Below are 72089 nucleotides of genomic sequence, written 5' to 3'. Positions count from 1 at the left end.
GAGGTTTCCTTAGTGAACCCCTCCTTTACAGCAGTTTACTTGCAATCTCCGTAGAGTATTATAAAGAAGAGTTATTTGCATAATGACAGGCCACTAACACACGACAACCTGCTTGCAAAGCAGATGATCAGGTTGAGTGTACATCATTTAGATTTCCCAGGTGGATTCGGAGGTGCCAGAGTGGGAACAGATAACAGCGATGGGGAATAGTTCTACCTTGAATTAAAGGTAGCCTGTAGAGAAACAGTAGAGAGACAGACAGAGAGAGAGGTGTGTGTGTGTGTGTGTGTGTGTGTGTGTGTGTGTGTGTGTGTGTGTGTGTGTGTGTGTGTGTGTGTGTGTGTGTGTGTGTGTGAGAGAGAGAGAGGGAGACTATGTTTCCACATCAAACTTAATGCATAATGCATCAAGTGGGAATTCACATAGCAGAGTCCATTAGGAAGGATGAGTACATGTATGTATCAAAGATATGAAACACAAGCAGCAGTAGCTCAAACGTTGGCCATCTAATACACAAGTGTCTGTAGATGGGTGCGCACGTGCGCACGTGTGCGTGTGTGTGTGTGTGTGTGTGTGTGTGTGCGTGTGTGAGAGTGATTGTTGTCAGGTTACAGACTGTAATCAGGTTAGAAGGAAGGTGACTGTCAATCATTTTCACGACCTCATCTGCTCCCAGACGTTTCTCCCCGCAATATTAGCATTTCTCCCACAACACAGACTTTCACCAATGTTGCAGATTTTCTGAATCTCAATCATTCCTTTTGCATATTTAAATAAAGGCATATTCATATTAATCCAAACTGGTGAGGATAAATGGCAGCATGGCAGGAAAGCAACCGTTGTTACATTCTCAGCAGAAATGAAATAAGACTCCCTGCTTGTCTGTATCACAATCTGATAGTAAAATGTCCCTTGAAGGATCAGTTGGATAAAGTCAACTCCTTAATTTCTAATTGCCACCTACAATACAGTATACAGTTTGACGAACCGAATGGAACAGGGTGCCACTTCTCCATGACCTCAAAGGACACGGCCGCCATGTTCTATTCGGTTTTGAATGGTGTTCTTCCATAAAGCCCCTTCTGTTGTTTAACACAAATATGTACTGTAGTGTTGTGAAAGTCCATACACCCTGAAGCAGATGTTGGCATTCTGAGGCCTTGTATTCCATCGCCAGTGTCAAGCAGCCTCTGGGATTTGATCAGCAAGTATTTCGTGTCATCTTTGTCTTCAAATGTTCCCTTTTGCTCTATGAAGTCAAACCTGCATGAGGGATTCTGTGCTCTGTGTGTCCGTCTTTCTTCACCCCTAAGGCAAGTCATTATGTCATTTTTTCCCACTGCCTTATTCAGTGTGCTGCCTGGCTGGGTCTTTGCCATACACTAATAAACATCACCGGGCGGGCGGAGAGGAGTGTCTGTGGCCTCAAGCAGTCTAGTCCAAAAATCAGTTTAACTAACTCTGGGGCGTGTTTTTATCATCACCACCACTTAGATTGGAAATTGTGTTGTTCAAAAGCAGCTTAGAGTAAAGGAACTTGCTAGAAGCATCAGATTGATGATGATATAAATAAGGCTGTAAAGCCTTGGGCCGTGTCCGAAATCACTCTCTACTCACTACATAGTGCTCTATATAGTGATTACCGCATTTTGTAGTGTAGTGTCCCAAAGTATAGTGATAATTATTATACCCTATATATAGTGAACTCATCTTAACCCTCAAAGCATGAAAAATAGGGTACAATTGATGGTCACTATCGCAAACCCTACATACCATCATGTATTGAATTTTTTCTTTTTTTGCTGATGTGGTCGCTATATAGTTCCCGAAAAACAAGATGGGGGCTCACAACTCACTTTAAAATGCACCAATTTTATTCACAGCACAGCAGCAATATACAACGTTTCGACCTTGTATTCTTTTTCAAGTTTTTCACAAAGTACACGGCGTGGATAAATTGGCTACCAGTCCCACCTGGTGATCAGGGGCGGTACCAAGAATTATATAGTTATACATGATTTCATAACGAACAACAATTTATCTATAGGTTTTGCTCTTTTTTTTAGAAAAGATTAAAAACAGTAATAGATAGACAGAACCCACTCGACCTAAAAACTGGCAACAGTATGTAAAGCCAATTAGTACTGGAAGCCACAAGCTCTTCCCTCATTTAAGGGGATATATATAGTTCCCTACATAGAACTACTTAGGGAGTAGGGAGTAGTGAATAAGTCACTCGCCTCTGCCTTGATGTTGTGCTCATGTATGCCTGTGTGAAGGGCCATGGGGTCCTCCTTCAATCAGATTGTGAGATATTGTGTGTGCAAAGAAGAATTTTATCTTGAGGGTGGCGCTGGAGGAAACTTCATGGGGTGACTCAAATGGTTCTGGTTCATCCTCCGGGGAGCATGAATGCAGTGCACTCAGCAAGTTTAATGTTAATCCGCCAATTCGATTTTGAGACATCTTGTGTGAAAGTGCCAATTGACTTGGGGATGATGCTAGACGAAATGGTCATCAACATCTGTAGCTTTCATCCTCCAGGGAGCATAGATAGATCTTTAGATAAGATACATGTATTGATCCCACGGGGGAAATGCAGGCACCAGAGACAGCACAGTAGTGCAGAAGAATATCACAATAAAGACACCCTCAAACAATTATTAATAAAAGTATACGTATACACCTGATACAATCATCCCGCCTGGTGCAGAGCAAGAAGACACTGTTAATAAATAGTAAAGTATACAGACGTATACTATACACTCGATACAATCATCCTGTCTGATGTAGAACAAGAAGGGTAGTAGCAAGGTAAGCCTATAGTTATGACAGCACAAACCAGGTAACATAACAGGTGAAACAGCAAATTCCATGTCAATTCAGCCTGCAGTTTTCAAGTCAAGATATATTGTTTAGGATCAAAGAACTGGCTGGACGAACACAAGGATCAACCAACAGAGAGACATTGCCATTCTTAGAACCGAGACAGCTAAAAACAGATACATTTGATATAAGTAGGGCTAGCACTGATCAAATGCCAAAGACTATTAATAATGGTGATTATCCTCCTTTTCAAAACAGCTATCATTAAATCTGCATAATAGGCTACCATTTTACATAAAATGTTGTCTACAAGAGTTCTGACCAAGCCATAATATAAGCTCACAAGTATGTGCACAGACACCTTAACCGATTTACCCCATCGGAAGTCTCATATTGAGATGCCGAAAAATCGGCCTCCTATTTACATAATTAGCGCAAGTAATCACAGCCTCGATTGGAACTTGCGCATCAGTAAGCCGTTACAAATGTCTGTTTAACATATTGGAGTCTGTCATTCAAACTTGCCTGGTGCTTTAAGAATAATGTGTTATTTTTCTTCGATAGTGGCATAGCAAAGATCCAGTTGATGATGAGGTCATATAACCCAACACCCAAGACTGGATTACCTGAAAGAACAATGATACTTCTAAATGCTTACAATGCACCACTCCCATCCACATAGCAAGCCACATAGCCTGCATGCATTATTGCCATAAAAAGTCAATGTCTGCAGTTATATGCAATTTGACAGGACGCTGCTTAGGGCACCGATGTTAAACTCGGTCAACTGCTTTATGGATCTCGGCCATGTGGATAATGTGACGGAGACATTGAAACAATCACCTTCCCCGTAAACTGTGAAATGGATGATGTTCTGCCATAACTGGCTTTCATGCGGTGTATTCGAATGGGAGTCGGATGGTTGATCGGACGAGGAGACAAGCTTTTCCATGGGGGATAAGATCCGGGGCCCCACTTGGCCTGTGTGTGTGTGTGTGTGTGTGTGTGTGTGTGTGTGTGTGTGTGTGTGTGTGTGTGTGTGTGTGTGTGTGTGTGTGTGTGTGTGTGTGTGTGTGTGTGTGTATGCATCAGTCACACTCGGCTCTCTTCATTATTGCTCCTCTAGGGGTATTCCCATGGGGTATTTTTCATCAGCAGATCCAAATACCCGGCTCGGTACACATAGATACCCAATAGAGTACTGGGCGGGGGAATCAAAGGCAATCACTGCCTCTGTCTTTCCCACTGTAAATCTATCTAGCAAAAATAGCCCAAATGATCTGATGTTGTTCTATACATTGCTCCAGATGCTTCTGTCATCTAGTAATCTTAAATCACCAATTGTACCCTCAGAAGGTTTATTTATATGCATCTGGCTCACTGTCAAAGCCTGTCGGGGGAGGTGTGAATCTCTTCTACTTCTATTTTGGACCTTTTTCGTCATTGTCCCATCTCATCCCTGTCTATCTCTCTCGCTCTCGTCTTCAGCAGCCAACGGAGGAGCAAGTGTACCATCACCAGATGATTACTTATCCAAGGAAACGCAGTGAGCTTCCGCTCGCTCAGCCCACAGGCCTGTTTGACCTACCTGTAATTAAATTCATCAACAACCCTCTAGTCTCCTCTGAGGTTCTCCATCAAAAGAATGCCCCCCCCTTGTTAATAATAGCTCTGCACACACTAAATAGTTTGGTGCAAATCTACTCTGACCTTTCAGCAAGCATGCTATACTCACCACATTCCTGCTGTATAGTACTGTTTGCAGATGCGAGTTTATACCTCAAAGCCTTGCATTACGGCCTATGAGCCCCCCCCCCCCTACTTATGCAAACTTGCAGACACTTTCCCCTACTAGGACATTACAAACCAAATTGATATTATGCAAATAGGAATGGAAAATGAGTGCAAGGGCTGAGAGTGGTGCTATTGAGACAGCAGAGGCAGGCAGTGGTATGAATTAATTGTGTCCTGGCATGTGGGGACAGAAGAAGCTGCAGTAGGAGGGGAGTGTTATCCCTCTCAGTGGGGCCCGTAGCTCTGCTTGAGTTTTAGATCTGGTGATTAGGTTGAGAGGTCGAGTTGCTCAGCGGAAATCTCTCCTGAATTCTGAGGAAGTGCTGAGAGCATGTTCTTAATTGAATCAGAAGTGTGCTATTGAAAGAAAAAAAAAGAAACAACACCTGGCCAGCACAATGCAGAATAGATTGTGTGTGAATTAGGGTTGTTTTTTTTGTCCATGTGCTTCAACCTTGCTCATGTTCCTTGTGTGGCAACATGTCGCCTGCTACCCAAGCAATGCCTTATTATAACAGATCTGTGCTTAAGGAAAAACTGTAAACCCCTTCATAGTACACCTAGCCCATAGCACTTGTTTATTCCACTCTGCGCCACTGCCCACAATTCCACTCAAAATAACTGGCTGAAATGCAAATTCCCAGGATACTCATGCTAGAAGCAAGAAATGCCCAAGGCTGTATTTCAACCAAAGGCACTGCATTATTCACAAGGTAGTTTACCGTGGGGTTTTGGTGAATAACATGAAAAAAAATACCTCATCGCTTATACAAAAGGTATAAATCTGACCTATTGTAAGATACCCACACCTATTCCTCATCTCTCCCTGCCCTGTCAACAAGGAAACATACATTATTGTATTAATTTCCCTCTCCAGTGCTGTAGAGGTAAGTGTGTGTGGCCTAAACCCAAGTGGGCATTGATTAAATATTCATCATAATATACTGTATTTGTAACCTAGCAGCACTTCCACTGACCGTTAATGCCACAAATGAACGTATTGTTATTTCTAAAAAATAACAAACATTAAACATTTGGATAGCAGCATTGCATTGACCTAGCAAGTGCATCATCCCACAGTGTAGCCATTCTATGGGCACGTCTCAAATATTTATGACGTTAGTTTTGGAAAATTTGAGGAAGAAAAGTTTTGAGAGACAGCTTGCCTCCATCCACCTCTTCGCTCAGTCCTGCCGGAGTCATTACTATGAGCAGAGTTTTAATAGTCAAAAACAAGAATAAAATAAAACATATTCGGGAGCAGAAATACATTTCATAACATTTGTAAATACAGATGTTGTCGAATCTAATTATGGTTGTCCAATCTACCGAATGGATATTTTGTACATTTGAGAATGACTATATCCAATGACATTCAGTCGTTGACTTGAAATATTCTGCGCTTCTGGCTCCACGCTGACATGACAGACAGTGACTGACAATGTAGGCAGCAGCACGTATCAGACCCTTTGTTGTAGTAGCATAACTTGCTTGCAGAAAAGAGTTCTAGTGGGCCAACATGGATATTGAAATGACTGCGAGCCGGCAGGTACGGCACCTGAATGAAAACGCAGCCTATAGCGCAGAAAACTACAGTGATGGACTTTCTGTCTTTATTTGAGTACATCCTGAGGAAAAATACTCTGAGCTGGCAAAACACATTTAGCCCAGTTCGCTGAAATGCTACCTATAGATCATCACATGATACAAATTGAAATGATTTAACTAATGGGTAAGATACTATATTAATTGAAGAAATTATGATTGTAGTGAAGAGATAGAAAGATTTTTGTGATTCAAGTTGAAAGTTGACTGCACAAAGGATACTAGAGGATACAAAAATATTTCAGTTGTCATTTGCTACTTGGATTAAAGCAACACAATCCCCGAAAGGTGGCTGTCAATGGCCACCAATAAAGCATTAGACACAGTAGGACTTACAAATACAGTCATTACAGAGCTTACAATGCAGGGCTTATTTAGCACAGCAAAGATTCTAAGTCACTCAATGTGGGAACAATGTGTTACAATGTGGGAAGCATCAGGAAAGATGGTGGTGTACAAAAGCTTTTGCAGGAACTGTAGAAATGCCCTACAGGTATATTCACTGCCTTAGCCACACTTGGGGACTTGTGTGTGCAATTGCATGTACAGATTTGTGAGAAAGCCCACTGTAGCTGCACAATATAGGTGACGCACTGAAATGATTACTGGACCAGAGATGGACTGGCCACCTCTCCACGGTATAAAATCTTTGACTGTATTTTTCAGTTGCTAAATCTAATTGAAAATAATCATATGGCTCAGACATCAGGATTTAATCAAAGCAATAACAGAGCCAAGCTTCAAGTTCAGCCAGTATGGCTTACAGAGCTTTAGGGCTTCTAGATCCTCCAGACAAAGTTCCTTCAAGCCTCAGAAACATGCAGACCTGCACACTGGTGTGAAAGTAATTTGGAGTGCCTACAAGTGCATTTTAAAATGACACTGTATTTATTTGAACTATGGAGGCAAAGCAGAGACACACTGGCTCCTAAGCTAAGAAGAGTTTTGAGCAAAACATTGTACACAGTTACAGAACGTAATTGAGGGCACTGTTAAGACCTGGAACTGTGTCATTTTTAGATTTGAGCTAAAAAGCATTATTTTACACTTTGGGCTATTCAAAAATAGCAGATCTACAAGCTCGTAGCGCGGCACTCGGTGCCGCGCTATGAGCTTGTATATCTTGTAAAATCGTGAAAATGTGTGCAAATCTTTGAATATATATATTTTTAAAGCGAACATTTGTAACTCAAATCTTTGCTTCTGGGGGGTCCCTGGAACAAAATATTTGGATGGATTTTGGGGGTCCTTGACATGAAAAAGATTGAGCACCAGAAACATACGTTTTTCAGAAAACTGTTGAGATTTAGGAGACATGTAGAATCGGCTTCAGGTCTCAATGGGGAACTGCCTTATAGTATCGATGATTTTATCCATACATAATAAATATTTTTGAAAAGTTGGTTTGTGGACTTTATTGTTAGGTGACCTTTGCTGTTTCACTCATTTCAACTGAAACAGGCGTGTCTTTCTTATTTCCCTTCTCTCTCAACTCAGATGCTCCTTTGCTGTCCGCGGTGCTGAAGAGGGCTGTCTGTGGTGCTGAAGAGGGAAATGGACGGTTCACTAAGCTCCGCCCCCCACCACACTGCCTCCAGGACTCTGAGAACACAGGCCTGGTTTGACAACTCGCTCATTGATTTAAATTGGAATATCATGGATTTTCCAGCTAAAATATCCGATCAGTTTTGAGTTTTTGGGAACAGTAATGAAAATGCCCCCTCCAACCGCTCTGGATACCTCGAATCACTGTTGCAGGTCCCCTACAGCAGTGGTTCTCAACCTGTGGGTCCCCACATGATTTTGAGGGGGTCCCCAGATGACAGTAAAGTGACAATGTAAGGACTTTTAAGACCTTTTTAGAAAAAAGACCATGACTGCATCAAAATAAATCAACAAACTATACTATAAAAACGGGTCAAACATTGGCCAAACTCAAATAATATAACAGGCAAATTTTGCCTGAGCTCACAATGCCTCACAATATTTATCTGTGGAACCGAGTCAAACTAAATGTAACGCCAGTTCAATGATTATTTTGAGGGGTCGCAGCCTGAAAAGGTTGAGAACTACTGCCCTAGAGCAGAATTTGACCGTAGTGTCATTATCATATTCCTATTCTTTTTATCAATGTAGCTAATTATCGTCTATACTGTATGTGTGCTACTTCATTGACTTCTATGGTATGAATGGGAGCGTCGTCCAAGTCTATGGCGAATTGCAACAGTTGCTAATCTCGCATTGAATAATCGCTATTGGGGGGTGACAGAAGTTCGTTGGAAAAAATAACAGGAATGGCAACTGCTGGGAACTAGGACTGTTCCTGTGTCTGACATACAGAATGTCACCGTCGATACATGTGGCCAAGACACAGCTGAAAAAGCAACTCGCCTGTCTAGGGTTGGACTGTTGTTGGGCTGATTCACACTAATATTGCTTTGGGGAAAATATTCAACAGCATGTGTGAGCTAGCGGCATTAATTAATACCCTGTAGTTGAAGTTTCCCTCATTTATAAACAAAGCCAATGGTTGCCCTAAACAGCAGTCAGTCATACAGCCTTTGGGTCTTGGGCTGATCACACAGGTGCTCTGACAACTCCCAATGTTCACACAAGCAATATCACTCACAGCACTCCCCATGCTAAATCCTCCTCATTACATGCAAATGACTGATCAATCCACAGTGCATGCAAGAGAGAGTTAATAGCCACACAAGATTCCCTCCTGCGCTGAGCAGGGACTGACCAATTCCCTTCAACACATTTTCCTTCCAGCGCTTACTCCCCCTCCTCAGCTCAGTTTGATCTTCAATTCAAATCAGCTGTTGTTGTGTTGTACGAGGGGAGGTAAAACAGAATGCACGCCTCATGTTGGTGAGGTGCTGACTACAGCTGTGTAGGCAAGGCATACAACCAAAAATAATCACACAGTCTCACAATCGGTCATCATCAGGGCCACATTGTCATAAACGAATGGCTGTAAATATTTGTATTTGTCAGGATATAATAGCCAGGATCTTGTTTGTGGATTTCAGCACTGCTTTCATTCAACACTACTCAACACAAACACACAACACAAAGCTGCCACACAACAAGCTAACCCAGCTAGCTGTAACCCACTACTGAAAAGAGGTGGACCGTCAGTATCATGTTGCGCTCGTAAAAGGTCAACTTTCACAAACTGCCTGCACCCCCTTCAAATCAAGGAGTCATTCAACTTCCTTCATCTCCATAACCAACACCCTGAAGTGGGTGTTGGCGCTTCGGATGACTCACAGCCTGGGGCTTAATGCCTAGAAAGAGTTTTTTTTCCGGTGGCTGTCAGAGCCCTGAACAGGGACACGGAATAAACAAAATACATAAATAAATAAATTAAACAAAAACTGAATACTGCAAACTGAAAATAACCATGCTTGTTGTGCTTACACGATTACTTGCACTAATGTAAGTGTTCTCATTGCATATATTTGTTGACCTTAACAACAAGTATACCATAACAAATGGAAATATAAAGACTATTTCTGAGATCTCAACAGAAATAGAATTATATTAAACATTCCTCAAAACGGTTTATGGTTATGTAATTAATTATATGTAATAAAAATGACTAATCTCTTCTCTAACATCTTCTTTTGTTTCCATTTGAGCCTTTTTTCTGGAGTTTTCTGACGTTTTGTGGTGCAGAAAGCAATCCTTGATGGCTTTCATTAAACACTGAGGTCGGAGCATGTCCCCTGCATGAAAAAGATTTGGTCCTCATAGCTGGTCAACCACTTTGTTAGGACCTTTAGTTCCCTGAGCAGTTAACTGTATTCTGCACATCAGGTGGCCCGTTCACTGGGAGCTTTTTAATTATGTCACTCAGTGGTCACAGCATGTTCTGATCCCTTTGATGAGATGAGTGTTGGTCTTTTTTTTTTTTCTTTTTTTAATTTCACCGTGCTTTACCCCTGCTGCTTGCCAGTCATCCGCAAACAAAAAGTTGTCCAATAAAAAAAAAATAACACGCAATGCTAAACCAGTGTAAGCTTTCTCATTAACTGGTAAACATCTTACCTTGGATATGGTGACAGGCAATCAGTGGCAGGGCGCACATACACTTATTATGGCAATCTCTCCCAGGCACAGGATGCTGGTGATGACATTTGCATTGCTTGGTGCTCAGGGCTGCAGCTTTTGAAGTTGGAACACTTTTCTGCAGACAGAAAACCAAAAATCAATGTGACAAAGGTCTCGCTATGTGAGCAGATAATTTTCATCTCCCCTTGCATGACCCAGAAACCCACGGCTGAACCGCTCGCAGTAAACTTTCTGCTGTGTAACCAAAACCTACGGGGAGTCCTAATTAGGCCAGGAAACAGCACAACACCAGGAGTAGGGGGTGGGCTGAGAGGAGGGTTACTGAGGGAAGTGGAGAGAAGTACACGGACTGGGGTTTTGGATGGAAGAGGAAGCAGAAGAAGAGGCAGAAGAAGAGGGGGTGGGAGTCGGAAGGAGGGAAGAGAAGAAGTGGATCAGGGACTTATTAATTACGCATAAGGAGACGTGATCATCAGGGGGAAAGCAGAGAAGGAATGAGGGAGGAGGACAGAGAGGAGAACATTTTGGGAGCATTGAGGGAGATGGAGATGGATACACAGGAAGAGAAGTTCACACATGCATAAACGTGGTCAAACTAAATGGAAAAGAAATGCTGACAGCCAAAGAGACCCTCTCAAGGACCTCTTCAGTGCAGTTTGGCAGCCTTCCAGACACCTTGTGCTTACATACCTGCCTGACAGCCTGCCAGCTCTGAGTGTTCCATGGATGCTGGTCTCAAGGGGCCAGGCGCCTTGCCCACACACACTCCGCCACAGAGGCCCTCTGAGTAGGCATGAGATGACGGCAGAGTGCCCGCGGAGTGGCCTGGGTCAGCCAACACCGCAGAGCTAATACGTGCTTAGACTTTTACCGCGAAACCCCTCAGGCCCTGCAGCCAATGAGCCCAGAGATTGCCGTGCCCCTTTCATTTTGGCAGCCCGAGATCTGAGGGAGAAAGAGGGAGGTGGAGGTGGTGGGGGGAATGGGAAGCAAAACAAACAGACATTTTAGGAGAGGGATATGGCTGGCTGCTTCTCCAAGCTTTGCTATCCCCTGATGTGCATTCAAAACCAGTAGCAACACAAAGCAGTTATCTGAACAACCTACTCTCTCAGCCGTCACCAGCAGCTAAAATGTATTTGGAATATGCCAATGACATGAGAGCATTTCAATTGGATTTCTCTGTACAAATCTTTTATTTACAATTCACACAGGCAATGCGTAGGCCTCCAGTGTTTACATCAGACTTGCAAATGATGCATTTGTGACTGGCTTGACAGAGATGTACGAGGCAGTATAGAAACCAGTGCGCGAATAAAGCGGATGTTTCCAGTTTTCACTCTAAAATGTAATGCAAACCTCCATTATGTTTATTCAGACCCATACTTATCTTATAGCATCTGTCTTTACACAAGGAACACACACAAAGGGTAAACTTTTTTTGTGAGCTCCAAATACAAAAAGCAAACAGTAAAATCCCAGTGTCCCAATTTAACTCACACAAGTGTACAAATGGAAGCAAATTGCCCCATAAAGTTTCATTTGTATACTCCGAGTTATATTAACACTAAGGACTTTACTGTGCACATATATCCCATTGGAAAAATCACCACAAGCTGAGCTAAAGGCCAAAGTGTCAATATGACCACACAATTACAATCCTCCTGTATGGTTGAAAACACATGGCACCTTATAAGTGATTGATAATGATTTGTATCACTTTGACAGTGTCCACCTCCGGTTGAGAGGTTGCCTGAGTTGATCGGACACTAGTACTGGCAGAACATTTATAATCTAGAAATGTTTGTGGTCTTGAATGCTTACCAAAGAATGAGGCCAGCATATTTATTCCAGTAAAAACTGAAAAAGCCCACACACTGACAAAAAATGTTGAGCCCTTTGGATGCAAAAATAGATTATTTATTTATACAATGAAAAATTGTGACACAGTGGGGGAAAGAAAGTGTGAACATTTCAGTCTCCAGACCATCATCATCACTACTTTCCATGGTTTCCAATTCCATGTTGTCTGTAAATACTAAATAGGCAACCAGCCTATTACTGGTAGCCAATGGGAATGAGGCAGATGCTAGGCACAGAGTGCCATCAATCAGCTCATTAACCACGTTATGGCCACGAGACCTACAAGGAAATCTAGGCCCAGTTCCAGTGTCCTCCCTAAACCCTCGTCACCAAGTGCTTGAGGGTGAGAGGCTGCAGGGGCTCCAAATGGTATACAACTAATGGGCCAGCACTTTGAAGATGAGTCCTTCATTCACACTTTAACTTTTAAAACTCTTACTATCCTTATTTACAGTCATAAGTTTTGATTGTAAGATCTACAGTTCAAGAGTTATAGGCCAAAACATGAAGCAGCCTGTTATAGGGCCATCATGAGACAGATTTGAAAAATTAGGTGTAGAGGTTCTTTGGCCTACTGGGAGTGAGTGTGCATGCAAAGTTTCATGCAGATTGGACCGGCGGTGCCCTGGATTAGCTGCTCACAGACAGACAGACACACACACGGACGGACGGACGGACGGACGGACGGGGCAAAAACATAATTACCCACAAATCTGGAATACAGTAGCTCCAACATTGTCATATCATCTACTAAGAAGAAATAGACCAGAATGTTGACCATTTGTTTCAGCCTGCCCATGACTGGTGTGTTCTGCCAAGACCATTTATAAATGTAGTGTAATTCCCTTTAGAATAATTAAATTAAATGCACTACAAATGGAATGAAAGGTTGCCAGACTGAACAAAGAACTCTTTTGCAAAGTATATTCACAAATAATTTGACCAGTTGCATGTGTTGTAATTCAGCACTTCATATGACTATGAACATTATTGAACAATGTCAATATTCATTGCTCTCAATAATGAGTATGTGATTGGTGATTCTGGTGCGCAAGTAAGAGGACAATAGTGAGACTCTAAAATCCCTGAATCAAAGGGTCCCGAGCATCAAGGTCCGTCAAATGTTGGAGTTGGAATGTTTGATTGGACTCTATCATAGCATGGCCTGCAAACCTGATTCTCTATCAAATACAACGGAGAGTGCCTTCTTCTCCGCAATCAAATCCCAGTTTACCAGAGGCTGAAAATTACAATCACTGCCTCTGAACTATCAACATGAAAAAGCTTTTTTTCTCTTTCTTCTTTTTTTCTTTCATGCCCGTTGGATTTTTTTATTATTTTTAGCCACATTGCATTTCAAAGAGCATGCATGGTTGAAGACCAGGTTGACAAGGTTTTTTTTCTTTCTTTCTTCTGGCTTCAGGTAAGGACTAGATACCACCAGCAGTGTTGTGATAGGCATACTGAGAAAGCTCCAGCAGAGCACAGGAATACAAAGAGACAGCGAGGAAGAAATCATACAAATTGAGAATTAGTGAGTGGGGAGTGATGATATGAATGTGTGAGAATAAAAAGTTTGCCACCCGTAACAGTGTCCACTTCTCCATAGTAATCAAGTTTCTTTTGTTTGTTTTTTCTGATTCCATGGCAACAAGGAAAATTCATAGTTAAACTGCATAGTGGATCAATAATAGACTCTGAAAATGACCTTAACTTGCTCCAGGTGCTATAAACAGAGACTAGAATGCACAACAAGATGTGGCAGCCCTGTGTTGATATCTCATTCTACCATCACAGCACGCACAACATTCAAAGTTCGCCCCTCCTCACTGGCTCAAGGTCTCCAAAAGCACACACCTACAAAGGTTGACGCCTAGATACGCCTCAAACAAAGTTAAATATAAAAATACAGGCAGATACTAGACTACAAGTCAGAGTCACTGCCCATCTTTCGCCGCAGGCTGAAAACCGACCTCTTCAGGAAACACTACCCTTCCTCTTTGCCTGGCCTACTTGTTGTTAACTAGTTGTACGAACTCTTGTTTTATTGTTGTATGGTTTTATTGGATCTTGTTTAGTCGATACACTTATTAGTTTTAGCTCTTGCTCATTTGATTTTGCTATTTTGTCTCATCTGTTTAAGAAAGTAGGTAGCTGAGCTGATATATTGCACTTTTACCTTAGCGCTAGGTATACTCTTGGTTGCTTGCAGAAAATGCACTTAAGACTTCTGGTGATTAGTAGTTTCGTTCCCTACCTATGTTGAAAGCACTTATTGTAAGTCGCTTTGGATAAAAGCGTCTGCTAAATGACTGTAATGTAATGTAATGTAATGTAATGTAATAATGTCAGTGTCTTTCAGACACCACCACCCACTTCTAGTGGGTCACAACAAGTCTATAGATTGTTTAGGTTTTTAGTAAAATCCTACTTGTTACCACTGGCTTTGTGGCTGCTCCACTTTCAAAGATAGACCCTCCAGAAAAATGCGATTATGAGATCGCATAATTTACCGCATAATCAGCAAAATGGCACCTAATTATGCGGGGGGTTTAAAAAATGTTTTTTTTAAAAATCAAAAAGGGCATAATATGCACATTGCACTGCATAATTTGCGCATCGCATCCCATAGCATTGCATAATATGCGCATCGCATAATATGTGCATCACACCGCATAATATGCGCATCGCAAAATATGCGCATCGCAAAATATACGGCGCATATTTCCGCACATTCCGCAACTTTTCGCAACTTTCCGCATATTTTGCAACTTCACGCAATTTCACCACATAAAACCACGCACATTTCAGCGCAAAATCTAGGATTTTATCCCGCATAATCAAGGATTTTATCCCGCATAAAGGATTTTATCCCGTATAATCAAGGATTTTTGTTCGCTTTTTTCTGGAGGGTCTACAAAGATAATGGGCCATGGAGGGAAAACTATCTTTACAACAATCTGTGTTCACTTGCTTGTATTGCTTCAAATCCCTTTAAGTCACAGCAAGAGGTGAATTCATTTTACACCAGCAGTTCTCACTGGCTCACTGGGAGAGACGGCTCATAAGTTCCGCTGCATTACATGTGCAGGGTTCCTAGTGATTAACATTCGCCTCCATGTCAGTGGTTTTGTGGATTGAAACATGTCAGGCACCTTGAGATCTCTACATAAAGGGAAGTCTTTACTTTACAGTAAACTCCATTAAATTTCACTCCCAGGAAACAACAGTGATCCGATTAAATTTTCCATTTAGATCAGGAAGTTATTAAGGCAAACTTTGGGGAAATTAGCCGCTTGATTAGTGATCTCATGAAATGGGCTATAGTGCATTTTCTGTTTCTGTCTCGTTAAAAGGGACTAATGAATCGACTGCTGTGCCAAATGAAAGGGCTTCATGAATAATAGTTCCCCTGGTATTGACTCATATTTAAAACCCAATTCGCTTTTTTTTTCATTTTAATTTTTTCCATGATGCAGCAAAACCACAGGGACCTGATTTTCTGGGGTCAGAGCACCATCCATTGGCCAGGTGCATTATTGCTTTTCCTCACCTCCACACACGCACACCGGGCTACAACGCACTGTCACTGTTGCCTCTCCCGACAGCCTAAAATTAGAAGCGGCATCCTCCCAGGGTGCACTGCTGGTCAAGGCCGGCTAGAAGCCCCTGAGGTACGTGATCCCTAAGCTGATTGCTGTGCTGATAGGCCGTCACTGCTCTGATGGATAGGATAATTAAAATAGAAGAGCGTGTTCTATTAATAGTGTATGAGAAGGCGTTGCATGGAGGAAGCCTAGGGGATGGAGGAGAAAAGTTGATCTGGAATCTACTAGAACACCCCCTGACTCGCACTGTTCGCCCCAGTTGCTAACAAGTAACAACCGACACACACATGCAGATTTGAAAAAAGAACACTTTGAAGTCCTTGAATGACTCCAGCCTCCTTTGAGTGACTCAAGTTTTGATTATTTTTATTATGGTCAAATGTGGTATAATACAAGTATACAATTGTATAGAAGTTCTGCTTATGAATGGCGCAGCTGTATTTTTTCTCTGTTTACACTGGTTTATTTTGTTTGGCTGTTTCAATTTGCTGTAGAAATGTTATATATAGCATATACAGTATACTATAGCGTAGCCGTACACAGACCAAGTCTCAATTTGTGCCATTAGTTGAGCCATGAAGTGAATACAAAGCTTCTGTGAGGCTGATGAGGCTGCCCGTGTGCTGCCTGTGTGGCTATAGTATAGCTGGATGGTATTGGGTAGTGAGACCATCTAGGAATCATAAGACCGCAGTTCACCCCTCCACCAGCCAGTTTATATATCGAAGTGTCCCTGAGCAAGACATTTAATCCCTAACAGGTCCCCACCATGCGCTCATCAGGGAGCAAACCATCTGCGGGGTGAAGGCAGAAATAAAAATGTCCTCCTCTGGATGATACAATACTCCTTTATGTAACTCTGTCTGCGACACAATGTACCGTACCGTATCATCATCAAATCACAATGCAATAAACTTCATACTAGCTCTGTAACTTACTTAATAACGTGTGGTAGTTATATTGTAATAATACTTAACTTATGTATGGTATACTAACTATACTTTAGTGGTAAAAGGTCAAGAGAACTCTGACAATGAGCCATGCAGCTCAACTACAGTATGTAAACCTTTAGGTTAACCTTGTGTTTTTTATAATCAATGAATGAATGGTGAGATGCCACCTTCAAGCCCTTTGCTTCTTGCTGTGCAAGAATGAGCACACATAGTATACATTATGTATACCACCAGCCTTATACTACATAATATAATACTGTGTATTTCATTTCTCACTGAATCACTTCTCTTGAATCTTCCTTAACAAGAAGCTTCTATTTCAGCAGTCTACGTCTGGTTATGCTCGTCTCTGTGAGCTGTATGTCCAGATGAGGCAGACATAGAGGAATAGAATCTGAGAAGTGTAAACACCAAGAACGAGGACAGAAGGTCAGAGACAGTGTCAGTAAGCGAATGACTGAGAATACAGACAGAGGCAGAAAGACAGGAAGAAAGGCAAGAGTTATGAGGAAAATAAAGTACATTCTTCTCCCCAATGGCTAATTCCTTTGTGCAAGAGACACTTTTGTGTTTCAGGTCTAGCTATGCCTGAAGGAAGGACGTAAATTGGACCCGACAGAAATGCAGAAAACTCTAAGTGAACTTTCCATATTTTACCAAGCACATTTAATACAACCAGGAGCTTAGCAAGCACTAGGGAGGCACATTGTTGTTTAGGATTCACCATGCAAATATTTTTAGTCATGATGCATAGAAAAGCCATTTTAAGACTCGCAACCTCTGTTTAAAAAAATCTTTCTATGCCCAGATGCCTCACCTCTTATTTCAATAGGTACAACAATCGAGTGTCAGCCTCTATTATATTCGCTTACCTTGATCGGGTGGGGATATGCTACACTACTTTTAAAATGTATTCTCAGCTCCGCTGTTCATCCCAAAGGTGACTCCAACTTACTCTACCTTCAAAGATCTTTGTGGTTTCATCAGTTCATGTTTCATCTTTTCCCTCAATGGGCCCCATCATCTATTCTACTGTAGGTTTATTCAAACCCCAAATACTTTACTTTAGCCAGCAGTATCTGCTTTTATAATCATCAGATAACGCCAGTTTGGTTTTACAGTTGCCAAACTACTTAGTCTGACTGTTTTTAGATTCCACTCACTCAACTTACAGTAAGTGCAAGGCTACTCATCCTATGATGTGTCAAACAAGTGTTGTACGTTTCATTTCACATGCCTAGCCATGAAATGTAGTGTGATGCGAGTTATTGATTTAAGATTCCCTCCACACTAAAAGAACGTGAATAACCGCTCAAAGCTACATGGTTCAGGGTTCAATCAGTTACATGTCTGACAGCTTGTACATGGAACCTCGCCATCCATAGAGCTGTTATCGACTTTATGGCAGGCTATTCTGTAGAAGGTTAAACTTTGCTATGAGAATTATTTTTTTAACGAAACGGAGTCCAAAATCCCTGCAAGCAGCCCTTAGAATCCTTGCTGCTCCTTACACCCGGAACACACTGGAAATTGGCAAAGGGTGGCACTAGAGGGAAAGCCATGCGGTCACCAAAATCAGTAGGGTTCATCCTAGAATCTGCCTATGATTATGATACTGTACAATTTGTGTGAAAATGACGCTAGAGTAATGGGGTCACTCAAATATTTAAGGTTCATCCTCCAGGAAGCATGAATGCACTCAGCAAGTTTCATGGCAACGTGCCCATTCGTGTTTGAGATACCTTGAGTGCAAGTGGCAAGTTTGGCCTAAGGGTGGCGCTAAGGAAAGGCCAGGAGTCACCAAAATCAGTATGCGTCATCGTCCAGGGAGCAGGCATGCACTAGCAAGTTACATGGCAATCTGTCCATTTGTTTTTTTTAGATAACTGTTGTGTGCAAGTGGAAATCTTGGCCAATGCACTAGAGCAGAGATGTCAAACTGATGGCCTGTGAGCGAAATCTGGCCCCCGAAGTTGTCCAATCCGGTCCCTAGAAAAGGGTCTAGTGACTAGAGGACATCTAGTGACTTCAGTAGCTAGAGTAGGTGGAGCTCTCTGAAAATATTTGAGAACGAGTATCTATCTATCTGTATACTTTGAGTCAAGGACTGGGCTTGAATTCTTTGTCCACCTCTGGACCTTAAGGTAACCTCCATGCATGTGTGTGTGCATAATGTTGTACTGTTCAGTTTGTTGTGTCCTGTTCTCTGACAATTATTTTATCCCATGTTTGTATTTATTTCTGTACAGCACTTTGGTCAATACCTGTTGTATTAAAATGCTTTATAAATAAAATGTGGTTATTTTGCCGTGTTTACTTGACCAATGACCTGGCAGAGATAAGCACTAGCTAACAGCAGGTATTCTACAAGGTAACGAGAAGAACATAATTGGAAAGTGGTAACATGGCCTCGGATTAAAACATATTTTTCTGTGTTTGTGAAGAACCTTGCATGGGGAATGTAAAGGTTAATTGGGGAATAAAATGTGTCATTAACCTAATATAAAGCAGTATTTATGTAATTGTGAATTAAAGTATAATTTGCAAGCCATTCATACAGTGCATACATGCGCTCCAAACACATAAACCTAAAGCTAATGCAACGCTTCCAATAGAAGATATGTACTACAAAAATACACTTCAAACATGCTTAAATATATTATCAAAACAAAGAGAACACTTAAGAGAACAAATGCTACAAATACAATCACAACACAATATACCTTTTCTGCTCGACACCTTGGATGGAATCCCTTGGACTGAATGTTTTTTTATTAATGGAACAGAATTTCTAAGTAAGCAAAAATACACAAGAGCGAAGCTATGGTACTCATTGTTTTGTTGACTTTTTCAAAGCCTGGCTGTCAGACATACAGCACTGCCTCTCATGTATTTCCCCAGCCTAGTGAAAGTTATTGGCGACTGTCTAGATAATAATCTATACATGTAGTGAAAATAATAACTATGCGTTATACGATAATGTGAATATATAATATACAGAATATAAATTGGAGAATAAATTAGCACCCAGGAGGATATACAATGCAAATAGCAGTAAAGGTTATGGGATGAACTATAGTTATTCTGAGCTAGAGAAAATCCAAAGAACACAATTTGTGCAAGAGATGTCTAAAGAGCTTGTCTGGAAGCAATCTATATTTAACATGGTACAAAACGTTTTTGCTAACATTTTAGGTGAGAAACGTAATATTGATTTAGGTATGTATATTTTGTTGCAAATAACCTATAAACAAAATAAACATTTTGAGCTAACTAAACATTCTGTGGATTAAGTGACCTTTACAATAGTTTCCATCACTCTTATTTTGACATACAGTACTGTAACCTACAGGTTACACTGTATGTGTAAATGTGTATTTATTCATATTTACATCCTCTTTACTATATTCATCATGGACCTGAATGTTTACATTTTCTTAAAGGCAGACCTATTAATACTGTATATCAGCATGAATAGGTGAGTTAGACATTGCACTACACACTTAAAAAATGTTGTATTCTAATGTCAATCTCTGCATTAATCTAAAATGAACACCGTCACAGTGGTTTACAATAATGGGTGATAGGTGTTAACCACTTAAACCCTATATACTTTGTTGACCGGTGTCCCCCTGGGGTCTATACTTAGCCTCTCCTTTTTTCCCTCTCTACCAGATCTACAAGCTGTCACACAGACACTGTGATGCATTGTGAGCTTGCAGATCGGCTCATTTCGCCGAATGTTCGCATATTGATATGGACATTGATATGTCCAGAACAGGGACGTTAGGGTACAAGTGGTTAAGATAGAATGCAACTGCTCAAATGTAATGTTCTAGTACCTGATATAGAGCATAGCAGTTGCCGCCATCCTTTCCACCATCATTTTAATAAGAGTTTTTTAAGCCATAGCTCCACCAATGGGAGACGTCGACGTCACCAGATGTTACAGCATTGTGGAGTCCAGTACGTCTCTGTGATATCGCAAATAAAGCATGTTTTTCTTAAAACTAGATTGATTGCATACAGATGTGTGGCTTCTATGGGAGCATACAGGATAGCATTGTTTTACAACCAGGAACCTAATGGTGAGTCTACATTGGATTGTTACGACATTATAGCTCATAATGAGCTATAATGAGGTCTATAAGTGTTTGTGAGCAATGTGCATATGGTTACTGATTTCCTTGTAAATGTAGGCAACCTATTGGCAACTAACTACTCAAATAGAACATAAAAGATTAACTTCAGACAATAGAATACAGGAAAATGTGTACAAATCAATTTCCTTCAGGCAAATGTGTATCTCCTTGCATGTGTTAACTTGTGCGCTTAGCACAGCGAGCATAACATTTACAATTCAGATTACATTATCTTAAGCTTACAATACCCTTTACTTTAACACAAAAGGTAAACTCGCATTTCCACAGGACAAAAATCCTATTATAATTTATAAAACACAAAGCAGTGCTGTCTAATCAGCCACTATTCCCATCTGTTCACCTGTCTGTAGGTTTAATTGGGGCTTTGAGGCAAAAGAAGTTACAAGTAAAGTTTTCAGAGTTGTTCAGGAATTTGAATGAAGCAAAGATCTGGGCCCACAGCCACACAGAGGGGAATACTGTCAGTGCTAAATGTAAAAGACAGTTGTGGTCGGTAAACCTAGGGCGTAATATAATACAAGGAGATATCGGTCTTAAAACTTGCCTGATACCTTCAACAGTTGAAGCTCTCAAAGGGAATTTACTGGTAGTATGCAAGTGTAATCAGCCGACACCAAAAGAGACCAGAATAATGCAACATCCCAGGATTAAAACAACAGCCTCAAATTAGTTTGTAAGAGTACCGGTGTAAGAACTTGGCTAAACATTATGGATCTTGGCAGACCGGCTCAGTTTAGCGTTCTGAAATTCAGTGTGCAGAAATGCTCAGAATCTATTCAAGCAAAACAAAACAAATAAAGCAGCTGAAGTCCCAAATCAATGTATTCCTTTGTGTCTGGGGCAAATGCATTGAAAAAAACATTTCCTTTACCCCAGCAGGCTAAACTAGTTTGTTTTCTACTTCAAAATGCTTCCTGATTCCAAATGAACTAACCCTGTGTTTTGATGTGGACTCCTTTCATATTGCAGAATGAATGCACGTCTGGTGTGTGACACACACACACGCACGCACGCACGCACATAAGCTATACACAACAGTCCACAAAGATAGCCAGTTCAAATGCCAATAAATATCAGTGTCATCATGACAGATTTCAAATTGCCGAGTTGACTTTCAAGTCTTTTCACTTCTCGTCGCCTCCGCACGTGCTTGCACTCACCCACCCACCCCTCCCCCACACACACACACACACACACACACACACACACACACAGTATAGGCTACTGCGGAGCGAGTAAAGCCTGATTAGTGCTTCATTGCACGACGATGTCGCTCACTGAAAATAGACCTTTAAGCTCACAACGACACACACACACACACACACGTGCGCCACGGGGGTGCCTGAGGGGGCCTGGCACCCTCAGTTTCAAATTCTGCCCCCACAGTTTATGCTTGACCAACCTTGGGGGGGCACCAAACAGCGTCGAGAAAGTGAAAGAAGACAGAACTATCGCCGGAAAACGCCGACATTTTGAACCAGCGGCTGCTGAAGGAGCGCTAAAACAGTGAAACGCGGCGGTAAAGCGTTTTACACAGGCCTATAAATCTATGCCTACAGCAGCAATACATTCATGTTCCTTCCTGCTCAAGCAATTAAGCAACATGAGGACTGCCACCTGGCAGGATGGGTGCATCAAGCGAAAAACGTCAATATAATAAATAAAATAAAAACTAATATTACTGCCTTAAGTTACACCAAAAGTTAATGGAAACAGGCCTATACTTGAAGAAAAGTAAAATGATTAAACTCACTCACCTCTTGGCACGGAACATTGTCTGGTCCACAGTCAGACCACAGTCCACTCCAGACAGGCTGGTCTCAAGGACTGACAGGAATAGATTTTAAATGTGGCGCGAAACTGACGGAGGAGTTCTCTGGTCCTCAGCATAGGACAGTGGTTCTCAACCTGTGGGTCAGGACCCCTAGGCCAAGGGGGATCCCCACATGATTGGGGGGGGGGGGGGGTCCCCAATTAATTCTTGTTTATGTGTAGATTGTGTCCATGTTTCAACCATGCAATGGTTTGTCAAAAGTTTCTGTCAATCAAATAATGGAATTGTAACTTTTGAAAACACAAAAACTAACTATCAGAGCCAGGCTATTAGTAAAATATAATTGTGGATTATTGTTAAAGAAAAATATCACTAAAATGTGTAAACTTGACATTGACTTATTGATTAAATTCATAATAAGCAAAATGGAAATACTGTAAGCAAGATGCATGAACAATATACATAGACTTTTTAATTATCTCACTTGTTAACATGCTAATGAGAATATATTGCTCATTTTATTGCACAAAATATTTGGCCGTTTCTGTGCCAAAAGTAAGCCCACAGATGGGTCACAGCATGAAACGGTTTGGGAACCCCTGCTCGAGGTTCATTTGGTCAAGTTTGGCTATAGAGCGTGCCAAAAATCCTGAAGGGGGCGTCAACAAGTGTACTTTGGTAGCGGCGGACATCTTTGAGGGGTAAAAAACAGGTTGACTTAACATTGCCCCCCTCAAGTATGTCTGCGGCTACTATGCCACACCCCCCGTGGTGACGAGTCGTTGGCACGCTCTATATGACATATTATATTTGACAGCTGCATGGAGTGACAGCAGCATGTGAAACTATACACTAAAATAAGTGACAAAATGTTTAGCATGACTGATCTGCTAGATGGAACCAACTGGCAAAATACAGCCCAATAAAGAAACAATGTAGCCTTTTAACCCAGTTCGATGCCAGCTATACTGTAACAACCAGATATGAGCTGCAGGAACACCGGCTCCCTATGGCTTCTATGTTGGAGGCAGCAACAACCTATGCCTATGATATTGAATGTTTGTGCATGTTCAAACCCCTGGTGTGCCCCCAGACCCATTCAGAATAGCAAATTAATATTAATCGCCTTTGAATTACTAAAATATCCAATTATCCAAGATAATGCAATTACAAGGTCATTCAGGTCTGTTTTATTACTCATCTAAGGGAAAACCCCACACAGCTTTCCTGACAACCATTTCTGCTTTTCTGTAGTGCTTTTGTGTAGTGTTTGTTTTTTTGTACATCTTGATGTGACATTGGAGCTTAAGTGGGTTCAATATCTCTCTCCTCTAAGGAAATGTCTCCATAATGCTAGCTGTTCTATAATGCTAGCATCTTTGAGTCATGCATTGAGATACTGCTAAATGCATAATCCAATGAAAAGCTGTTTTCAAATGACTTCAGTTGTGAACCACTTTTGCTTTGTCATCTCTCTGCACCGTACTCCCAAGATTTCCTAAGCTGAATATTGTCACCATGGGATATATCACAGGGACGATTAGATAGGAAAGTATTGGTCTCTGAGCTCCAATATAAAGCATGTATTTCTGGTGTCTCAGCTTGTCTTTCTAAAGGCACTGAAGCCACATGGGGTCCCTCCAATAGTCATGCTGGCAGGCCATCAAATGCTTCAGTCTGGCAGATAATCACTCAGATTTCAGAAAACACAAGCAGCCAGGCCAAACAAGAGAAAAATACATCAGTGCAAGGCGAGAGCATGACAGAACAAAATAAAAGAAAAAGGTTTGAGAGAAAGCAAATGAGACAGCATTTGGGCAACAAAAGTAGCATACAAAGGAAGGAAAAATTAGAAATTAAGTGGAGTGAATGAGCGGAAGCTTAGGTGAGAGGACTTGGTCTTTGTTGCAGATGTCAACAAAAAAAATACAAATGTGTCTTACAGGCTCTCAGTTGTCAGTAATGTAACTAGCATATTAAATGACAAAGGCTATGGTGTTGCGCTGAAAAATGAGTTTGTTAAGCAAGCAATGTTGTGTGATTTCAGATTTACATTGAAGTCAATAATCCTGAGGCTAGTCTTGGTTTTGGATTCACCTAAGTAGCTCCCTGGTTCTACCTTTGCAGGGCAGGAACATTCATAAAGCAAACAACTTACAGCACATCATCCTTAACTAGAATTACAGACCTCCCATAATTCACCATTTGATTACACCAGTCAAAGGTGGTCTATAATCAACTTAAAGCATGTACACCACATTGGCACATTTTGAAGAACAGCCAAGTCAAATCAGTTCAGATTTCAGCTTGCCAAGATCAGGCGCTCAGCAAATCTCTGCCCTGATGCACACCCCTACCTCCTTCCGTTGTTGTGTCTTTGTGGTGACATCGTTTTGCCATTGTATGAAAACAAAGGCACAATGCAAGGGAGGGGAAAGGCTATGATAAAGGATGTTGATCGTCACAATTCTCAGCTTCACTTTTGTTTGTACAGGGCCAGACTGGGAAAACAAATCAGGCTGGGAATGTAAATTACAGCAGCCTGCATGTCTGTCCAAATAGTTTGAACAGGCAGTCAAAGTGCGGTAACCAGCTGCTCAGTCTGTCTATGAAAGTAATGCAAACTAGACCATTTTGAGAAATTGCAAAGTGTGGTTTTCCTGATGCACGTTGTGGGTTGCAGTCATCGGCACCGGAAGGAGGAAATTTGTGGTGCCCCATATTGGTCATAAGTGAAAGCGCTTTTGAAGGCAACATTTGATTCCATTTGGGGTGCATTCATGATGCAGTTTTTGTAAAATGCCTGTTTAGAACACATGCCCCTCGATTATGCCATACTCATTGTAAGAGTACTTATTGCAATGTGCAATATCATGGTACTTGGAGGCCAGTTTATGATGTCATGTGTTCAGAACGCATGCCCCTTGGGTTATGCAATACCCGTTGCTAGAGTACTTATAAGTACCTATTATCTCAGCGAGAGATGTGGATTTTTGCTTCTGGACAAGCACTGATCCGACCAACTTTCCACTTGGCACTGCACTTCCACAGGTCCTCAGTGATATACATACCTAGTTTGAAGTCTATCGGCCAGTCCGTTCTCAAGATATGCAGTGGACAGACAGACACACACGCGCATTAATAGATAGGCCCAAATTCCAATCCACAAATTATGGAAGTCAATCACAGCCAAGTGGTATCGAATATCAATAAATCACTGAGTTTGTCATTAGGGATGGGACGGTTAACCGGAATCGGTGTCACTAAACGTTTAAGACCAACGTGCCGGGGTTCCTAAGACCGAAATTAAACAAAATTAAGTCATATAAAGTAAAAGATTAGCAGAATATTAATGGAATAAATCATAATCCAATGAAATATATATCTATAGCCTAATTGTTCCACATAAAATATCTTATAATACCTAATAAAGGAAAAAAAACATTTGAAGAGAAGAAAACCTTACAGAATGTTACAATATATGTTTTAGGTCCTATTTGAACAGCCCACACAGGACTACAATTTTATTTATTGATTATGACGTCATAGGTGGTTAACCACGGTTAACCGCACAATCCAAATGCCCATCCCTAATTGGCACGCTTCGGTTCCTTAGCCTACAGGCAGCGTGCACAACTGTTGTGGACAGAAACACAGACAAAAAGACAAATATAATCTCCAGCCCTGCCTTTGGCCTGGCACAGATAATAAGAGATTATCTGTTGAAACAGCCAAACGGGGAAAGATTAAAGAAGTCCCCTTACCCATTGAAAAATACTTAATCAATATGCAGACTGGAAAGAACAAGCAACAAACAAATTGCAAAGCTATACCAATCAATGGCAATCATGATACAAACCAACACTCAGCAACTAAGAACAAGTGGGAACTTTGATGACAAGATCTGGGTGGCAATTTGTACAAATGCACACACCACTCATTCAAACACATGGAAAGTCAACAGTAGATATTTCCTAACTCTTGACAAATTAATTTTTTTAAAAGACTAGAGAAGGAATTACTAGGAGAAACTGTAATTGAAGAAGCAGCGAATAAAATAAAAACTGTATCTGTATATTTTAAATTAAGACAGTCTTAAAGATATTTTGTAAAGATAGTTTTAAAATTAAAAAAATGTTCTAACTCAAGTGGATGGCATCATCACAAGTATAATAAAGACAATGGTTAACGATATAATTATAGTCATCATTATAGTTATAGTGCTTGGTGTGAACGGCCCATAAAGCCATATTATATAATTTTTCTTGTGAATAAAATGTTATTTTGTCCAATCTGTATGGTAGAGTAAATTAATAATATAACTTATACAATTGGGGTTGATGTATTTGGTCTCCCTGCTCTTCTATTGAATAATTTAGATCCGTGTCTAGGTTGGACAAAACCTGGGACACATATTCCTGGTTTGACAAATTTTGACCTGAAGGTCAAAACTCAACTTCTTCCCAGAGCAAGCAGGCAGGCTCTATTAGCTCACAGTGGTATACATTTCAGGAAGTTGGGCTGAAGTTGGCCGAGGTTCAAAACCAGGGTAGAACAGGCAAGTTACATAGTGCAGCTTAAAGTAAGCAAGTAGCCTTTGTGACCCATAAGGTCAGGAGTCAACCATTTCGGATTTTGTCATGCACAGAATGGGACATTACCTCGTTTAATCAGACTATTGATTGGTCTAAGTAGGTGAGATACTTACCTACCGACGGGGCTCAGTGTTTTGTATGAAGTAGTTTTGGACCGCGACAGAGGCGCGCCATCTCAAGCGAACTTGAGCCACCACTGAGAGAGCGCTAAGGCGAGCAAGTTGCCGTGCTGAACGTTCCGAAGTTCGCTTGAGCAGACTCAGCGCCGTCCGAGTTATGTACCGATGGGCACAGAATCGTAATTCATGTTTTGGGGTGAGCGTTTGCCCCAACTTTCATCAATCCACAGACTAACGACAAAACACCTACTGAGCCCCGTCGTTAGGTCAGTATCTCACCTACTTAGACCAATCAATAGTCTGATTAAACGTGCAACCTATCTCCAGTTTCTGTAGCTCTGAGGCAGCTTGATGTACAAGTACATCCCCTGACATGACGCAGGGAGGCATTGGGTGCCATTTTCATAATCTTGAACCCCGAAATTCCAATCTCAGGGTGGACACTAACCAGAAGGCTTGTGAGCTGGTGAAGCCGCACCTTTAACTGATAGCTAAAATGTTTTAGTTATGTATGCATTCTCCCAGTAGAGCGTGATTTTGAAGTCTGCCATTGTCAGCCAGATTTAGTGAGGCTACCCAGACCTAATTACATAATTGAGGCGATTAAATGGAATAATAAACGTATTTTAGATACTATAAAAGCAACCGGCAACTCTAATTCTGTACTGACAGCTTTGCGGTAAACACAAAATAATCCAAGCATTGTGCAAGATCGACGGATGCCAGCCTGCAGGGTGGGGGCTTCAGTTTGAGCTTTTGTTCTTGTGCTGGTTATTCCAGTTCCCAAGACTCAGTTTACCAGCAACTAAGCTTTACCGTAAGCTCTCTAACTTAAGTCAATATCGAAATGTATTAAAACTGAAGAAAATTAGTTTGGGAGGGGGCGTTTTTTTTTGTAGTTGTTTTAAGCTCTCAGAATAGTGTTGGGGATGGTCAGCCGAAACAAAACTATTGACCTGCCTCATAAATGTTTCAGTACAATTCTCCACTGTGTATGTGTTGTTGCTTTAGTGAGGTGGGGGTGTTTCTCCAAGGACAGCAGAGTTATAACAGCTTGAGGGGAAATCGGTCAGCAGCAACACTGATGAGGATCCTTGTGTGTGTTTGCAAGTACACAATAATCTGTGGGTCATGTTCAATACTAACCACTTGCACTCACCACACTGAAGAGGTGAATGGCCAGGGCCTGTGTGCCAACACCACCTAGTGGTGAAAAGGCTCCCCAACATCCTGTCTGGTTATGCGCTAATGAGCAGACAGACATGATTAGGCTGCCCTTAGAAACAAACCAAGAAAATTAGATGACCTACATGATCTGTCTGATATTTACCACAAATGAACAGTAGATGCTAGTGCGTTAAATATAAGGCCATTAATTTTGAGTCAGTGTTCTCTTGCCCGACAGTGGGGGTTTTAAAACATTTCCATGCCATTGCCATGGGTGCCCAAATTGACTTTCATTCGGCTTTAGGAGTCAAATTTAAATATGCATCTGGCTGGGGACCCTGTACCACACTTGGCACTTAGTTTTCTTCTTTTAAAGAGCAAAGTAGGGGCCTGGGGAAACAGGAGAGAGGTGAAAGTAGAAGGACAAGAGAACAGATTTTGAAGCTACACAGGGAAATGTCTGGTCAGATTCTGGGTGCATGAAAGAGACAGATGGATGGACATTAAGAGCTGTGCTATTCCATTGTAGTTCTCCATCCGCAGATGTAAATTTGATTGACAGGTGGAAAATTATGACAATCCAAATCCTGACGTGTCAAACCTCATTCCCTAGCATTCCCTTCCGAAATCCGCTCGTCAAAGTCACACCAGATCGTTAGTGAATTTGATAGCTGCATGCAATCTTCATATCATGTTGGGCAGAAATGGAAGAAAAAAACAATAATTTCAGACAAGATTTTTGTCTGATACATGCAGTGTTGTTGACACAACTGTTGTGCTCGATGGATCAAGGCTACCAAATACTATTGTGCCAGGCTCCAGGGCAATTTGTTTGCTAAAAAAAACTGTGGCACCAACATAGATCCTTTGTTTCCATTATGCAGCAGTCAGTCAAGCCGATGGGCTCCATCAAACTGTCACAGCTCGCAAGTGCAGCTAAGACTCACTTTGCCTCTGAGTGCACCCTGCAAGTTTGCCAGGGACGGGAGTAAACAAACGGGGGGAGGTGAGGAGTGTGGAGACATCTCTTTCACTCATGTACACGCACTCAAGAGAGAAAAGGCTCAAAAGTACAAGATGGAATATAGTCAAGCAGTCTACGGCTGCTGCTCACAACATGAATGCCAATACGAGACCAAACAACAATTTTTTTGGAAGTGTTTACATCCAACAGCATTGAATACACAAAAGGCCAGACAACCACTCTGGAAACCAGAGAGAAGGCATTCCCACTTTTCAAACCATAGAAGAGACAGAGACACATGGGGAGTGTACTCAAAAGTAGCAACTTTTTTTTTTCTTTCTGAGATACAGCTATTTACACAACCAAAGACAAAGTCCTTGAAACTGGTACAAACTTTTTTTCCTCTCCCTGCAGGTTTTTGTTTTTCTCTTTTTCCAATGACAACTCAGAAAAATAAAAAATAAAAAAATATCAGCTTCGGGAAAAAAGTAGTCTAAGCATTTTTAAATGTCCGTAATATGTACAGGAGTATATACATTCTAAAATTTCCATCCGAGACCAGATTTTGCAACGGTAAATTCATTTACAGTTAACACATACAGCTGTATGTTTACTGCAGCACTACAAAAAAACAAAACTAAAACAATCTGCTTATATTAATCAGGTATGGCTGTCATTCAATCAGTGATCGCACAAGGGACACAGGACATGATTCATTAAGGACAGACAAGTTTGAAAAGGGTACAGATTAATTGATTGGGAGCTTGTGTGCGTCTGTGTGATGGGCATCATGAGACAGGGGAGAAAGGAAAGGTCACGGCTAGGAGTGGCTGAACATGCATGGTCATGGCGAGGCCTTCAAGACCAGCGCTTGAACCAGTCACGGAGCGATACATTTTAGATATTCCAATGCAGCAAGTTCTGCTGCGCTACAAATTCTACCCATTGGACGTGGATTGAAGTCCACACCAATTACACAGCAGAGGATACAGCTCTTGTCCAGCCACGTTCTCCATCTCACACAGAATTTTATGTAAGTATATTAAAAGGTGAATGTGAAACCTTCAGGAAGGAGTGGCATGTTACATAATCAGTTAAAGACGTTGCATTTACAAAGGAAGCAAAAACATTAAAATTAAATAGCTAAAACCCACAAAGTTGGAAGAAATATAAAATAAAAACTTCATTGCTATAATTCAAAGGGAACACAAACCTCGATCACTTGAGTAATCTATTACATCCTTTGTACAAAAGGAAAAGCTTAAAGTATAATTACATTGGGTCAAATTTATAGGAATTTATTCAGAAAGCTTTTTAAAATTAATAATGGGCAGGGAGTCAAACATTCATAAAATCATAACAGCATATTCAAGTGCCATTATCAGTCAATAAAATATAGACTTGATATCACACAGACCTGCTGATTCCTTTAAAACCATTTCATTAGGGAAAGAAAAAATAACATGCCTCTTAGGAAAATAAAATATCTAATGATCAGAGGATGCCTGTCTTTCGACTCACCACCTCGCACAGCTTAGCAAGACAATGGGCACAATCATCAGAGCATAATAAAATCAAAGCTTAAGTTCTTTCCCTTATCTGCAACCATCTCGAGCCAATAGCAAATATGTAGGTAAATAGATTTATGCATTCAAATTGTTCCACACGCATGTTAACAGAGACATCATTCTAACTTCTATGAAAATGATTTGTGTTGTCATTTCATGTTAATCAATGATTTCACCCTTGGCTTCAAATGTGGACACGGAGAGATTAAAATGCAATGATCCATTGCAATTCCAATTTCAGGAATCACACGCCGACTGGGGGGGGGGGGGGGGGTTGCTGCACACAGGTATCTGGTACCTCAAATGTTTGTAGAGACCAGGCTTGACCTCAAAGAATAAGGTCAATCACTGTGCTGAAGCGAAGGTGGCTTAGATGCTCCCCAGATTCTGTCTCTGGTCCAGCCCTCTGACCCCTCTGCCTGATTCCTGGTAACCTGAGGACGACGCTAATTGGGGTGGGGTCCTTCGACTCCATGGGGTTTTTGTTTTTTTTACGGAGCAGACTGAAGGATTCTGTGTGTCCATGTTGGCTATCATAACTTTGGTTCAGGCTGTGCTCTGGGTGCTGCTAGGACATTTGTAGTAACGAGTGTGTGTGTGTGAGTATATGTGCATATACACACACAGCGGTGAACACCGGTTTGAGTGATCAGAGGGGGAGGAGGTCAAAGAGACACAGTGGAGACTCTCATGACCGCTTATGTGGGTCAAGTGGACACGTTTTGCCAAACCACCGCCACCCCTTGTGTGGTGTTGAGAGTATGAGTTAGCCATCTTGCGGCCTGTTAAAGGTGCTCCAAGTAGTCGATGACCCGAGAGATAGACTTCTGTCCTGTGGTGCCCACCGAACACTGTGCATGCAGGACAAAGAAGAATGAAAAAAATGTTAAGCTGTCCAAGCTTTAGATGGGGGTGGGCCGTTTTTGGCTGCCCACTTAAAGAAATAGCCATTTTATTGTTAAGATTTGGATTTTGTTTTATTAACTCATTCAGTGCCAATTTTTTTACAAGGCCCAGAGTGCCAATGACGTGTAACGTGACAAAACAGTGTTTTCAGTGATTATGCTAGATGGCGCTGTTCACCAACCTATGAGTGATCCTATGACTTCGAGAGAAGGATCCACCCGGAAATGACGTCATCTAAAACATTTTCACCCCGTCCACTACAATGTTAAAGGATTTAGATAAGAAAAAAAGCTATATTCAACAGCCAATAACTAAAGAATGGAGGGTCGCAGTGACACGCTTTCCCCCAATGGAAGCAGAGACACTCCTCCGTCTTTTGCGACACTCGGTGTGTCGATCGTCCTGGAGCGACATATTCTGTGGATCGTCAAAAAGACTCAAAATGGTAAAAACGCTGGCACTGGCTGCAGACTGTTATGAAAAACTCTGGCAATGAATGAGTTAAAAGTAGGGTAAGGTTTTTACTGATGTGTTTATTTGCTGTTATATGTATTGGTAAGGTTTTCAGGCAGTGAACTGACGAGTGATATAAGGATTCTCAATGGAGAGTCCTTCACTATTATAAGCAAGCAACCTCAGCGCCATGTGTGCATGCATGAAGCGCTTTTTATTTGGCTCCTTCTGTCACACTCAATATACTTCTTAGGCAACAATATAGCAGATGGGTGACATTTAAAAAGAGCTAGAGCTCAAAAGCTTTGGTCAACTTATCATGTAAATTGCTCTTTAAACCAGTTGACACAGTGGTGTACGCTCCCTCCAACCTTTCCTGACAGAAGTAAACGGGTATAAAAGCCCTCCTCGTCTGTATCACAGTCTTTTTACATTGAGTTAGACATGTCTGAAGGGCTGAAAATTGAAATAAGATGCGTTTGCAACATTTGATCTTGAAGAGTTTAAAAGGCTGGGTGTTTTTAACAAAGGGAAAGATGTTCCCATGGAGATTCCAGACAGGTACTGTGGCTACGTGTTGAACTGCAATATAGGCATACATGTACAATATGTACAATTTGTACATAGCTGATCATGAGGAAGTTATAGAAATGTTTTTTTTCTCCATATAACAACTGTTGAAACTGATATATATAAATCTGAGTAGATTGAAGAGTTGAAACACATCTTCTGTCAGATGGCATGCAGTGATGTGATGACAACAGGAAGATGGTACTCACAGTGAGGTTCATGAAGTTCAAGAACTTTTTCAGCATTTCTGTCATAATGGAGAAATCTCCTTTAGGCAGGTGCTCTCTCACAGTAGTGACATTGATCTGGGGAAAAGTAGATTGGGGAGACCGATGAGAATCGGAGAAACAAAGACAGAACAAGGTACACTTTTAATCGTTTGTATTTAGCATAATCGCAATTCGTTTTGCACCTGCTAAGTAGATAAGTGATATTGCACCAAGTATGGATAAACACTTAGACTTTGAATACAACAGAATCGTTGGTATCACAGGTACTGTCAAGGGTTTAGAATGGGGGATTTCAAAGTGTGATACATGCCAGAGCATTGCAGGGGAGGCGCAGGGAGACTTTAGGTGAAAGAGATAGCCAGTAACCAAGATGATCAACAGAAAGTTACTGCAGTTATGCTCACAGAGTTGCAGAAATAATTCTACCATAGAAACAATGAAAGGAGGAGCACTTCTTACTTTAGGTTTCCAATTAGTGTTGTTGCACCTAGGGGCAACACAGTATAGTACTTGGGCGACTTTATTATCCATTATAGATCAAATCAAAACTTTGTCCCACTACTCCTCCCACAGTTTTGGCGGCACACACACGTCATCTCCATATATGGGCATAAAAGGGACAATGACTGACAGATACAGAGATCTCCATATATGGGCGTATCAGTCTAATTGGCGGTGCAACGTAGGTGTGAACTCAGAGGGCAGCGTATCCAAAAATCATGAACAAAACGTCCAATCATCCCCAAATCAACTGGATAAATAATTATTAACGGAGGAAAATCCCAGATTTATTTACAGTGGGGTTTATGTGGCTGTGTGTGACCTTACCTGGCTACCCTGACAGAGGCAGCCCAACAGCAGAGCAGTGTAGGAGGCTACGATGCTGTCTTCCATGTGCTTGCCAGCATGCTGTAGAGCTACAACCCACAAGAGAAAAACATTTAAAATTAATTTCAAAAGGTTATAGTAAAAGTCATATTTTTAAAGGCAGACTGTCTCAAACAATCCCACGAGAGTGCAACCATGCAGGTACAAATTAAGCTGGGAAAGTGCATTATTGAGTCATTGTTGATTTATGATGCAAATAAGGGGAAAATACCATTAAGTCACAATAAACTAAGCCAAAACCAATTTAAAAATGAATTATAATCTTCGTTTTCGTTTTATTCTCAGGGGAGAGTGATGGTTAAAAAGTTGTTAAATGTCAAGTTTGTAATTCTCATTATGCATCTCTCAACACAAAGGAGGGAAAGAGAAGAGAGTCATCCTCCTCCTACCTTTGTTTAGGTCCAACTCTTCGTCCTCCTCCTCCTTCTTCTCCTCGACTTTCTTCTCATTCTGGCCCTCTGTCTCTGGTGGTGTCTCTGCTGTCACCCATTGGATCTCGCCGGACGTCGTTTCCTGCCACTCTCCACTCTGGTCCAGTGCCGGCTTGGGTGCCTCGCAGATCAGGTCATCAGTTTTTGATTCGGCCAGAATGGCGGCCTGCTCCCTCTCCAGTAAGTGCTTGGAAGAGACGGAGGCAGACACCGCATACATTCAGAAACTGGCATGGACTAATGTGAGAGCCACTTTATTAATAATTCAAAAGGACGCGTGTCCCTGTAAGCAAGGTCAAAAACCCTAGCCTGGAGAGTAATACAAATGGGTACTACACATTAGTATTTTACACATTTTCACAGCTGGATAACAAGACGTTCAAACTATCCTGACAGACCGCGGTCAACATACATTAAGCACTCCCAAATATCGTCTGTAAGGCACATTGCAAAGTAGTAGACTGTCAAGGACAAGTGAGCAGCTCGTTTGGTTCTAGCAGCATTAATAAATACAATTAAGATAGCATTGTGAGGGTAGGAAGTTGAATACAGAGGAGGCCTAAGTCTGCCTCTTTGGCATTAAACTCAGAATTGATGGATAGAATGTTATTCTATGCTCAAAGCTCAAGTGGAGGGATAAAGGCAGTGTAAACGGAATAGGCTACTTGAGACTTCCTTGATACCTGCATATTATAGCAATATTATAATTTTTCTATTCCTTGATATGCCAGCGTGATATGGAAACTTAAAAATACTGTTCCATTTGTTCCATCAGAAAGAGCCATATGATGCAAATTCATGAACAGCTCGCAGCTAAATTTTCTTTATTTCACATAACAAGAAAAACAAAAAACAGATTTGCCTACAGCTGTTGAAGAAAAGAAAGTCAGTCTGTTGATGTTTGCACTATAATGTCGGCTGGCACAACTATCTACCTTCACCAGGGCAGCCAGGGCTCCGGAGGACCTGGGCTTGTCAGCCACGTCTCCCTGGGTTTCAGCTGGGCACGTGGGCACCGACTCCTCTGTCCCAGGCGTTGTGGGTTCAGAGGGCTGCACCAGGCTGTCTTCTAGACAGCTGTCTGAGGCGATGTAGTCCATGTCCACCAGATAATGGCGGTTCCTGGCACTGTACTCCACCAGATTAATAAGCAGGCCCAGGCCCTGGAGCAAAGGATGGGATGGGATACAGAGAGACAGACACACAGAGAGAGAGAGAAAGATGGAGAAAGAGTGAGGACACATGCAAATAGGATAACCTTTCAGCTGTCTTTGTTGCAGTGTTCTTTTAATCACTATGCTGCCGCTCCTTCCAGGAGGTAATCTGCAGTGAGTTTCTTACCAGAACTCGCACGTCGAAGCGCTGCTCCGGGGGAATGTAGCGCGGTACCCGCAGGACACAGTTGAGAGCTGTTACAATCAGCATGTCCTGTTCACCCGTCTTGGTGCTTCCCCACTCTGCAGACAGAAACACACAATTACACTCATTACTCACTCATTACGCTCATTACTCGAGCATTAATTTCTCCGCTCTTTCAGAAGCATTTACTCTGTCAATATGTTATAATAAGTTAAAGTACAAAATGATGGTAAATGCTCACAATCACAAGTTATCTGACCTGAAAGAGACAAACTTAAATTGCTTAATGATTACTCAAATTGAAGTGTTCACTTGTTGGTGAAGTTGTAAATAATGCACATTAGGATTATTATTTACATATTGTTTAACGTTTAAGAAATAAAAGCTAACCAATAGCAGCTTGTTTTTACCCCGTAAATGTAGCTTAAGTCATAAGGTCAGTTAAAAATAAATGTTCACTTACACTAGAGAATAGGCTAGAGGCAAAGCCAAAATAATGAACTAAAACAGCATGAAATGAAACCTAAGGGGCTGTATCCACATAAGGAGTTTTTTGAGCGACAAAGCACTTTGAATATCATGTCCAGAGTGCTACATATGCATTGAGAGGCGTGTGTCTCCAACCCTCTGCATAGGAAATTGACATTGATGAGCGGCGCTCCCATCCCAAAAGTTTACCCGTTTTCTGCCTGAGGCGCTGGAAGCCGAGTGCCGAAAAGCGATGCTCGGTGCTAGGAAGAGGAGCAGAAATGTATGGCAGAGAAGCGCCGGCAGCTCAAAAACACATTTCTGTGGACATGGCCCCTAACACAGTTAAATAATGTACAATACATATATGTACAAACGCATGACTTGCTCACTGTTAATAGATCATCTATAAAATGGTATAGGCAGCGCATATTTTAGATAGTCACTTCATTCCTATGTTGAAATATGGCCTCAAATACATTGTATTGACTTTTCCTATTTTCTTTTTTTATACCTGCTTCCTAGTGGATGGGACTTGTTTTCAAATGGTTAAACCTTTAGAAAACAGGAGGTTCAACTTTTCATATATAAATATATATATATATATATATATTTCACAACCCTAGCAAATAATAGAAATTTCATTTTCTGTTGATCAATTAATAATTTTGCCCCTCAAATGCATGCCCGATGAAATTTCCCACCAGCCTTACATTTTAAAAGTGAGACCAGCATTCTAAATGCGTGTGACAACATACCGTTGTCATGAGTGAGGTTGAGCAGGACTCCTATGACGGCCCTCATACAGTCCTCTACAGCCTTGCCCACATTGCTGAAGCTGCAGTGGGGCAGCGCTGTGCCCGTCAATGACAGTGAGCTGTTATTGAGCTCCCTGCTGTAGCGTTGGATCATGTCTTCACAGTGCCGCAAGCCTCTGGAAACAGACAAGACAGACAAGAGACACAGAGACGGAGGGTGAGAGCAGGTACAGGGAGGGTAATTGAAAGAGTCGTGGTGGTGGTGGTGTGGGGGGTGGAGTGGAGAGAAAGATCAAGGGTAGGGATGATAGAGAGTGAGGGAGGGGAAAGAAAAGAAACACAGGAGATTGAACGAGTGAGGGGGTTGAGATGGAGAGGGCCGGAACGCAGACAGGCGGGAGATTGAGACAAAGCGTGTGAAGGAAGATGGAGGAGATTGGGGGAGACAGAGCAGAGGTTAGATTATCATAGTAACAAGATCAGGCTACCTCCCAACAGGAGGTAACGTGAGGGTATCCGGCATCGTTTGACACAGACGTGACACCTATGGCGTGTGCCCAGAGCCGATAAGATGAACCAAGATGAACCAACATATCAGAGAGGGCAAAGCTAAAGATTCAGACAGTGGAGAATGCTTACCACCAAGGCAGCATTTATTTCAAGCTACTCTTAATTTAATTGGATAGCAAAGAGACAGGCAGGAAAGGACATGCAACATAGGTCTCCAGCTAGAATCAAACCATAGACATTCTGATTATGTGGTTGTCAAGCCAACCTGTCAGCTACCAGTGTAAAAGGCAGCATTTTTAATGCACATAGATGTGTTACATAATGTCTCTGTGCCTGCATCATACACCCAGGCACAGGGGATGCACAACACATTGTGTTGTGTGACTTTATGAAGCATTTTGACTTAAGCAAAGTCCATACAGTCTTTGTTCAAACACTTTTAGAGGTTTTGGAACAGGGAGATCTCAAAGTCAAGTCCAGGCTCTCAGACCAGGTCTTCCCACATAGAAAAAAAAACTATATGTGCCAATTAATTCAGGTGGAAAAGGGCTATAATGTTATTCATTATGATAAGGAGAGGTATGTCCTCTCACACAGGCACAGAACAGGGCTGTATTCTGTGCATGAGACATCGCCCGATTTCCAGACGTAGTCGCAGTTAGTAAGGACAAGACTGCTTGGTCTGTTCAGCCCTTTATTCTGTGTGAGTGACACTCAGAGTATTCCACAACACAAGTGTATACAATGTCCAACTGGGTGGAAATAGAAGCCAGCCAGGGAACGGGCGGAACTGTGGGGGCTTCAGGTTACTATAAAGGGTGAGTGCGAGGACCAGGGGTCTTAAATGGTTTATCACACACTTCATGGCTGTAATCTTAAGATTTGCAGCCAATCATAACAAATAAGTTCACCAGAAAAGTAATTTAAAAAAACAAACTGCATGCATGCGTCTTTCTGATTAATCTACGGTGACCAAGTATTACTGATATGGCATGCAGTATTAACATTGCAGTTGCAAGCACTGTGTGAACGTTTCCGGTTGACAGAGTTGAGCACTCAAAATCAGCTGATCAGCATGAGAAGTACCTCGCAGCCTCGCAACAACGCATTAATTCTATTGTAATAATAAATCTGTATGAGAAATCATTGTGCATGAATAATGTATTAGATGCAACGCACGATGACAAGCATTAATGTAAAAAATGATTTTCATAATTATCATTTAACCCATTAAGACCTGGAACTGCGTCATTTTTAGATTTGAGCTAAAAAGCATTATCTTACACTTTGGCTATTCAAAAATAGCAGATATACAAGCTCATAGTGCGGCACCGAGTGCCGCGCTACGAGCTTGTAGATCTGCTATTTTTGAAAAATCGTGAAAATGTGTGCAAATCTTTGAATATGTATATTTTTAAAGCGAAAAATTTTAACTCAAATCTTTGCTTCTTGGGGTCCCTGGAACAAAATATTTTGATGGGGGTCCACGGCCAAAAACATAATTTTGGGGGTCCTTGACATGAAAAAGATTGAGAACCACTGATATAGAAACATACGTTTTTCAGAATACTGTTGAGATTTAGGAGACATGTAGAATCGGCTTCAGGTCTCAATGGGTTAATTAAACTGCATACAAAATATTTAGAGTATTTGGTATGCAGTTTTGAATTTGATGATGCACGTAACAAGCACATGTACTGTAACAAGCACTGAGTAACAGCTGATCTTTCATTTTTTGTGAAGTAGGCTGTACTGCAAGTTTAATTACACCAATTGTACATCAATAGGAACATAGGCAGTGCTTTTCTGTAGCTAACAGGATATTACATTTCCACTAGCCATCTGTGGGTCTGGTCTTTCAGGACTTGTGGGCTGACAATTGTCTCCACCTCTTCAGGTGTGTGCTTCCAGCTTTGTTGACAGCTGATTCATGCACATCAGAACATGCATCACTCCTTCACTTTGAGTAGGATCTCAACCACCCTACCCTCCACATTGAATAACAATATTCAAACTTCCATCCGTCCGTATGCCGGCTAGAGTGGCTCTCACCTGGCGGAGGAGACAATGAGCTGGGAGTCTTTGTAGGCGATCAGATAGCTCTGGTTCTCCGGGTTCTGAACAGTCACCTGTTGGCAGTGAGGACATCAACGTACATTTATTAGGTACAGATATCAGGGAAGAAAAGGCACATTCATTGGCATACTCTGGAGACTGGTAAATATTTGTTGAGTCTAAACTTTGCTATTCATTTATGGTCACTTTGCATTCCTTTGTTATTCGCGCAGTGAAAACGCCACTTTCAGTGTAGTTACTTACACTCTCGAGCACTCTCAGACATCTCTCAGCGCCCCATAAGGAGGCCACCAGACTCTCCTTGTCATCTTCTTGGCTCATGTTCTCCACACACTCTTTTACTATTTACAACACAAGAGACACAGACAATTACGATGCAGGCCGACAGGTACTTACAGCTCATCTGTGACAGGAAATACTTGAAAGGAGAGATATATCGCCCACGTAAATAAAACACCCATGAAAAGAAATGCCCCCGTAAGCATTGTGCGGTAAGGATTCAACGGTTTTAGGTATAACATTTAAGCATACCTTACGCCACCCATGGTTCAATAAGCACTTGTGAATTGCGGCATTTTTCAGTTTTGCAATTACATTTTGTGTTATTACTTGACAGATTTATTACGGCCAAAATGGCACTATGTCTGTGTCACCAGAGAAAACTCCTCCTTTACGGGAACAGGGGAGTGGAAAAAGGATGGGACGATATGAAAATTACACGATAATTACATGATATTCACGATAATTGTGGCAAAAATAATTTCGATTATTGCGATAATCAAAATATGCTTAAAACTCAAAATGCCACTTTCGTTAAGCACTTGAACTCCCGTTCAAGCAGAAATTATCCTTTTTCACAAACAAAATTATGATTGTGTGTCTGTGTGAACGTGAAGCATGGCGTTGCTGAAAAAAAGAGCTCTCCTGCTAAGCCAAAAATGAAATATCCTCACACGCACACCCACCTTTGTCTACAATGTGGTCCAGGCCTCCCAGTAGCCGGAGTTCCTCTTTGAACCAGTCGCCAGCTCTCTTAGATGTCAGAGAGAGCAACGTCTCCATTGCCAAGTGACACGACTAAAACATAAAGAACATCAACATTACCACCACACACTGTACGACTTTTGAAGTGGTCGGGGAGTCATCAGATCGTTAAGCATTTCACACAACACTAGTCTCTTTCTTGAAATCGGCTGTCATATCGTTGTGGGTTTCACACTATACGATTGATCGCCGACAAGGGATCACACACACTGCAAGAGTTCACTAGGCGATCCAGACCCGATACATATATTTGTTTTTATTCCAATGCTGATTCAAGCATACTGTAATAACTGCTCTCATTGGCTGTAGCACGGAGCTCCTCGGGGAGTGATCGCAGCCCCTTTCACATTGCATGATTTGCAGTCGGCGATAGAGCCAAATATCAAACCTGCTAGATATCTAGAAACGCTCAGGAAGGCATCGCCGAGTGTTATCATCGTGGCCAGATCCTCTCGCAGAGCCTGTCACACACAGCGAGCAATATCTCGCCGATCAAAGCCCGATCTGCATCAGATTGGGGTTTTTGTCGCCGAGCACCAAAACAGGTCCCCGACAGCATAATTGGACCAAATATCCTATAGTGTACTAGCCCTAAGACAGGAAGCAGCCAGAGCACCATCCTATGCCCTCAAACAGGCAATTTAAGCATCTTCAAGCTAGGATCAATAGTAGCCTAGAGATCAGCTGTTTAAGTGATTGATGATGCTGATTATCTGAATTAAATGTTTTCTGTATTCACCATTTGATTAATAGTTTTCGATTAAAATATCATTAAGAAAGCTTTAAAAATAGCATTTAAAAACTGCATGCATTTCTGCTTGCATTTCTCAGTTGACCTGAAGAGTCAGGTCGCTCCGGTTACTACATGCGTTTTCTGAGACAGAATATACAGTAGCTGGGTATGGCTCAGACAAATAAAAACAACCACATTTGAATTTCTAAAGTCATATTTAGCATTGGCATTGCATACGGTCATCTACATTTCTTGGTAATTAAAAAAGAGAAGAACCTGGGGTTCACAAGTACAGCATGGCGGTCTTTACGGGTTCACCCAAGCCGGGAACTTGAGATAATACAGAGACCTGCATGGTATGGGTTCAGTACCATGCGGGTCGGGTCCAATTCTATTACCAAGGGTCAGGTCTCCTTGGATCCAAGAAGACTAATGTAAAAAAAGTGGGCTACTGCAACTAATTTATTTAAAATAGATTTTAATTTCATCATCACTTATTTTATAGGAGAGGACAGGATCACTTATTATAGGCTGTAATCTAGTGGTATAATGGCATTTTAATAGCAATTACAATTTGCATGGTTTATAAAATACTCTCTGGTCTCAGCACTATAATATCTCGGAATCAATAGGATCTCGGAACAATTTTACGGGTTTGGTTTAATCTTTTTTTTAAATAACGGAACTAATCTGACAAATTTAACAGATCAAATTACGGTTGGGGTTTGTCATTTTGGACCTGTGAAGACCTCAAGTACAGCAACCGATTGACAGTAAACGGCAAAAGTCAAAATTACGTACAGAAACTTTACAGTCGTTTTTTCCTCACCGTGATGTTTTCAAGGTCCAGGTGTTTGTTGTGTACCGTCTCACAAAGCTTTCGTATCTTCTCCTTGACCTTGCCCACCTCCTTGGGAGTCAGTTGGTCCTCTTGGGCCGAGTGGTCCTGCTCCACATCCAAAAGGTGAATCATCAGGTCCAGACAGGCCCGGTCCAGGTCCATGTTCAGACGGTCCCGACTCAGGATGTACATTAGGGCGGCTGTGCACAGCGCCAGGTTCTATATATGAGAGAGAGAGAGTTTAAATATATGGATTGGACAGATTTTTAAACAACAATGTGAAAAGGTTCCCCCAAAAAAAGGAAGAAAAAGAAAAGTGGCTTTAAAGTCCTCCCAAAATTACAACCTAAATCAAATATCTAACTCACCACACTCAACACTATGGGAGAATAGCTGAAATTCATCTAAATAAATGACCAAAAATTAAGAAATAACATAGAATTCACTGGAACCCTGGCAAGCACTTCCTCCATCTGTTGCTGTATTATTTCATTAACTCCATCAGGCACTTGGTAATGTACACAGTGATGGGGAGCACAAGAGATCTACGTAGAACAGTTTCAAAAGATTACTGACCGGGTGCTGTGGCGCGTCACTGAGCATCTTGAAGACTTGTGCCACCTTCCCTCTGGCCCGCAGGTGCATTCTGAAACTGGGCATGGCGCACCGTGTGGCCAAGCTGATTATACTGGAGGACAAGGAGGGAAGGAGATCATGGGTGACAATGGATTAAACCTTTTCAGGCCGCGACCCCCCCAAAATAATCATATTTGAACTGGGGACCCCCCACCCTGACAAGCACTTAATTGGAATGGTAGGAGTAGAAGCAATAATATCTACAAGCTCACAACGCCTCGCACAATTTTTGACAATTTGGCCAATGTCTGAACAGTTTTTATAGCATAGTTTGAGGATTACTTTTCATGCAGTAATGGTCTTATTTCTAATAATAAATAAAAACCTGTCATCTTGACCCATAGGTTGAGAACCACTGGGTTAATCAATCGATATCAGAAATTGAATAAAATATAATCAAATAATCCTTTTAGTAAAGTATCGTGTAAAGATTTATCATGCATTTGCAATGTCACCAAAATGTGGATATGGATGCTCATTTTCTGAAAAAGTATTTGTTCTAAATCAAATCAGCCAATAAATCAAATCAAGGCTTTTTGCGATGAGATTGTCGTCATTCACAGAAGCCAGAACTTTATGTTAAATGGCAGTAAGTCATGTCTCAAGACTCAAGAGCGAATAAACTGTGGCCTCATTTGTGTAAAACAAGAAATGCCAACTTGTATTGTAGTTGATAGTGCATGTAAAGACAAATTAATCAGTGTATTTTACTTACATTGGAATTGTACTTGTGAAATTGTTAGCAGAGAGACAGATTTATGGTTAATTCGCATCCATGATGCTTTTTGAGTTTGTAGATTATCTATTTTAGGTGTGCGATACAGTTGTATGACAATGAAGTGGCTTTAGCCAGCCACAGCAGTGCCAGCAAAAGGCAAATTGCGATTTCTATAAATACTTAAGCAATAAAAAATGTTTTCTGCAATATCTTATCAATATAGCTAAGGTCAAGCAGTTTATAGTTTATCAACTAAACTACAGTGACGTGGTGTCATTTAATTCCTCAGAAAATGTTCAAGTATCGAGATAAAAACGCCCATAAAAGGAGCTTTATAGTACCTCAATCTTTGCGCCATCTTTACCCTCATTTGGAGGACTAAGGACCTACTAATTATGCCACGCCTGTAGAATCAAGCCCTCATTAATGCCAATATTACACACCCCTAGAATCAATATGCCGAAATCTCCACGTCTGAATGCACCACCCCTTTCTCTCACCCATCCAAACATGCCCTATCACAGGGCTCAACATTTTAATATAATTGGAATTTCTTAGTTATAAATGAACTGCAACACAACTATCTATAGTAACTTAGTATTGCCATAATGTCATTGTCTATAACACAATCTAGGCAATGATAGAATTAAGGTTGTGCTTCTGTGTGAAAATTAAGCATTGAATAATAAACAGCATACATCTGTACAAAGTAGAGTGGTGTAGTAGTGGATAAATTAATTCATTCATATTGACCACTGCCTATACTTCAGGCTTTGCGAATCAATGAGGTTTAGTGTCGTCATTGTTGACCATTGCAAATACAAATGTTTCAATAGGCTTAACAAGTACATATTGATTCTGATTCTTGTTGCTCCTCGGTACAAGCAGTGTGTTCTACTGACTCTTCTCCTCGTCTCTGCCTAAAGGAAAAACTTCAGTGACACGCCGGTGATTGATCAAGCTGTCCCAATAAAAGCTCAGTTTCTTCTCTCGTCTCTGCCTACTAGACTAGAGGACATACACTACGTGTTGCGTTTCCCCCCCTCAGAATCATTTAGTTACACCAACATTGTTCTTGTTAAGCAGGTTTGTTCATAGAGTTGAATATTTACAAAGTCAATTTATCCAAAGGGGACAACTGCCCCAGGCATGCACTCCCATTCAATACTAGTATCTGAAATACCCACAAGCTGCCGGTGGCAACGTGGGAGCAGCAGACTGAACTCAATGCGTGTAGACACGATGAGGCTGTGCAGTGAAATAATTAGATATATTCATAATATATAAATGAAATATCCGAAGATTAAAATGAGGTTAAAATTGAAGGTGTCCGTTTTGATTCAGTGATAAGCATTTTCAATTAATCAAGTAATAATCAACAGATTTAATAGATTATGAAACTTACTACTTACAGCCATGTGATGCAGATTCCAGCTGTGTCACTGTGTGTGATGCATTCTGTGTTGCATTCTATCTTTGACTGAATTTCCCTCACAGGATCAATAAAAGTCTTATCTTATATCTGTGTTGCGGTTCTTTCATGTTTTGTAACCCTCTCTGCATTTTATAGATCTTAACACTGAAAAGTAATCCATAAGGAGGCTGGCATCCTCCAACGTATTTGCTATAAAGCCTCCTATCTACTATAGATCAAATGCTGAAACAAAAGGTGTCTTCACTTTCCAAAGATGAAGCTATTTTCTTCCACCCCAGGCTTTTCTTGCCGTTTATTGATAGAAAGGTATATCTTGGTAGAGAGACCGAACCATGGAGATTCAGGGAGTGACATGCAGCGAAATGTCCAACTGGCTCGGGAATAAAACCGGGGACGTGCTGTCAGGCATCAGAGTCTATGTGGTATGCGCCTTAATCACTCGGCTATTGGCAACCCCAGAAGTACATTTTTAATTACCTTCCTGCTTTGTCAGACAGTGCAACTTAACAATACAACTACATTATCTACCCACAACAGATGAAATATAAAGTGTCAAGAGAGAGAAATATTTAAAGAAAGAGAAAGGCTGATAGAAATGGAGGGCAAGAGCAAAGACTAAATTAGACATCGCATGAGTCACAGCTAAGAGTAGAAAACTGATAAAGTTGCAAGTAAACAGTGTGTGGGGTTAGCAGCACATAGCTTTCATCTGCGCCAAACAGTTAGGAATGGTAAAAGCAAAGGATGAATTTCAAGGAATGGGCAAAAATGAACTTGACCAGTACCCCTACAACAACATCATTATCTTACCTAAGGCATCTTGTGTTGAGTGGTTGGCTGCTCTTCAGCCCCGTCTCCAGGTACTCAAAGTCGTCTGTGAACTCCTGGTTCTCACCAAACTCCACCACGTCATTGAAGTGTTTCACATGCTGCACCACTGTGTATAGCTGGGAAGTGAAGGGGCATTTGACAGATTTGATTGCACAGCTATAGCTAATGTCCAGAGATGGACCTAACGCACGCATGCAAGCTCATCTGCCCGCATGCACACAGCATCAGACAACAGCTTTGATTTGATCAGGTTCCATTAACAGCATTAAGCCAACTGAGGTAATACCCGTCATCAATATCAGGGTAGCCTCGAGAGCTATGGCCTGATCAGCAGTGTGTGTGTGCGCGCGTGGGCCTGTATGTGTACGCGCTCAGCACATTAGAAGAGTACCCGAGGTTAAGAAAACCCCTATTTGCAGCGACATCTTAGATGCAGAACTACTGCCTCAGGGACTCTGCGGCTAACGGCCTGATCTGGAGCCAACACACCCATCTGCCAATACCATGCACGGCGAGAGAGCTTAAATGAAACACCACACTCCTCGCTGCAACCTCCAGCCCACACTGCGATTCAAATGAATTACGGCGAGCTGGACACCACACTTCAAAGATTGCCAACCCTTTAGCCCTGTATGAAATGGGTAACAGCAGCTTGGCCAAGCAGGGGGCACGGAAGAGTTTCATTTGTAGCAGCATGCAAACAAAAGTACAGAAAACCACAGGCAGTCCCAAAACTTTTCTGTTTTCCTTTCATTCCTCTGTGGTTAAAATGGCTCAATAAAAAATGTGCTACGTGCTTGGACAAACTACATCTCCCAGGGTGCCATATGCTCACCTCCTTGTGCTCCTTTCTGCATTTGAGTGCAGTGATTATGTCCTGGTTGAGTCGCGTGGGGAGGGTCTCCGACTTGGTGACTTTGGGCGGCGGTGGGGGTGCTTTGAACAGGCCGTCGTCTTTGTGGGAGTTGCTGTCCTTACTGCTGCTCGACAGACTGGCCTGAGTAGGAGGGGGAGGAACAAAAGCCACACAATGTGCTTAACATCGCGTCTAGATCCACAACTACACAGACTCAAGACAATGTTTTTGAGTTTAAAATTGAACTTAAGGTTAAAGTTCTGTTCATGTGTACTTTTTTGGTTTGCTTGTTTGTTGCATTATTAAAGTTATGTTCTTTTCATATAATATAATGCTTAATTATATATCATTTATTTAAATCAAGTGCAATTTCAAAGTGGAAATAAAGAATATCTTAAAATAAAAGCATACATTGCTGGCCTTATGAATACTTATTAGAAAATGAAATTAAAGCAGTGATTCCTACAGATTTGTAGGCCTATCTTATCAATGAAATGAATAAATATTGTAGCACTGCCACAACAATGCCACGACTTTTATCTGTGGACTTTTAGTCCACAGATAAGTACACAGGACCCCTCCAGCGCCAATTCACCGGTGTTAATTTAACTCAGAGGGTACCAATGGACCTCCATTTGGTTCCATACATTTTACCCGAACATAATTACTGCTAAATATCATTAATCAGCAGTCAAATCAGTTCCGAGGGCTTGTGTTGTGTGTGTGCCGTCGTTCCCATGTTGCTGGTTCCCTGTGTGGGTTGGAGTTGGATGAAACAAGGAGTTGCTGGTTCCCTGTGTGGGTTGGAGTTGGATGAATCAAGGAGTCAAATGACCGTCTTCGACGTCTTTGCATCTGTCACCGCAACGGCACCTTCCCGCGACTCCACGTTGGGTCGGGACCCATAGTTTGAGAACCGCTCATTTAAATGGTTTTGTCTTTATTTGTTTTAGGGCGTGCCGATTTATCGTCCCACGATATATCGCGATACGTTTTCGTGACTATATGTACCGTTTTGCCGTTTTTGAAATTACTTGGCAATAATAATAATAATGCAAAAACAGAAGTATTTGTTTGTTTTTTTTTAAAAATATTTTTTGCAATAATAATGCAAAAACTTAAGTATTTGTTTGCAATTGCTCCCCCCCCCCCCCCCCCCATATATTTTCATAATGAAAAAGTGCCATATATCGTATCGATATCCTGAGCCCAATATCTTGTATCGTGAAATTATTGTATCGGCACACCCCTAATGTGTTTGTTTGCATAAGTTAAATCAAGTTAAGTCACTGTATATGAATGTGGAAGAAAAACACAAATAGAATCATGAGAATCCTATTACCGGAGCGCTGTGAACGCGAGGCAGGGCAGGCGGAGGCATCTCTTCAGGCTCGGGCTGGTTCCAGTGGCGAGCGTTGTATGAAGCTTTAGCAGGAGACTAGGAGACATGAGAGATTTTACATGAGTGTTTGCTAAGTCAAAACAGGAATGGCAAACGGAATCAGACAGGACTCAGCAACCTACAGTATTTCCACAATGGTGTGACTTTTAATAACATCTAGATCCCATTTAGGTTAGTGCAAGGGGAAAGCTGAGTCCTACATAACTGATCTTAGAAGGTCGGTCTCACACAAGGTTGGTGTAATGGCGCAAGCTGGTGCTTATTAGTTATCCACAAGCAAGCCCAGACTTCAGCTTGCATTACTTTGAAAATCTGTGTTGATCATTCCTTCGGATAACTTTGGAATTCCCTCTTCCCTGGGCTTTTTACAACATAACAGAGCTTATCATGTGTTTTAAGAGATGGGTGGGATTTAATAATGACAATCATCTGTTTAGTTGAACAAACGTGCAAAACACATGCTGCTGCCAGCTTTGTTTTTCATTTAAGACAACGATGCAAGTTGGCTGTGGCTAGTACACAGGCACAGCACAATCTGAGAATCTGGAGTGTTAATTCAATTTAAATTAACAGAGTCCACACTTTATACCCTGTAAAATCCAAAGTGGTGTGCTCTTACTGTGGAAGAGCACACCACATGATTCTGTGCAAAAGACCCAAGCATACCCTAAAGCCTGCTGTGGACAAGCAGCTTGAGAACCCATAAATACTGCATGTCTAGTGCTTCATCGCGAGACAGGCTTGACAGCCAGAGTGCTGGGCTGTGGTGACAAAGCAAAATATGTCTTGGATATTACATGTCTTGTACAAAAAACGTAACCCGGGGACACGCAACTTTTCTAGATGATGTATGCAAAAACAAAACAAATAAAAACATAAAGAATGCAGGGATAATTGTGAGATAATTTAGACGCAACTCAAGGACATCGCACAAGATGGTGATGTGGGACAAATGATGACAATACACTTAAACACCACCAATCAAGGGTGAGTCATGCAGATGGGCATCAGCCTGACCCTGAGATAACAACCAGACATTACTGCCTGACCTGTTCAACAGCGTAGTCTGTGTAATTACAAAACACTCACAATAGCAATTACCGTTAGGAAAAACAAGACAAAGAAAAAACATTCCTGATGCCTCATAAAGAGGAAATGTGTGGCAGTGAGGACAGGCAGACAATAACAAACCCTGGCAAGGCCCCAGACCTTTTTGGGTCCACTGAAGATCTTTTTGGTTCCAGCGTCCTTGGATTTGTCGTTAGGCTTCCCTGAGCGGCCCTGGTTGCAGTCGTCAGCGAAGTCAAACCCATCTGTCCAGAGACCACAGTGTCATTTATTATATTGGCCTGTGTTCATTATGCAAAATTAAAGCAGTACTTCACCCCCAAAATTACTTTTTTCAATCAATTACTTACAAGCCTTTTGAATACATGGTCTGGAAATTGTTTTCACATTCCATTACAGTTAATGAAGAATCAAAAATCGAGATAAGTAGAGACTGCCTAATGAATTGAAAGTTCATGATTAACAGCAAAACTTTATAATATAATGTATAGTTGTGATAAACTCCAACACAGCTCTCAGGGTATAATTCAAGTCTCTTGTATGTATGCAGCAGCAGTCATATCCTCATTACTTAAAAAACAGCTTTGTGGCTGTTTATTTTACTTTTTAATTAACTTTCGGTACAAATCGAGTCATGAACGAGAAGCGGGCATGGATAACAAATGTCCGACAAAAACATGTCTATAATCAGGGGTGAACATAACTTTTTTGGTCTAGTTCTAAGGAGAGCACCTGGAGAAGTTGCTTGGTACACTTGCTTGCTAAAACTTTGCAGAATATTTGACAATTTCGTCTATATAAAAATCTTTATGGATTATAGGAGGCTACACATATGCAAGCGTTTCGGTGCCGATTTAGAGCACATTACATACTGTAGTTAAGTGCAACAGAGCCATATGAATGTATATGAATTTGCGCATTTAAAAGCCATGAATCCGTTAAGAGAACACATTAAGGCAGACTGCTTATTTTAATTCTAGGAAATCCATCAGACTGCAGGACTACAGTTGCTGTTCACGTCCAGCAGTCGATGGCGCAAGACAAAACAACAGTAAAGAGAATAGAGAAAAGACGACCATGGCCGAAACTTTGTGTACTTGAGAGCTCGAGCTACAGCTCTGTGCGGACATCTTTCCTCTACCACAAACATTACTTTAGCCAACATGAGCCAGATGAAATTAACCACTAATTCTGAGTTTAACGCACCTCCACAGTGTGTACATTGTTTAAGTCACAGGAGCATGGTTTTCCTATTGAAATATGAACTTTGGCCAAAATCTTGCGTTTAATCCACGGATTAAGAAACAGAAACGGAAGAACTCTACAAAAGGTTTTAATGATTAGTCAACACTAGTTTTATTTTTTTGTGTACTTACAGGATATAGACATTTGAAGTATAATGTGACCAGAAAGTAACTGGCGCTATAAATAAATTGTTGATATCAGCGACAGTACGCAAGAGCGCTTTTCGTTTGAGCTGCCGATCAACATTTATTTTGAGTCATGTGCAGCCCCGTCTATAATAGAGCTGCGACTAACAATTATTTTTCTTAATCAATTAATCTGTTTATTATTGTTTCTGATCCTTCTATTTATCTCTGCGATTAAATTTAGACCATAATGTGACTCTAAAATGTTGTAATGAAAGTCCAAATCTATGGTAAATGCTGAGTTATTGTTTACTCATGTCATGCGAATCGTGGCTACGTGGCAGAGAAAGCTTCACACCTGTGTTGCTGCTGGTCTGGCTGTCCTGAGAGTCGCTGGTCTGGGGGCTGTCCACGCTGCTGCTCAGAGCAGCCAGCGCCGCCGCTGCCTCCTTCTTGGCCTTCTTCTTCTCCTTGGCCTGGCTGCTCTCATCGTCGCTGTCGCTCTCGCTGAGGTCGTCAAAACCAAAGTACTTGATTTTGTAGCTACTGCTGCCACCAACAGCTGCCCCACCCTCCGACCCCTCCTCACTATCGTGGTCCTCCTTGTCCTCAAAGCCAAAGAACTCTAGCTTGGTCTCCTTCTTGGTCTTGGTCTGTGTGGGCCGGAACCTGGTAGAGGAGACACACACAGAGAGACCGGTGGGGGGGTAGGGTTTATTGACTCTGCAGGGATGGATGAGCCAGTCAATCAGGCACAGACACAGGGGAGAGAGGGGGCACGTGCAGCATATGAACCATCATCATTTAAACAAATGGCTCCAGAGGCGGGTGGACTGCGCACCTCAATATATCATATATATATATATATATATCAATATTGACAAAGTCACAGATTTGCTGAGGATGGGGAAACAACATGTACCTATAAACTGCAGAGAAAGGGTCTCCGTTGTACAATTTTAGATGTAATTGAAAGAAACATCAAAAACTAAACAAATACTGTTGTCAAGAAGATGACTTACGGACCATGTCTGCAGTTGAAAAATATATGTACGAAATACTTTAACAATACAGCATATACCTCAATATTACAGAAAATCTCAGTGTCTTGTGTTCAAAAGCCTCAAAGCAGATTAGTCTACAAAACATGACAAAAGGAGAGAGAGACTATGTGCCATTTACCGCGCGGTTTTGGCCGGCGGAGCATCCGACTTTTTCTTCATCGCGCCCGCCGCTCCGAGGTCCGTGGGGGCAGCCGGGGCGGCCAGGTCGTCCATGGTGCGCTCCATGGAGTCCTGGATGGTGACGTTGCATACAGACAGGCAGGACGGGTGCAGAACTGTGTAGTCCCGCACCCTCCCCCTCCCCTTGACAGCCGGTGCTGCTGCTGGCTTTGCTGCTGCAGCTGGCTTTGCTGCCGCAGCTGGCTTGGCTGCCGTGTTGCTGGCGTTGGCAATAGTATTACTTGCACCGGCAGCCGAGACACTGTTGGCTTTTGCGGATACCACTCCGGGGGGCTGGCTGTTGCTGTCTGCTGTGTCAGGGGCTTGGTTGGGCCGACCGGGCCGCTGGTACTTCTTGCAGTTGGAGGTCCTGAGGGTGAACGGGGAAGCAGGGGTGGTGTCCACAGGAGGCTCAGGGGGAGGCTCTGCTAGAAGCTCCAACTCTGCGACTCTCAGACCTTCTGTGTATGTGTGTCCATCCTCTGCGTACGAGGAGGACTGGAAGTCCCTGCTACCTCCAGGCTCGACATTAGAGTCTTTACCCAGGATGCTGGAGTCCATACTGAGAGCAGAGGACAGCCGCTGGGTCCTCACGGAGTTCCAGTCATCAGAGGCGGTTGTCTTTGAAATATAGGAGATCATTGTCGGCGGTTTCAGGTTGCTGACAGGTGTGCTTCTGTACGATGTCTGGCTGTCCTTTACAACTTTCTGTACAGACGTTTGCTTATCTGTGGGTCGATATGAAAATAATTACATGGTGTCATCACATAGTTCACTGAATGGTACACAGATGATGACAGGTGATGACCATTATGAACTGGAAAATGAATTCAACCGCTTTCACATCAAACTACTCCGGCAGCTTCTTCAAACTGTAGTAGTGATACTCGTTGGTTAAAACATAGATGTTTGTATTAAATGCTCTATATTCTGATGGTATACATAAATACATTTTCAGGTGGTTTTCAAAATGTCAGCCAATCAGGAGAGAGTACACATTTATCAGATTATTTTTTGTAGTGATCCAGTTCCAATTTTGTCTGCTTTTTTATTTGTGCAATCACTTCCAATTCCACTTGTTTAATCTGTATCCTGGCTGAGTTCTCCAGCCTGATTGGATCAAATTGGTATCACGACCTGAAAATACATTTTCTGTTTAATAAAGAGCAGGAGAGACCCCTGTTACTTAACAAACGCACAATAGGAATGAATACTATCAGAATCTAGAGCTATTTAACGCTTATTTTAACCAAAGAAAATCACTTACCCTACCTTTAAGGACTGTGAGAAAGAGAACAGCTGATAGAGGCTTCTGCCTTCTGCCATCCTCCAATGGAAAACCCTCAAGTTTACCACAAATTCTTATGTGATCTCAAAACCATTAGCTTAAATTGCAACGTTCTCTAGGTTACCAAACTTGCATTTCTGTTTGTACCTGTATGAGTTGGGACAAACATTCTTTATACTTGATGTTCCCAATTCCTTCATGCAGTTAGTATCCACATTAATGGAAAAATGATGTTCACTGATATTTTAAAACTGACACATGATGCCAAAACCAAAGGCTCAGTTATGTCAAAGGGTCAGAAGGAGCTCTTATTCTATTTTTTGTATTTAAAGAAATTATTTTGGGCTTTACTGCCTTTATTTATAGTACATAGTGGCGGTAGACAGGAAACAGGGAGAGAAACGGGAGTGACACGCGGCAAAGGTCGTCGGGATCGGGAATCGAACCTGCGACGCGCTGTCAGGCTGCATTAGAGCCTATATGAACTATACTCCTGGACCGCTAGGTTGGCGGGCACCCCAGGAGCTCTTCTTTAATTACTACAACAACCAGCATGATGTTTATTTATGAACACATCAATACTGGGAACGAACCCATCAAAAAAAGCGTCGCTCACGCTCTTTATTGTGCACGGAGGTTTGTACACGACTGCACGACCCCCCTGCTCTCAGATATTTTAAATTTGTGCAGCCAAGAAACTTTTACAGGCGGGTTGAAACAGGCGTTTAAATCACTTTTTTTGTCAGCCTGTGGCCAGTCAACCCCCGTCTGCATGCGCTGTACTGCTCCCATAAGACCGTATTGGGAAAACATGGCACAGACTCACTACAAAAAGCTATTTAAACGGTCGTTTCAACCTGTGGCTTAAATTTTCTTGGTTGCTAAAATTCGTCACCTGCCGGCACCCAGAAGTACGGCAGAAGTTCCAAATGGGGCCAATAAATAAATAAATAAATAAATATACATATACACACATACACATACATCTCACAAATATGCCAGGTTAATGGCAGGTAAAACAATCATGATGCAACTGAACTGCTGCCACTGTGATGCACATGCAGTATTCTCATATTGCGAAATCAGTACATTATTAACATTCAGCCCCAACAAACCCTTGCAGATGGCATTCCTCTATTACAGCTTTGTAAACATAGTTGATTATTTGTTTTCGCCTATTACTTACTTGTGGCAGTGACCTGTGGTGTACCCGGGATTGAAGCTGTCCTGATGGCACTTCCCTCATCTGCCTTCGACTGGGGCACACTGTGAGATGTGACCGTTTTGGACTCCTCGTCGCTGTCAAACCCAAACGGGTCATCGTCACTATCGCTGTCGTCCAGTCTGGGCCTCTTGGGAAGCTCGGGAACGTCAGGTTTTTTCAACTGGGGCCTCTTCGCTCCCAGCTGAGCCTTGTAGGTGGTCTCCCCCCATTTGGTGCTCAGGGTGGGCTTCTTGTTGGAGAAGACCTCGTCAAATTTAGAGTTGGCCTCTCCTCCTTTGCGGCTGTACGTCTTGCTGAATCTGGATGTCATGGTAGTGGCTTTACGACAGTTACATATTCCCTGTGGTCAGAGGAAAAGAATCACAAATCATACTTTTACTGATTGATAGAATACTTTCTTAACAGTTGGCAAAAAAAGCACATAAAGTGCAGTTCTATACAAAAGGATGCCAAAAGGATTAAACCCAAGAAAACACTATGGCTTGTTTCCATTAGGGTCCTGTGTATTCAATTCATCGAAAATCTTGATGTTACAGCTTGCAAGAACAACAATTACTACAACTACTAATCAAACACAAAACAATTTTACCAGGATCTCTTTCTAGAAACGAAAATGACCACCATAACGATCACAGCCGCTGCTGAGAGGAAGGATGAGTGTGTACAAGCTGCTAGCTAAGCTCAGTGAGTGTTATTAGCCGACATTCTCTTGCCAAACTGATAGCATGTCAATTCAGAAACCATTATATAGTTATCGGTTAGCGTTATGGATCGGGGTAGAAACACCACCCAGTAAGCCAACTTGAGCTAGCTTCACTTAAAGTTTGACGTTCGGCCAACCAACGCTACACACAAGACTTGCTAAATAACCCTGTTAGCTAACTCTCTAGCTATAGGCCTTCTGTTGACTGTAAAGCAGTGTTGCCAGGTTTACTGAGAGAAATAAGCAACCGGGTCTAGGAAAACAAGCCCAAAAGAAGTGACAATGGGCCGCATGAGCACTTTAAACATATACATCGGCTATTTGAAAATAGCCGATCTACAAGCTCACAACGCGTCGCGAAGCCGCTGGTTTAAATTAGCTGTAGTATACAACCCTCGTAGACGTATAAAACGTCAGAATCATAAGTACGTCTACGAGGGTTGTATACTACAGCTAGGTTTAAATAATAATTAAAAATATTGGAAGCAAGCCTAAATAAGCAACTACACTTGGGAAACAAGCCCCCCAAAAAGCGCAACCCACAATTACCAATATTTACAGGCAACTTTACAGAAAAAGAACCCCAAACTCGCTTATAATAAGCCGACATGGCATCACTGCTGTAAAGTTCCGCTCATATGAAGCGGTTAGCTACGGACAAGGCTAGGATAACGTTAGATCACATTTCACACTAAGTAACTACACTAACCAGCAGAACACTTACAGTGTGCAAACCAGAATATTATATTACTTTACTATATTTACTAAACGAGGGGGAAGACTTTAAATCATACAAATAGGCTATATGAGCAGGAACAGCGAGAATACACTCACCTCAACTCAGATGAACAACCGCCTGTTTCTAACGTTACTAGCTATTAGAATCATTCAAGATAATATACCAAGGATGCTACAGTGACGTCGCGTCATGCGGAAGTGATTCAAAATAGATCATGGGCCCATCTATTAGAGCACTGTTTCTCAAACAGTAGGTCCGAACCCAAGTTTGGGTCGCGGACCCATTTTTATGGGTCGCGAGTAAATATTTATCCCCTTATGTTTCGTTTCTTGCATTTTATTTTTATAATTGTTAAATCAAAATATTCTCAAAAATACCCCCCTCCCCCCACCACCCCAAAACATAAGTGAATCAAAATATTTAAAAAAAAAACATTAATTGGAAGACTTGTGTCCTGTGTTTTTAAAATAAATATATGTATTTGTAGTAATTATCTAACTATATTCACTGGATTGAAATGATGTCTGAATTTAGTACAAGTACAAAAAAAACGACAGGCTTAAACCTATTTTTAACTGTTGGAATGGCTTAAAACCCATCCAATTGTTTGTGACGTAACAGGCGTGAACTTGGTGCCTTTGCTTTAGCCTGCCACCAACTAACTACCAGCTAAGCCTGTGCGCTGTTTGTGACGTAGCTGTCGTGACCTTGGAGCCTCTACCCTAGCCTGCCACCAACTACCGGGCTGGGCCTGTGCGCTTCAGTCCTGCTTGCGATACGAATCAAGCGGATAAAGTCCGTTCAATTATGTGGGAAAAACGCCACTACAAACCCTTTACTGACCAGAGTGTGGTCCACAAAGAACGTCGGTGGACGAAGAACTGTGCTGTGAATGCATTCTTTGTCAGCGTAGTCTAAATGTTGCCGATAATGCGTACTTTTTGCATTTTGTGGTGCCACCGGCGGCCATTAAAATTTCCCCTCCCTCTTGCTTTGCTGCCAAGACACTTTTAGCGTCGTTCGCAGTGTTGCCAGGTTTTGAGAGAGAAATAAGCAACCAAGTCTATGAAAACAAGCCCAAAATAAGCTTTTTAAATCAGCTATAAACAGTCTTGGAGAAAAAAGATTATTGCAATATTTTCAGATTTGGGTCCGCAGACAAATACATATTAATTTGGGGGTCCTTGAGTTGGTCCTTGGTTTAAACAACATTAGACAGCAAGCCCAAAAAGCCGCAACTACCATTTTTTACATAAAAAGAAGCCTATGTCGCTTATAATAAGCCGACATGGCAACATTAGTCCTTCGGCCAGACTAGAACCGGCCAATGGGCGAAAGGGATGTTTCCCTGTGATAAGCTGTGTCGACGAGGTGCGTCAGTAAACTTGACTGTGAATGGGTACAGTTTTCAAACCAAAATAGAAGATAGGGGGCGCTAGAGGACTGTGTTGTACTCGAGTTGAACTTGTGCCAAGAAATGGATGGCTGTTGAAGGCTTTATTTGTAGCCTACTCTAGGTTGTATTGTTGTGCGGCGCCGGTGGTGTCGCGCACTTAAAAATACAATAGATAGGCCATTCAGTGCGCGACCCTAGCGCGCAACTAAGTATAAAATCTAGCTCTGGACTGGTCCATAGCGTTAGAAGGAGTTCTCCTTAACGCTATGGTACTTTTCAGCCGTTGCCCGCACACCCGCCGTAGCGCAGGATGCGCAGCCTCTCGTCTGTAGTTAAAAAAAAAAAAATACTTTCGCTACTCACCAAAACAAAGACGGATTTAAGATGTTGAAAGCCTACGTTCCTTAGTGGGAACACTCGGAGCCCCACAATTCACGTCTAAAATAAAAAAAAATGCCAGAAAATAAAATATTCCACCGGGGGAAAAAAAGTCAATAGAAAATATCCATTAACCAGATCTGTAGGGGGCGCAGTGGAGTAACAAAAAATATTTTTCCTTCCGGTGAAATATTTAATTTTCTGGCCAAAAAGTGTATTTTAGACGTGAGGTGGGGGTTTGTGGGAGGTGGGAGTTTTACCACTAGGGAAGTAGGCTTTCAACATCTTAAAACTGTCTTTGTTTTGGTGAGTAGCGGAAGTGTATTTTTTATTGGGGCGGTGTAGCCGCCCCCTATAAGTGAGTTTTGGACACCGACCAAAAAAATTGTGTACCCCCTAACCCTTCCATTGTTAATGCAAATCGATACTTTTTTCATATCAGCCAATCACATTACAGCTAGTGTCATCACCACTAACTGTAATGTGATTGGCTGACTTTGCAAATTCAGGACTGTGATTGGCTAGCGAAACACATGACACATGTGCAGCCCTATGAATAGCAGTATGGACTTTAAAAAAAGTCATTATCCTTTTTTTAAAGTGAGTCATGTTGTGATGACCACACACCGCCCACTTCACACTGGGTGTGATTTTTTTTTACTACAGACGAGAGGCTGCGCAGCCTGCGCTACCGCAGGTGTGCGGACAACGGCTTAAAAGTAACATAGCGCAAAGGAGAACTCTTTCTAACGCTATGGACCAGAGCTATATAAAATCATGCTTTCTATTTTCCCACTGTAAGCCTATACATGCAGTACAATGTGTCTCTCTGCTTGCTCTATTGATTCATCTCGCTGCAAATGACCTTAAAACGCGTGGTGCAATTGTGCAAATAGCTGTGTGACCCAGAAAATGTCCCCTCAAACCCCAGAAAAAAGAGAGAAATAGAAAACACTGGAAATTACTACATGGTTTCCAGAATCCAAATTCAACTCTTAATTGGTGACAATTGAGCTGCACCACAATGCTTCTTGGCAATATCAAGGGACACTGTTTGGAAAATATATATTTTTTTTTTATTGGGGGGGCAAGCATAGCCTACTGTTCTGCTGCATTTTCAAACAAGTGTAGGATGTTACAAACAGAGGAGAGAGGACACTTTGTCATCAATAACTATTGGCACTGCTCTGGGGGACAGTGTCATTGGAGTGCATTTGTATGTAGCCTACGTAGTCCTAACTGTATCAACATTGAAATGGCTGGCCATTAGTCATATGTCTACTAGTCTAGTAGACATACAAACTAGAGGCTACTCATTCAAGGCCCCTCTGTCATCAATGTTGCTGTGGTGATAAAATGCATAAGCCTAATTAGATGAAGTACATACATTTGCAAACGTTTGTCATGATAACTGAATCTTTGAAGGTTTGAAATCTGCCTTACAATCAACACAACACAACTCTGCTCAGCTGTTTAGAATGCTCATTTGTTAATTGCATGGGCTTCTTTCTCTCAAGCTCACTCTATTCTGTTTCTATTGCACATATTGCATTTTGCATATTGCATTCCTTGGCCCCCGTATTGCTGCTGGCAACTATATCTTTATTTGTATTTGTAAATGTATTTTGATACATTCACTATTATAATTTATTCTTATTTTTTAATGTGTTTACATTTTCAACTTGTATACATAGTCATGTCCACAGACAGAGATATGTATGAATACAAATATCTACATTTTCAGGTGAATTCATGTAGATCTATGACTACTGTATGTAAATTCTTGAAATCATTCTTTTACCATGAAGCGACATCTCAACCGTTTGGTAGGCCTATATTTAGAAATATTTAGGTCTGTTAAATATAGGGAGGAGAAAGGTTAGGGATGCAGGGATACAATGAGTTGTTTTGAATTACAGGTATATTCTCGTGGGATCAATCGGAAAAGTTAAGTCAGGGACAAATTATCCACTTTATCAAAAGAAAAGCAAACAAGTCACTAAAAAGTCGCTTATTCTGGCTACAGTCAGGACTTATGGGGATCATTTGAGACTGGCTACATTCTTTTTGGATTCCAAGTTATATCGATTGTTGATAATTCTATTATGGCATGATGCAAAAACTATCTAGTATTGTGAATTGTACTTCCATGTACTTTTACCATGTCTTTCTAAATAAAGTATTCAATCAATCAATCACATGAAGCCCATATTGTAAGTGCATCTTTATTATGTTTCTCGGAATAGAGTTGATTGCTGGGTATGCTTGCAGGACATCAGCGAATAATATAACAGATGGCTAAAGCTTTCTGGCAAATGGTTCTATATTGGTATTCCTACTATGAGAAGCATTCCAACCTTCATGTTGTAACACATGCAATCCATCTTGTCAGCCTACAATATATGCACACATAAAACACATGCTGGCATCAGCATTGATTGGGCTCACAGAGAGATGGTGAATCCAAGACTTAGGGGCGATGAGGTAATCCTGTCATGCCCTAGATGACTGATGGTTAGGGCATACAGGGCTTGGCTCTCTGGCCGCTATGATTTCATTTATGGGAACACTTTGGGCCTCACAGCTGAATCCACTGCTACACAAGTACTCTCACACTGAGAATCACATCACATGTTTGTGTCTTTGGTTGTCTTTGCGTAAGTTTGCTGTAACATTTTGTTTTCCCCTATCCTTCTTAAAAATAAAAAAACGAAAAACTGGAACATAGCCTATGACACAGGGAGGGGAAAATGTTTTCCTGAGTTATTTGCAATTGAAGACATACAAATCTATGCCTACGTATTTTCCTTTTAGTGTATGTGAGGCAGGTAAGGTACACGGTACAATCATCAGTGTTCCTTTATCCATGTGTATCTCTGAGAGGGTACAAATGTAACCCATTTGTGTACTCTCAGAGTTAAACGAGAACTCAGGGTTTTACAGTGTAGAGGTGTCAGTCTGCAATGTGGGAGAAGAACCATGAGATGGCAGTAACAGTAAAAATAGCTATTGAACGAGCATATCCGTTTTCAGTGTGAGATGGAAGAGTGTATATAAGACCTTTGATTGGCTGTGAGAGGAAAGGTATACATATTTGTCAGTAAAATATACAGTACTTATGTGATCATGTTCTGTTGACAGAAGACAAAATAATGACGTTCATGTCTGGTAGGGCTGCTGTATATAGTCATGTGTGATTATAATGCATGCCTGTGGGCTATTTAGCACAGTGGCAGGAAACTATGCTATTATACAACTATTATGTGATGTATGGAAATGAGTAGGAGACTGGGAATGAATGGCCAGCGGTAACTCAAGGCCCCGTAACACTGTAATTCACATGTAAAATTAAGGGTAGCTTCAGCATTGGTCAACAAAACATGGGATTAGAGACTTTTTCTTAATTTGGAGGCTAAACAAGTATCACATTTTATTATAAAGTAAGGTCTATTTACATTTGTTCGTAGAGTACAGTCCTCTGATTTGTGAGGCCATTCAAAGTTTAAAAAAAAAATAATAATAAGAACTGTCATCTCCAAGTTTTCAAAATTCATTCTCAATTTATTCCAAATGTATATGATCAACGTACTCCTGGGCTGAGACTTCATTGTGTGTTCATGCAAGGCCCTCATCTGTGGCCTCCATATCCTGGATCATATCATGCGTTTGGCCCGTTTTCCTGTCTCTGAGGTCAGCCTGGAGGGCCTCTGGCCCAACAAGCACACCAGGCCACTATCAAACCCGTATGACGGCAATAAAAACTAATTCAAACCAGATCCCAATTGATTTTATGTCCCCCTAGTGCCTGTGTGCATGTGTGAGCATGGCTAAGCAAATACTATGCACATGCAAAGCAAATATCGTAATATCAACCTCGGTGCAGTGTGTGTGTGTGTGTGTGTGTGTGTGTGTGTGTGTGTGTGTGTACATGTGCCTCTCTGTGTGTATGTGAGTGTATGTGAGAGAGTGATGATGGGAGATGAGAAAATGAGAAAGCAAGTAAAGAGAGTGTAAATCAAAAGAAACCCCTTTATTTGGCTCTCAGTACAGAACACATAATCATCAAAACACATCGACAGTACTTGAAATAAAAATGTGAATAAAAAATATTATACAAATCAGATGTGCTCAGAGAACCTTCTTGATTATTTTAACACAGCCACGAAAGGCGTCACCAAGCAAAAGTCTGCATCAAAACTCAACACAACTCAAAACAAAAGTTAAATGGGAACATTATGCCAATAACCGTCTTTCTATGTTAATCGGTAAACAGTAGTAGCTTTGATCAAGGCATATGAGAATAAAACCGTAAATACACATGGATTAGAAACTTCAACTCTGCAATAGAGTACCTGTACAGTCATTTCTTTCAAGGCAAAGCCAGAACTTTACTGGATGCATGGCGCCATTGGCTGCGGGGCCACGAATCATGGCATCGGGCTGGGAGTCACATTAGAGCACCGTACCCCCTAACCCACACACCCACACCCTTATAAGGTCCATTGGTGATGAGAAAAACAAATTAGCTCCCGCAAATGCGTCGTATTTGGGGTAGGGTCAAGGGTCAATCTCCATGGGGACGATGGTGAGAATGGCGTCCTCGTTCCCCCGGCGCACCACCACTCGGAGTGTGGCACCAGTTTTGATGGTGGTGCTGACATCTGTTGCCGAAGATATCCTCTGACCATTGATGGAGATGATGACGTCATGCTCTTTTAGGCCGCCACTGGAAGGGAGACAAGGGCAAATCCTCAAAGTTAAAATCAGTTTACTTTGTAATGCTGTCCCTTCATAGTGGATTCATCGATTAACCACTTAAACCCTATATACTTAGAAGACCAGGGTCCAGGGATCTATACTAGGTACCCTACTTTTTTCACTCAACACCAAATCTCTTCACCGAAAATAGCCGATCTGCTATTTTTGCCGAATGGTTGCCCCAGAATAGGAACGCTCGGTTTCAAGTGGTTAATCGGTCTGTTTGGTCTTAGTCTACCAAGACTTTGTTAGTTTATTAGTCATGTTTTTATTATTTTTTTCCCATGCACATCTCTTGTAAAATCTAGACAGTCACAGCCCTTTAATTCTGCCAGTATTTAACTTTCTGTAGCCTGTAGCCCAGGGGTGGGCAACATTTCTTTCCAGAGAGCCACACTGCAAGTGAGCGAAGGGCTGAAACTTGAAACACATAGTGCTGAATTATATTAAAAGGCACTAATTTGAATTTTTCTTTCTAAGATTACTTACATACAACCATCCACCTCAATGCATTTTCAACTTTTAAATTAGCCTTACACATTGCATTATGTTTCAATACAAACATTTGATATTTACCATTTACATACATACATACAGTTAGCTGCACCAGGGGAAAGCAGGTATGGACTGAAATTGTCAATATGAATTGACTAATCATTTCTTTAGTTGGGGACAGCCTTAGTATTTAGTATTTGCTGTGGAATGATATCTTAGAGAAAGAAAAACAAAGTAGGAAATGGGATTGAAGGGCTTTAGAGAAATTTGAATCTATCAGATATTTGTTACATTATTGAAGTTTTACTTATCATTCATGGTATTAAAAGATTATAAAACAAATCAAATATTCCTTGTGTGTTTCTAGCTTTAAAAGTGTATATAATGTACATTGTACATCTAAACTATAGTTCTTCAAAAAAGAAAAAGGATATAAAATGAACAGTGTTCATTTATCTAACCCTGAGAGTGTACACATGCAACCAAATAGGCAGTCTACATATGGTCCATTTAGTTGCATTTGTACACAGCCAGAATTATAACATTCAGAACATTTAAGTGTAGGGAATAAATATAGGAATGTGTAAATGTTCAGTGTAAGCATTGTGGGGCCTCCATTTAATCAGAAACAGATCTGAATACATTCATATTAAATCTGTTTCATAGAGAGATAAAAAAAAAAAAAACAGGATTTGGTGGAAACTGACCACAATTATGACTGAATGAGAGCAGAGAAAGGGCAGGCTGGAAAACATACAAGACTCCCTGAGCAAAGACACTCAAAATAGAAGGCTAGTAAAGTCTACATCACAGCAGGACTAAGGCCGGTTACCAGAAGTGATATCAAAGCCTGACTCCAAACACAACAAGTACTTAATCACAGACACATGCTAAATGAGGCCACCACACCTTTTCCTGCCTTGCTCCCCTTTAACACGACCACAGTTCCACATTCTCTTCATAGCGCTCACCAACTACGTGTCATTTAATAGGCAAGCATGACTAATGCCCACACCTCCAGTGGGACACAGGACCCTCTTTTCTATAGTGGGGCCAAGCTATACTTGCCAGGGCCAGGACTAACATAATAGCCTAACATTATGAGATCAGAGCATGAGATCAAAACAGCATCAAAACAGCATCTCAGGCAACACAATGTAAAGGGAACCACAGAAATGTCATTGTCCATAAACGTTTGTGACTTAAACACTAAGTAGAGTCCAGACAAGGGCTATAGGCTCTGCACTGGAGACCATGCTTGCAAAGGCTGGGTAAGTAGGCCCAGGAAAACCACAGAGAAGCTGCCTCCCTGCATAAGGGCTAGAGGAAATAGCTGAGCTCAGCATCTCTCTAGCCACACTCTGCTGGAGTTGTGGTGGTGGTTGATTGCATTGGGCTGGGGGGCTGGGGTTGTGGGAAATCGGGGATTCTTAGAGGGTCAGCAGGCATGCTGGAGTGAGCTGTGAATTTCTGTTTTGCTATGACAGTTGTATAAACCTGTGTGAATGTGTGTGTATGTTTGCGTGTGTGCATGAAGTGCAGACACACGAGAGATGAGGGAACTACTGGAACAAAAGAGACCGTGAAATATATGTGCATATGCTGTGTGAGTGCGCACAGGAGAACAGAGCAGAGTAGGGGCGGTGAGTGAGTGTCTTGCATATAAATTCAATACATGTGTATAGCGCAAAGTGCCAAACACAATATCCCGTGGCCCAGGAAGTGTGAGCGGTAACCTGTCGCCACGTTCCACAGAAATCTGCCACGTTCCGACCAAATTAAGTTTGTATTGAACCCACGCTTTTTGACCAACACGGACAGAAAAGTTGTCCTTACACTGCAGCTGGCGTCTTGGCAATGACCTCCATTACGTAGGCTCCAGATGTGACGTCAGGGAAGTCTCGGTGTCGACTCTTCAGCTCCTTGGCTAACCTAAGAGACAGGGAAATGGTCAGTGGGTGAGGTACTATGAAGGATGGTGTGGCCAAGCAGTGATTATTCCAGTCATCAATCAAAGCAAATAGGTCAGTACTGTCAAATGTTAATAGTCCATGAAGGATCAGTGATGATGAAATAATTTCAGTCAAGAGTTTTATGTGTGACTTCAGCAGTAATGTGCTAATCGAACCCGACCCTTCGCCTTCACTAATTGGCTGAGCTTTGCGTCATGTTTGTACTGTAATAATAATAATAACTAGAAAAAGTGCTCCTCGGAGCACAAGTCTCCGCCAGCAGACTTGTGTTGGGAATGTTGGGAATGTTCTAATTCTTATGTTCTAATTAGAACATGTTACTGTGTCATAGTAACATGACACACGTGTCCTATCCGTGTCCTATCCGTCTGTTTTATCCAAACCTTAGTTGGATAGTAAGTAAGTAAGTAAGTAAATTTTATTTATAAAGCACATTTCAAAACAAGGTTACAAAGTGCTGTACAATGGAGCATGATTAAACAAAATTAACACGATAACAACAGAGTATAAAGGTATATAAATAGAGTAATAAAACAATACAACAATGATTAAAACAAAGCAATTTGTCCATGAAAGTCAGGTAGAACTTCATGGGTAAAAATGCTTACGGAACAAATGTGTTTTTAACATCCTCTTAAAACCTTCAACAGACTCTGCATTTTTTAGGGCCAATGGTAGGGCGTTCCACAGTGTGGGAGCGGCCACTGCAAAAGCCCGGTCACCCTTTGTTTTGAGGTTGGACTTAGGTATTTTGAGAAGGCCTTTGTCAGAAGACCTGAGGGATCTCATATTGTCCTTAGGGGGCAGTAGGTCCGAAATATAAGATGGGGCCAGTCCGTGTAATGCTTTATAAGTGGTTAAGATAATTTTAATATCTATTCTGGACCTAATTGGTAGCCAGTGCAGTGCGGCTAGTACCGGGGTTATGTGTGCTCTGCGGTTGGTGTTTGTGAGGATTCTGGCTGCCGTATTCTGAACTAGTTGAAGTCGGGATAATGATGAACGGCTCAGGGTGGTATAGAGTCCGTTACAATAGTCGAGACGGGAGGAAACAAAAGCGTGCATGATTTTTTCCAGGTCTTGAGAAGTGAGCATTGATTTTATTTTTGCGATATTGCGTAGATGGTAGAAGCATGACTGGGTAACCTTTTTAATATGGAAATCAAAGTTCATTTGATTGTCAAAGAAGACACCTAGGTTCTTTGCAGACTGTTTGACATTAGTTGCCAGGGGACCAAGGGACAGACGAATTGCATTTGAGCTAATCTCAGGGCCTATGATGAGGATTTCGGTTTTATCAGGGTTGAGTTGTAAAAAGGTTTGTGCCATCCAATTGTTGATACCAGTTAAACAGTCATGCAAGACTGTGAGTTTAGTGAGATCAGTTTGCTTAAATGAGAGATATATTTGTGTATCATCAGCATAACAATGATATGATATTCCTTCGAAGCTGTTAATAAGAGTGCCAAGGGGGAGCATGTAGAGGGAGAATAGAATTGGACCAAGTATGGAGCCCTGGGGGACCCCACAGGTCAGGGGAGCTGAGGAGGAGACATAATTGTCACAAGCGACAGCCACACTTCTCCCAGTCAGATAGGAGGATAACCATGTCAGGGCCGACCCGGTTAGTCCCGCCCACTGTTGGAGCCTATTAAGGAGGATGGAATGGTCTATCGTGTCGAACGCTGCGCTCAAGTCAAGCAGCAGCAGCACTGAGCACTCACCGACATCGGCTCTCATAAGGATGTCACTAGAGACTTTAAGTAGTGCAGTTTCAGTGCTGTGCTTCTGGCGGAAGCCGGACTGAAACTTATCAAATGTATTGTTCTGATTAAGGAACTGTAGAAGTTGATTGCAGACAACTTTTTCTAAGATTTTTGAGATGAAAGGGAGTTTGGAGATTGGCCTATAATTACTGTGAACTTGTGGATCAAGGCTTGGTTTTTTTAAGAGTGGTTGGATACTTGCGTGTTTAAAGTGATCGGGCACACACCCAGAGGATAAGGAGCTATTGATGATTGACAGAATGTAAGGATTTAGACAGTTAAAAACATCTTTTAACAGGGCAGTAGGAATGGTGTCAACAGGGCTAGAGGAGGGATTCATATGTGACACAATTGGTGAGAGATCCTCTAAGGAGATCGTGTTAAACTGGGACAATGACGGCACTGGGGGCGGATGGTCAGCTATGGTGATACAGGGCGGTGTTATCTTAGATCTAATATTGTCCACTTTGGCAAGGAAAAATGATAGAAATTGATCGCAGTCATCATTTGAGAAGATAGGAACTGGGGGGGGGAGCAGGGTTTACCAGAGTGTTTACTACAGCAAAAAGAGCTTTTGGCCTATTCTTATTAATGTTAATCAGATTAGAGAAGTAAGCAGCTCTTGCATCCTCAACTTTGTGATTAAAAGCAGACAGAAGTTCCTTCATGAGGGTGAAGTGAACTGTCTCCTTAGTCTTTTTCCACCGTCGCTCTATCTTTCTACATTCTCTTTTTAATCTGCGAATGTCCTCGTTTATCCACGGGGATGCGTTGACAGCACCAGCACACTTATTTTTTATTTTGAGGGGGGCAACTGCATCTAGGGCAGACAAACACAAATTATTAAAATGGCAGACAAGGTCATTGGTGTCAGTGGGAGCTATCGCAACCTTACTAAGATCTGAAAAAACAGAGGAAAAATTTTCAGCAGAGGAACTGTTGAGAAAGTGAGAGCGGGTTAAACGTTTGATGGGTTGGGTCTCGGCAATAAAATCTATGTTAAAAAGAATATATTTGTGGTCAGAGACAAAGAAATCCCCCACATGTAGATTATTGAGGTTCAATGACAGTGTAAAAACTAAGTCCAGTGTGTGACCCTGGTCATGTGTTGGCCCAGACACATGCTGAGTCAAATTCAGTGATTGCGTAATACTCATAAATTCATTAGCTAAGTTGTCTGAGGGATTGTCAACGTGAAAGTTGAAATCACCTGTCAGGACCAGATTATCAACCTTCATAACGACAGAAGATAAAAACTCTGAGAATTCCGTTAAAAACTCTTAAAACTGGTATCCCCACCTGGAGTTACTGTATAACTGTCCTATCCGTCCTGTCTGTATAAGTGTCCTATCCGTCCTGTCTGTATAAGTGTCCTATCCGTCCTGTCTGTATAAGTGTCCTATCCGTCCTGTCTATGTAAGTGTCCTATCCGTCCTGTCTGTGTAAGTGTCCTGTCTGTGTAAGTGTCCTATCCAATTGTTACAGTATCCGCCATTTCTCAGCCATTTCGTGATTATTCCTGTCTTACCTCACTTTGAAAGAGGCAAAGACTCTTTCAAAGTGACACATGTATTTATAGCCCGTTATATGTCACTAGCCAATCAGATCACACTATTTCACCGTATTGTCACGTGTGTCACGTGAGGCTCGACCAATGTTTGCTTGGCTGACGGAAAGTGAAAACAAACTCTCCTGGCGGAGACAATAATAACTAGAAAATGTGCTCCTCGGAGCACAAGTCTCCGCCAGCAGAACCGTGCTATCATCTGTCATCAACTGTGATATCAGTTTGTACTGGAATGTACTGTTCTTGATTAATCCTGTCTAAGCTATTTATATTACGTATTGTGATGACACCAGTGTGTCTACATAATGTATTGCTCCGCCATTTCTCAGCCATTTCGTGATTATTCCTGTCTTACCTCACTTTGAAAGAGACCAAGACTCTTTCAAAGTGACACATCTATTTATAGGCCGCTATACGTCATGCGTCTCACTAGCCAATCAGAGCACACTCTTTCAACGTATTGTCACGTGTCACGTGAGGCTTGACCAATGTTAGCTTGGCCGAGGGGGGGGGGGGGGCGGAAAGTGAAAACATAGTCTCCTGGCGGAGACAATAATCACTCTACATAACAAAACGCATCAATATTTGTATTTGACATCCATCATTACAGCTGAATTCTGTAGGGCTGTGTTTGTCTGTGCTTCGGTGGAGTCAATGACAAAGTGTGCAACTTACGATGGAGTGAGAGTCATCATCCTCACACCAATGTACTTCTTCTTAGATACAGCCTGCCCTGATAATAGATACAGAGAAAACAAGTATTGATTGATTGATTGAATACTTTATTAACACATTAGAAAACGGTACGGCAGTAACAGTGCAAAACGGATAACAAAAAAAAGCCCTGGGGGGCTTGTTTCCATTATTCCAACATTACTCAATTCATCATCATGACATACAATGCATACAATATATTACATATCAGTAGCAATATATATATTATTGCTTATATAAGCAAGCTAGTAGAGGATAGTAGGGGATAACATTTTCTCAGAGTCCAATTATACTTTTTCACTAGTGTATCCTGTATCTTGTACGAGTTCACTCTCCCAATTGAGTAAAACATGTATTTTATGTTTACTAAAGAGCTGGAGACCCCTGTTACTATTAATGATTACTAACAGAATATAGAGATTTTGAACACTTAGTTTAACGACAACAAATCCCTTACCCTACATTTAAATAAGTCCTGGATTGTAACTATTGAACAATTATGAATTTCTTCCCTCACCTTCCACAGTCTTAATAACGGTATCAGGACCATTCTATTGAATCCATATAAATCAGGGATTACGACTGCCCTCCACACAATAGAGCTCTGTGAAAAGAGACTTGACTAGACTGAATTACCATACGGTTAGGGCTACTCCTCCATAAAATTCAATATGGGAGTTTTTGTACCACATTAGGGGGGGAAGAAATATTACTTTGGATCACTCAATAGACTGTGGAGCAGTTTGTGTCGGGAGTGTTAGAGTGAATAACCCAACACAAACGTCCATATAGGAGCATCGTTTGGGAATGCTCAAATTATGCCCTAGACACTTTCTCTCTCCATGTACACGCTCAAAGTAGCTAAGGCTTATAATTTTTTCCACAGTGTGTATGTGTGCGTGTGTACGTGCGTGTGTGCAGATACTCCACCATACCCTGCTGTGTTAACTTTACAGAATTTGATAGCCTTGCTTTCTGCTCATTTTATAATCCATCTCCAAGAATTGTACAATTTCAATCTCACGAACCCTATATCAAAGAAGAATGTGAAACCACCTCAAAGTCTTGGCCAGGTGCAGGGGTAGGCGGTGGCAGTAAAAATGAAACATTGAAAATAATAACTAGACATAATGTTGGAATCTGTGCATTTGCAATTTCAAACTTTTGAGGTCATGCCAGGTAAAGATCCATATTGTCCATATTCATATGGCAGCCATTTCTCTCTCACGTCATACAGAACTCATACAGAACAGAAGAGGGTGGGAAACCCTAATGGCTTGAAAATAGTCCATAATGACAGCGGTGGCCTAAATGTTAGAGGAGCTTAAAAAAAAAAAAAGGTGCGATCCCCCGGACCGGTAGGACAAATCTGGGTGGGGAAGTGAATGACCACCTCTTACCCCTCCCCCAACACTGCTGAAGTGCCCTTGATCAAGGCACTGAACCCCCAACTGCTCCTGTGGAGGTGCTCAATGGCCAACAGCGTAAGACTGTGGTTGTACTGGGACGGTTCCCAGCTTTTAATGTATGTTTGTCTGTGAACGTGAAGCAGGGTGTTTATGAAAAAAAAGAAGAAAAGACAATAAACCATGCAGGATGACAGCTTTTATACCTCTGGACAGCCGTTCATAGGACTCTGCCAGGAACTGACGTATCTTGTCTGAGGGGATGGCGAATGAGATGCCTGCCGTCACTTTCAATGTGTTGATCCCAATCACGTCGCCATCCTGAAAGACAACTCAACTTAATGTCTGGTAGACTACCTCAAAGGAGGGGCTAATTATCATCATTGATTATTATCAAGTTACCGTACATTGTCAAAATAAAAATAAAAGCTTCCTTGACAGACAATTAAGTTAAAAAAGTTTCTTACCAGATTGACCAACGGCCCTCCTGAGTTTCCATACTATGAAACAAAACAGAGACAATGTTAATGCATTAAGACCAGGAAAGCATCTGTGTCATTTTAGATTTATTTGGCTATTCAAAAATAATAAATAAATAACATTTGTGCAAATCGTTTTTTATATATTTTTCAAAGCAAACATTTTAATCTCAAATCATTGCTTCTGGGGGTCCTTGGAACAGATGGGGTTCTGCGGCCAAATACACATAATTGTAGGGGGTCCTTGACATGGAAAGGTTTGCGCACCACTGATAAGGCAATAATCTTTTTCAGAAAACTGTTAGGATTTAGAAGACATTTGTAGAATCACCTCAGGTCTACATGGGTTAAATATTGTGTTACGGAATGATGTGCTCTGAACACATCATATTCACATACATTGATGATGGCGTCCGTCTGGATGTAGTCCATGTCTGAGTTGCGCAGGCCCAGCTCCTTTCCCCCTCGCTGGGTGGTGCTGACTATCCCTGTGGTAACCGTGTTCTGGAGGGAGAACGGGCTGCCAATGGCAACAACAAACTCCCCTGGCCTCAGGTCTGACGAACGGCCCAGCATTAACACAGGAAGCTTGGTCTGGACACAGGAGGAAGCACAGTGGGGACACATTTAGCTGGAACACATTCTAGAGATGTGTTGATATTACTTGAAATAAAAAAAATAAAAAAAGTATACAATGGTTTGTTTTGTACTTTTATGATCCCTTTTTATTTTTATGCCAAGTTATCAACTCTGTTTATAGTTGACCACTCCAATGTAACATGTCGAGGTCACTTGTTTGAAGAACATTAGTGTCTCCTGTCAAGTAGTCTACAGTTCTATTTCTTCCTCAGGAATGAATAGAAACGTAGTTGCATAACTCTTGTTATTCTGCCAAGTGCCAACGGTAAGATCGTCTATGAGCGGTCAGTCGGTGAAAAATCACACTTAAGCACAGCTCTTCCAAACACAACCTACACAGTGCCACATGGCAACACCCATACTGAAACGCAACTGTCACTGTTCCACAGCTGAGCCAAGTGAGATCTGTCATTTGGAACAACTCAAAATGCAAAATAACCAACATCACATGCATATTTGTTTGTTTAGAAGTGCAGCCAGGCTAGTTAATCACATCAGCATTCAGTAATGCTGGCAGCTGTACGTTCACAAAAAATAAAACCCCACAGATGTTGGAAAACTGACCGATGTACGTACGGTAAATCATGACTAAGAACTGCTGGCTTAACCTAGTTAATGTAGTGGAAACCAAGCTACTGACGGCTCGCCCAGACATACAGAGAAAGGATATATTTATCC

General features: G+C 41.5%; 2 protein-coding genes across 6 annotated transcripts in view; both read right to left on the bottom strand.

Moving 5' to 3' along the window:
* Positions 1–30793: 30793 nt before the first annotated feature.
* Positions 30794–56820, bottom strand: wapla (WAPL cohesin release factor a). 5 transcript variants are annotated; one of them, XM_084075663.1, is made up of 20 exons: positions 56684–56820; positions 54360–54738; positions 51845–52613; positions 51021–51331; positions 49416–49537; positions 48165–48260; positions 46802–46963; positions 45946–46082; positions 42923–43034; positions 42335–42565; positions 40694–40805; positions 39972–40069; positions 39705–39781; positions 37143–37318; positions 35899–36014; positions 35493–35720; positions 34516–34744; positions 34067–34155; positions 33218–33313; positions 30794–31930 (listed from the first exon to the last, which is right to left on the bottom strand). In XM_084075663.1, the coding sequence occupies exons 2-20, from the start codon at positions 54706–54708 to the stop codon at positions 31865–31867; spliced, it is 3576 nt and encodes a 1191-aa protein (XP_083931789.1). In that variant the 5' UTR covers positions 54709–54738; positions 56684–56820; the 3' UTR covers positions 30794–31864. The 5 variants fall into 5 exon arrangements, with proteins under 5 accessions (XP_083931789.1, XP_083931790.1, XP_083931788.1 ...); XM_084075664.1 differs by having other exon boundaries at positions 56673–56815; XM_084075662.1 differs by lacking the exon at positions 56684–56820 and adding an exon at positions 55936–56048.
* A 4803-nt stretch (positions 56821–61623) lies between these two features.
* The window catches only part of LOC311059174 (serine protease HTRA1A-like), a 47293-nt gene continuing 36827 nt past the window's right edge, over positions 61624–72089 (bottom strand). Inside the window, exons 4-9 of the mRNA XM_084076859.1 lie at positions 71172–71366; positions 70761–70793; positions 70500–70614; positions 68849–68906; positions 64704–64799; positions 61624–62340 (exon numbers count right to left, since the gene is read on the bottom strand). Coding sequence (XP_083932985.1) covers positions 62172–62340; positions 64704–64799; positions 68849–68906; positions 70500–70614; positions 70761–70793; positions 71172–71366 — 666 coding nt within the window. The 3' untranslated portion in view covers positions 61624–62171. The remainder of the gene's footprint in view (positions 62341–64703; positions 64800–68848; positions 68907–70499; positions 70615–70760; positions 70794–71171; positions 71367–72089) is intronic.

The sequence above is a fragment of the Gymnoscopelus microlampas genome, assembly GCF_963454915.1.
Source record: "Gymnoscopelus microlampas genome assembly, chromosome: 13".
NCBI classification, from domain to species: Eukaryota; Metazoa; Chordata; class Actinopteri; order Myctophiformes; family Myctophidae; genus Gymnoscopelus; species Gymnoscopelus microlampas.
This window is presented reverse-complemented; position numbering and strand designations above follow the sequence as displayed.

Excerpts from the sequence above, each read along its gene's own strand:
- wapla (XM_084075663.1), bottom strand. The coding sequence starts at position 54,708 with ATGACATCCAGATTCAGCAAGACGTACAGCCGCAAAGGAGGAGAGGCC. Across the intron at positions 51,332-51,844 it reads CCGCCGGCCAAAACCGCGCG|GTTCCGGCCCACACAGACCA; the intron begins GTAAATGGCACA and ends CTCCTCTACCAG. Across the intron at positions 34,745-35,492 it reads CCCTGGCTGCCCTGGTGAAG|CACTTACTGGAGAGGGAGCA; the intron begins GTAGATAGTTGT and ends GTCTCTTCCAAG.